At 40.1% G+C, this 72,089-nt stretch overlaps 1 long non-coding RNA gene across 11 annotated transcripts; it reads right to left on the reverse strand.

Annotated features, from left to right (window-relative positions):
• Positions 1-14,197: 14,197 nt before the first annotated feature.
• Positions 14,198-55,983, reverse strand: LOC147619456 (uncharacterized). Of its 11 annotated transcripts, none has more exons than XR_015261867.1 (5): positions 55,172-55,983; positions 55,057-55,095; positions 52,941-53,053; positions 52,757-52,801; positions 14,226-14,433 (listed from the first exon to the last, which is right to left on the reverse strand). It is a non-coding gene; the product is annotated as an uncharacterized LOC147619456 (long non-coding RNA). The 11 variants fall into 11 exon arrangements; XR_015261864.1 differs by having other exon boundaries at positions 14,295-14,433; positions 55,057-55,215; positions 55,466-55,983; XR_015261863.1 differs by having other exon boundaries at positions 14,300-14,433; positions 55,057-55,579; positions 55,670-55,983.
• Between the last annotated feature and the right edge of the window lie 16,106 nt (positions 55,984-72,089).

A 72,089-nucleotide genomic window follows, 5' to 3' on the forward strand; every position in this document is an offset into this window, starting at 1 on the left:
AAAATTTTTTATATATATTAAAACTGTGATTTTCATCATAAATGGATTTTATGCATAAATTAGATGCATAAGAGAAATGCTTTTATTTTAAAAGTGTAATTCCTACTAAATTGGATTTATGCATGGAAAGATGCATAAAGAATTTATTTTAATCCAAAAATGTTATTCTCATCAATTTTGATTTTATGCATAGAATGATGCATAAAGAAATCTATTTTTAGTTCAAAAGAGTTACTTTCATAAATTTTGATTTTATGCATAAGAAGATGCACAAAAGATTGAATTTTAATTCAAAAGTGTCATTCTCATTTAAAATGAATTTATGTATACGAGGATGCATAAAAGATTGAATTTTATTTCAAAAATGTTATTCTCCTTCAAATGGAATTTATGCATAAATAGATGTGTAAAGAAATCTTATATCAAAAATAAGAATTCTCTTGTATTCTATAAATAGATATGAAGATGTGAAATGAATCAAATAGATGAAATTGAACGAAGAATGGATGGAGATGTATGTATGTGAAAGAATGGATGTAGATATATGTATGTGAAAGAATGGATGTAGATGTTTGTATGTGAAGGATGTATGTGAAAGAAAAGATGTATGTGTATGTGATAAGTATGGATGTGGATGTATGGATGTGGATGTGTGGATGTGGATGTATGGATGTGGATATGGATGTGGATATATGGATGTGGATGTGGATGTGGATGTATGAATGTGGATGTGGAAAAGGGATGTATGGATGTAGATGTGAATGTGGATGTATGGATGTGGATGTGGATGTGGATGTGGATGTATGGATGTGGATGTATGGATGTGGATGTGGATGTATGAATGTGGATGTGGATGTGGATGTGGATGTATGAATGTGGATGTGAAAATGGATGTATGGATGTAGATGTGGATGTGGATGTGTATGTTGATGTGGAATAATGAATGCGAATATGTATGTGAATGGATATGACGTCGATGTGTATGTGGAATAATGAAAATGGATGTAGATGTGGATGTGGATGTGGATGTGGAATAATGAATGCGAATATGTATGTGAATGGATATGACGTCGAAATGAGCGAATGGATGAGATGAGATGTCATGTGAATCAGAATGTGAATGAATGATATAAGATGTGAATGAATGAGATGTAATGAGAAATGGATGTGATGAGACGTAATGTAATTTAAGAAAGTTAGGAATGGATGTTATGTGAAGTGAATGAATCTGATGTGATGGGATGGAAAATGATGTATCTGGTTAAGAATGGATACGCATATGATTTGGATTTGGGTTAAGTAATATGGATTGATGTGAAACAATCTGGAAAGATGAGAGTTCATTATAGAAACTGTATTTGAGAACTGTGTAAATGACTGTTTTATGTCAAGAATGCTGGGGAAGCATTTTGACTGTCTTGAGAATGTGGTCGTGGAGACCTACCTCATAAAGTTGCAATAGCTGACGGAGAGTCATCAAAGGACGTCTCATGTAGCAAGGTTGGCTGAGGGCTTGAGTTCGATTTAAATGGTGAGCTTCCGGTACGGTGGATGAGGGACCAAGGAAGCGGCCTATGAGTGAAGCGCTAGGTGACCTGCGAAGGATCCTAGAGGGTGCTGACCATACGGTGCTTGGGCTCTGGGTCACCGAAGATACCCACACGTGCGTCGTGGAAGATATTGGAACAAGGAGTAAGAGTTGTTTTACGAAACCGAGTATGGATTTGGTTGATTGACCTTGCTGGTCCTCAACTGATGAGTCCATAGCTCTCTTATATGGATTTGTTGACTGATCTTGCTGATCTTCAACGAGGATTCCATCTTGATTTTATAAGTGAATATTGTCGGGTACTATGAGCTAGGAACTATCGAAAAGGCCCCTGAGTGAACAGGTGGTGAGCGTTCTGGTTGCCAATGATGCCATAGATACTCCGATAAAGGAATGATTGGAAATTAAGATTCAACTGGATACTTGGAAGTTTATGATCAGTAACACTATGATTTCATTAAATGACTGATTTAAATACATTTGAATCTGGAAAAAAGGCAATTTCATATTGGGTGTATAAGTGGTGTGACTGGAGTTAAATTTGCTTGAAAATCCGGCTAGGGGGTCTGGGAACTCTTTTCCCTGGTACCCGGGATAAAACCTAACCAAATTCTAAACTGGATCCCATCACTACAGTGGTTGGGCGGTTGGCTAACCCATGGGACTGGATGGGGTTAGGCTGGACTGATGGATCCATAAATCGAGACTCAATTTCTGTTTAGTTCGATAGATGAAGCAAATCCCGGACAAAAATTGTTCTATGGAAAAGAATCAACGACTGTGCCTCTCATGAGGAAAAAAGCGTTGGTCTCTATGATCCAAGTACAGTCTTTTTGCATGATCTGACTATGGGACTTACGGGTTTGGTCAGATGAGCTCAGTTAGTTAAGGCTTTGACTACGTTAGGGAAAAGTTATCCTGGTGGAATCGCCCGTGCTTTTCGGGCAAAGGAAGTTTTTCCGGGTTCGGTTTTGGAAAAACCGATGGATTAGTCTCTTGTCCGGATATCCGTGGGCGAGGCCCCAAGTGTGGGACCCTGCCCCGTGCAAGAAGTGCTACTTCCGCTGCTAGCACCCCTGAAATTGTTGCGCGGTGGGAACAGGGATCTTACAACTAGCATATGACAGTTGCCTCCATGACCTCGATTTGGGTGAAGTGACAGTGGTAGAGAATGAGGAGGTTGGGTGCTGAGTAGGGTGGTAGAAGATCGTTGAGGAGGGAGATGTAGGAGTCATGAAACGAGATGCCAACTAGTGTGGTGGAGGTACTGCCGCGCCTTGCTTAAGAGGAGGGGGAGATAAGGGTAGGGGAAAACAAGGATAACTCAATGAGGTCACATGGGGCTGAGGCAGGGAAACCATATCGAAGCAATAGGCTCCAGGTGGTTAGGGTGGCTTGAAGAGGGTGAAGGGGAGTTCAAGGAAGTCATGAGGGTGCTGGAAGGTGATCAACCTATGGAAGAAAAAATGGGGGATGAGGCTTAGGCTATCAAGGGGGATCTTGGAGAGAGCATAAGTAAACTGTTGGTGGCGGGAGAGGGACTCCTCTATATAAATATTGTGTTGGACGAGGTTGAGGCGGATGACTCGGAACTATAGGTCGAGGAGCTTACAAGGGGTTTGAGGGGGGGATGCCAAAATTGGGACCTTTGTTGTTGTCTCCATAAGTGCGTCCACCTTATGATCGACCGAGCTAGATGAAGGGGCTGATGGAGTGGTTGGTGGCTGGGTAGCCCGGGCCTCTGCCTCTCCAAGCTACTCATGTAAGTGATGGAGGGCGGCCTCTATTAAGTTTCGGTGCCTTTCAAAATCCACGGTGGTGCAGGCGAGAGATTCCTCTGTTGTTTGGGCTTGGTTTATGGCCTCCTGATGATGCAATCCTTCTATGAATGTAAGCTCTTTGTGGGCTATCTTGTGGCCGTTGCATGGCTTGGTTGACCTATTGTTGCTGGAGCTCCATAATCTTAGAAATGGCCATGCCCACCTGCTTTCTGTCTGTTGATCAAATTTTTTTTGTAGCTTAATGAACTGGACGTTTGTCTCGTATAACTCCTCAAACACTGCTCTCTCTTAGGCTTTGGCTATAACATTTCTCTCTATGAAATTTGTGCCACTTCCTACTGTTGGGAGATGCAATCTGTCATCTATTGGATGAGCTCTCGTGCCATATTAGCACAACCCTGCGCAAAATTGGGCACGTCTCCTTGGGCTGCATGGATGCTTTTTGCATAATTTTAGCTAGAGCTGAAACTACCAACGCGGGCCCAATGGAGAGTGTTGATGGTATTTTGGGCGTAAGTGGGGGATGAGGGCCCGACCTGATCATGAGGTGGCATGTCTGTGAACTTGTCAGGGGGTGGGGTCTCATAAAGACTTTTGTGAAGGAATTCTTTCCTCTGGCAATACTCTTCCTCTTTTGTGGCCTTCTTGGCGGCTTTTGTAGTTGCAACAACGCGATAGTAATCTCTTCTTGTGGGGCTTGGGGCTTGGGGCTTGGGGGTGGCTGCGCGTGTTCTGTAGATGCGGGTTCACGGTGGGGCCTCTTAGCTGGTGGGGAAATGGGAGAGGTGGATGGATGGTATAAAGAAGCAACTATAGCATTAGGTTCGCTCAACTGGATGGCTGGTGGCAACTCTTTCCATCCCACCGCATAATAAAGAACCTGAGTAAGTAATGTGGTGACTGCCAATTTGCGGGGGTTGGAGTAGACTACATGGAGCTCCGAGATGAGGTAGTCAGTCCAATTTACCTACTGGCTCTAGTGCACACACGAGCCAAGGTTGTCATCAGACTACACCTGCTAAACATGTCCATCCACCTTGTCTCTAAACTGCATGGCGTGTGTTGGCATTACAAAGTCTTCCTGGGTAATGTTGCCCCACTCTACTTCATCCTTGTTGGCATTCCCCTTATACAGACCATGGGGAAGCTTAAGGGCATTGACAAGGCAGACATATGGTTGTTCCACTTGTGGTAGTGCTAGTGTAAAAGTCTGGGCCCCAAGGCTCTAGTGTAGGTAGTCAGCCTAATCCGAGTAGCTCCAACTTCTGGACCACAGCTGGGTCAACTGCAATAGCTTTATAGCACGGCCCTGTGTAGTAAAGGAGCTTGTGCTCAACTTTACGATGGTTCTTCATCAGGGAATGGACAATGTGTCCATTCACCTGCTTCATCAGTGCTTCACCTAGATGGGAGAGCTGGGTTGGGTGTTTCGCATACTCCTCGAAGCATCCAATGGTAGGTCTCTTTCGCCTCAAGGAAGTATGTTGGGGCACCTCCAGGGAAGAATCTGAAGCTTTAGACATCTTGAAGGCTTGTTGGGAGGGTAAAGGTTTGTGGAAAAATTTTGCAAGAGTTTGGCTAGGCTGAGAGTGAAAAGCGAGAAAATGGGACGAGGGGGCCCATATTTATAGCTCTGTGAAGAAGACATGACCGTGGCAAGTTTAGGGAACAAGCATGCGACTGTAAGTATACGGGTGTGGCAAGTCAGGCTACAAGTGCAAAGGCGTGGCAGGATGATCGAATGGCCACAGGCTCGCTGGACTAGTTGGAGTGGTGGCCGGGGGATTTTGAATATAGAGTCGGCACGGCCGTGGCAGTGTGTAGGAGAGGGAACGGCCTTTCCACACTGGGAACTTCCGTGGCAAGTGAGACTTCAAGAAGGGAACGACTATGCAAAACTTGGAACGGTTGCGGGCTTTGTGTTTGAGGAAGGAACGGTCGTGGTACTTATAATTCTGAGAAAGGAATGGCTGTGGCACTTTGATTCTGAGAGAGGAACGGTCGTGGCACTTTGATGATTTTTTTTAATTTTTTTTGTTTTATAGTCCTGTCGAGCCTCTGAGTGATAGGCGGAGGAATTGTTTATGTTGAAGGTATATCTGTAATGAAGTTTGTCAGCTCAGGGGGTGACTATGTCACATAGTACTTTTTGTTTCCCTTTGTCTCGAGTAATCTTGACTATAGATGTTGCCTTGGGTTCGCATTGAAGGGTAGGCGTGACATGAGGCAAGAGCTTAGGTTGGAGAGGTTTGGGATCCATAGGGTATGATTGCCTTCATAGTAATGTTGAGCAAGGAGAAGAGATTTTGGGATCCACTGAAGGGTTGAGTGTGTGGGTTAAGGGTTTGGTCGAGGGTTAAGGGTTTGGTCGAGGGTGAGAGCACCTAGGAGGGCATAGATTTGTGTTGATCCTATACCTTGTAGGCTTGAGGTTGGCAAATGGGGGGGCTACTTTGGGGATGAGAAACTTTGGATGCCTTGGCGAGGGGGTTGGTGGGACCTTTTGGGGATACATAATGGAGATGTTCCCTCATAGTAGCCTTGCAAGAAGCTTGGGCACCCAATGGTGAGATATCGAACTCGGTGAAGATTTGTTAGTATATTTGGTTAGCAATGTTAGTTTGGTTGGTATGATGTGGTGTGGGAGGTGCTTGTGATTTGGCCATGTGAGAGCGTGCTGTCATAGTGTGTGGTGGTTGTGTGGGTGCGAGAGGCGTTGGTGCGGATGGCATGTTGAGAGGCCTCTTTTTTGGGGGAACGGAGTGATAAGAGTGAGGTGTTGGGGTATTTGTGGGTGGTGGGAATGGGAGTTCATTGCATGGAGGAGTAACGAGAACTAGTTCTTCATCCGTCATTAGAATGGTAACGTGGCCAGAAGCCAATTGTAGGGTGGTCGTCTGTGCATCCCAGTCGATGTTGCATCTGTCATGGCCCATCCATCCCCTGCCGAGGATGATCTATTTGCTCATAGTTCTTGGAGGAATCACATGAAACTTCCCTTCTAGGGGATTAATTTTCAATGTGGAACAAAAGTGTGATTGTGCTACTACAATGAATATGCTGTGAGGCAACCGTGGTGACAACGACAGGTGTTTCTTTTAATGTGGGTCCCCCTGGGGAGAGCCATGTTTCCTAGGACAGTAGATTGTACTAGCCCCTATATCATCCAGAGCTAATTTTTGGGCAAAGCTAGTTGATGTGGTTATTCCTTACCATAACTGAGCTGGCTTCACCTCCCAATCTTCTTCTAAGTCGATTACTTGGGCCATGTTAACGATAACATGCTTTTGCCTTAGCTTGGCTTGCCTCGCCTTGGCCTCTTCTTGCACAGTTTTTTTCATATCCTCATGGTCTTGTTTTCATTGTTTTTTATCATGGATGGCCTTTAAAGTGGTCTCACTGAGAGGGCCGTAGTAGTGTTTAATTTTGTTGCGCTGTTGAAATATCCTGCCATCTCGACACCATCAAGGGTTTCGATGCGCACAACACCTTGTGGTGTGATTTTAGAGACCAGAAAAGGTCCTAATCCATGGAGTGTAAGCTTTTTCTTATGTGTTTTTGTGCTGAATAAGAGGACCATGTCACCCTCATTCATTTGTTTGTCCTTCAGCTGGTCATCAAACCATTGTTTACACCTTAGCTTTTTGACAATCATGTTGTAAAGTGCAAGGAGGGCGGGTTTCATTGAGCTTTTTAAGTTCAAACAGGTGACAGCTTAAAGCATTTTCAGTGAGTTTTTCATGCACCACGACACGTAGGCTTGGGACTAAGAACTCCATGGGCCATAGGTTAAACTTAAGGGGGTAGTGTTAGTTGCTACCTTATATGAAGTTCTATAAGCCCAAAGTGCAGCCGAGAATTTTTGTTCCTAGTCGTTTGGTGGTGGCCTCCATTGTTGGCACATAGGGTTTTGTTTGTACTTTCAGCTTGGCCATTCGCTTGAGGGTAGTAAGGGGATGACTTCCTGTGGGTGACAAGGAACTCTTGTAAAAGGAATTTGATTACTTCGTTGATGAAATGTGTTCCATTGTTGCTGACAAGCTTGAGAGGATACCCGAAGCGTGTGATTACAGACTCATAGAGAAATTTGGCCATTGATTGAGGATCAGCTTTGCGGTTTGCACGAGCTTCTACCCACTTGATGCAGTAGTTTGTGGTGGCGAAAATTATATATCTGGCTTGAGTGTATTTGGTTGCCAGACTGATGGGTCCTATGAAGTCTATGCCCCATTTTTCAAATGGCTGTAAGGACACGATCGGGTTCAGGGGCATGTGTTCCTTGAAACAAGGGATTGATACACGCTAGCATTCATCACATCATTTGACATACTCAACAGCGTCAGCCACTTTAAAGTGGGCCACCATAACCCACTAGTTGTGGGGTGAGAACCTTACCCCAGCAGTGATGTCTGCAGCAAAGTGCTCGCCCACTAGCACAAGGAGAGTGAGCCTGTTCAAGGAGGAAGACATATTCATCTTCCTGAACATAATGTCTTAGGATTTTGTCCTTGCCCTGCTTGTAACGATCAGCTGGTACGAGGCTACTTTTTTGATTAAGCGGCGGGTGCGATCCTTGTTGAATGAGGAGAGGATCAATTGGTAAGCCAGGGGCTAAAAATTGAGCCACCTATTCTTTGCCCCATTTAAGAATTAGGCAAAGTTGGAACAGGGATGCATCTGGTAAATCATCATCTACTTCCACTGGCGGTTCGCCATTGGGGATCCTTGAAATGTGGTCTGCTAGAACATGCTGAGAGCCGTATAAACAGTGAAATCAAAATCTAGTAAGATAAGCAGCCACCTCATGATTTTGCTTGTCATAACAGGGCTTATTAACTAGGTACAAGAGGGCTTGATGTTCTATGAAGAAGACGAACTTGGTTGCCAAAAGATAATGGCGGAACTTCTTAACCTTGTAAACCATATCTAATCCTTCTCTCTCAGTTGTGGTGTAATTCCTCTCAGCTTTGTTGAGTTGGTGGCTGGCAAAACTAATGGGGAAGTTCATCTTCTGTTCGTCGGGTTGGGCTAGCACGCACCCTATAGCAAGTGCTGAGGTGAGGTCTATGACCGAGTGGCCATAGGGGTATCCTCTTGAGGGTTTCCTTAATGTGGATGAAAAAGAAAATGTCTACAATGCTTATGACCAAGTGGCCATAGGGGTATACTTACAAGGCCTATGACCGAGTGGCCATAGGGATCTGCTTACAAGGCCTGGGTTTCCATACCATTTACTATGATCAAGTGGCCATAGGGGATCTGCTCCGACTAATTGGCCATAGGGGTGTCCTCACGAGTTTTTCCATAAGGTGTATGGAAAAGAAAATGATTACAAGGTCTATGACCTAGTAGGCAAATGGGTCTCCTTACAAGACCTATGACTGAGTGGAGATAGGGATCTGTTGATAGGGCCTATGAGTGGTGTTCAATGCATAAAGGCCTTCTTCTCTGTCTAAGGCAACAGAGTCACGTGTGCTCTTGATTATGCAATGGAAGAAACATCTAGCAATCTCGCTAAAAGTAGGGGATGGGATAGTCACTAACCATTATTTCTTGAATTGTATGCAGGGATGGAATTCATGCGTGGTGATAGAGTGAACATGTATGTTGATGCATGATTGGTTTCTATCGGTAGTGTGTGTGAAATAGACCCGACTGGTTACTGCTCTGGTGTGCTTATTGGGGAAGGCAATGTATCAGTTATGGTTGAGTTTTGTGTGGAGAAGGATGCAATTCTTCTCTTTCCAACCATGGATGCATTGACAGTATGGGATGCTTTTCACAGTATTGTCAAATGGAGTATTGGGTCATTAGAGCATATGCATGTGATGAAGCAAAATGGGACTCGTATGCTAGAAGAAAATGCAACAAATGAAATGCATTCTATACAGTTTAATAGGTTGAGCTATCGAGAGCCTTGGAAGGACAAGAAAGTTTAGTTATGGGATGAGGGCAAAACCAAAAATATTGGAGAGGGAGTCATCATGTATGTGTATCCCTATGATATAGTAACCTTTGATGTGTTGGGTGACGATAACATACGTATTGGTATTGAGAAAACGTTTGAGGGTGACCATGGATGATATTTGCAGCATCAGTCTTATCAGTTGTCCTATCAAAAGAATCACAACAATGGATGGACATGCTTTGTTACAGTATGAGGACTTGTATAAAATGAATGAAACGTATGACATGAAAATTAACATGTTGTCTTGGCAAATCCACTCTCAAGGAAACAAAAGTATTGCTTTCTAAATAGAAAGCCAAAGACATCAATAGTGCCATCAAAGAAAAGCAAACAAATGTCGTTGGAATTGGTGCAATTGGTTTCATCCATAGATTGTTGTGGTGCTGTCAACGTGTAAAACGTGAAAATATTCAAGCTCTATGCAAGGGGTTTTGGGGTCAAAGCTTATAAAAGAGAACATACTATGTGTATGATACACTCCTTGTTGCTTGGCACCAAAACCCAAAATCTGCAAAGGACTGTGTTTTCTTTAAATGGTGAGGAGGTGTGTTGCAGAGCTTGGTATGAAATTCCTGGCATTTCAAAAACATAGTTCTATCGCTACCATGAAAGTTTGAGAATGGTATTCACCGCATAGTGCCGTATAAGAGTAGAACAATGGAAGATGGCACTAGGGAGACCTTGCTTGTGATGCCAAACACATACAAGCAAGTTGACATTTTACACGTGTCAACAAAACGCTTGATAGGTTAAATTACAAGCCAATGTCTAGCATTACCTTTAACATGATTTGGAATACAGAGTTTAAACATGTGACTTTGTAAAAAACAAGCGAGTTCTCCAAGTGTAGTGTTTGCAGTAGAATTAAGTCTCAATTGGAATCAACAAAGGACAAGGACATGATTGAGCTTCTAAAGGAAGATCGAAGAGTAAACATGATGCAACAACAAACTTGCAGAAATGTCTACTACACATGGTATAAGTTCTCACAGATGCAATGAGCTAAATATTTGTGCATTATTCATGATAAAATGGACTCAAAGAAGACAACAATACCTAGATTTCATGTGAAATCAAAAGAATATGATAGTGCATATTAGCTAATAAGTATCATTAACTAGTATGATAACTCATGGACATGGTCATGGGATGTATGGGCATTTCTCCTTGAACGGTTTGTGGCCCTCAGACCCTAATGCCACAATTGGTTCACTTACATTGTGTTTACAAAATTTGGAAGGAATGAAGCACATGACCTGGGAGATTTATGCAATGATGGTATGCCAAGTAGCAACATCACATTATTCAAAGCATTGAACTCAATAAAGGCTCTAGACCACCATTACAAAATGAGAGGCATGAGTGAGGATTTTCATTCCCTCCACATTGAGTAAAATCCTCATGAGGAGACCCCTATGGCCACTAAGGCATAGGCCTTATAAGAAGACCACTTGCTCATATGCCAATGTCAATGGTAGAGGGAGACCCTATAGCTCACATGCCTTGTAGGCAGATCTCTGTGGCCACTTGGTCACACGACTTGTAAGGAGACCCATTGCCCACTTGGTCATAGGCCTTGTAAGATTTTTCTATTCCATCCACCTTAAGGAAACCCTTGTTGCGAGGGGAACCCTATGGCCACTCAATCATAGGCCTTGCAAGGAGACCCTTATGGACACTCCATCACAAGATCACATTCCTTATAAAGACACCCCTATGACCACTTGCTCATATGCCAGTGTCAATGGTGGGTAGACCCTTTAGCTCAAAAGCATTGTAAGTAGATCTTTTCCATCCAGCTTAAGGAAACCCTTGTAAGGGGACCCCTATGGCCACTTGCTCATATGCCAGTGTCAATGGTGGGTAGACCCTTTAGCTCAAAAGCATTGTAAGTAGATCTTTTCCATCCAACTTAAGGAAACCCTTGTAGGGGACCCCTATGGCCACTCTGTCTCGCAGACCTTGTAAACTTTTTCTTTTCCATCCGTCTCAAGGAAACCCTTATGAGGGGACCCCTATGGCAACTCGGTCACAGGCCTTGTAAGGAGACCCCTATGGAGAATAGATCACATGCCTTAGAAGGCCGCCCCCTATAACCGCTTGCTCATAGGCTAATGTCAATGGTAGGGAGACCCCTTAGCTTAAAAGCATTGTAAGCAAATCTCTGTGGCCACTCGGTTAGAGGCCTTATAAGGAGACCCTTATGACCACTCGGTCACAGGCTCTCTAAGGAGACCCCTATGACCCCTATGACCACTATGTCACAGGCTCTCTAAGCTTTTTTTTCCATCCACCTTAAGGAAACCCTTGTGAGGGAACTCCTATGGCCACTAGGTCACATGCCTTGTCATCAAAAGGGGACCCCTATGACCACTCGGCTCATAGGCCTTGTAAGGAGACCCCTATGGAGAATAGATCACATGCCAATGTTTATTTTTCTCCTACCAAATTTTGGATTTCAAATTTCAAATTTGAAATTCCCGCCAAATTTTGAATTTAAAATTTAAAATTTAAACTTCCCGCCTAAATTTCAAATTTGAAATTTTAGTTTTTTTATAGCGGGCCCGGGCGCCATTGGTTTTTTTTTCCACACCCACTTTAAGGGAACCCTTGTGAGGGGACTCCCACGGCCACCAGGTCATAGGCCTTGTCACACAAGGGGACCCCTATGGCCGCTCAGTTTCACAGGCCTTGTAAGGAGACCCCTTTGGAGAATAGATCACATGCCTTAGAAGGAGGCCCCTATGATCACTTGCTCATAGGCCAATGTTTATTTTCTCCTGCCAAATTTTGAATTTGAAATTTGAAATTCTTGCCAAATTTCAAATTTGAAATTCCCACCCATGACCATTTGAAGTTCCCACCAAATTTTGAATTTGATATTTGATATTTGAAATTTAAAATTTAAAATTCTTGCCCAAATTTCAGGTTTTTGACTCGAGCACTGTTGGTTTTTTATCGGGCGCATGATTCGTTTTTTTTTTCTAGGCACGAGGGCGGGTGCATGCGTGGGCGTATGATTCAGTTTATGTAAGTGGGCACCGTGATTTTTTATCGGGCGTGTGGGCAGGCGCATGATTCAGGTTTTTTTAGTGAGGGCGTGAACGCGGGCGCATGATTCGGTTTTTTTTTAGCGGGCACGAACATGAGCATTGTTGTTTTTTTAGCGAGCACGTGCGGTGGCGCATGATTCGTTTTTTTGGACACAGGCACCATTGTTTTTTTAACGGTCATGGGGTTTTTTTAGCGGTCGAGGGCTTGGACGCCTTTAGCGTGCACCATTGTTTTTTTTAGCAAGAGCGCATGATTTGGTTTTTTTTTAGCGAGCATTGTTTTTTTTTAGCAAGCGCATGGGGCAGATGCATGCACGAGCACATGATTTGAATTTCTTTAGCGAGCATCATCGTTTCTTTAGCAGGCGCATGCACGAACACAATTATTATTTTTACGTGTGAGCAGGTGGCATCGTTTTTTCTATGCATGCACAAGCGCAACCGTTGTTTTTTAGCATGCATGAGTGTGGGCGCGTGTGTAGGCACATGAGTTCATCTTTTTGTAATGGGCACGTGTGCGAGCACATAAGCCGGTTCTTTTTAGCAAGCGCGAGCATGGGCGTGTGCACCACCAGCCTTGGTGAAATTAAATTCAAATTTTAATTTTTTTTCTTATACTGCATGATTGCATGACACCATCCTTACAAGGGAATTAAATTCAAATTTAAAAATTTAAATTTTTTATTTTTGTTTATGACACTGTGTGGGCACGGACACGTGACACCAGCCTTACAAGGAAATTAAATTCAAATTTTAAATTTTAAAATTTTTATTTTTGTTTATGACACTGCATGGGCATGGGCGCATGACACCAGCCTTACAGGGAAATTAAATTAAAATTTTAAAATCCAATTTTAAAATTTTAAAACTTTTATTTTAAATTTTAAAATCTTTTATTTTTGTTCAGGGCGCTGCACGGGTGGGGGAGTGGGCGTATGACACTAGCCCTACAAGGAAATTAAATTAAAAATTTTAATTTTTAAAATGTTTATGACACAACGCGGGCGCAGGTGTGGGAGCGAGCGCGCGGGCAAGCACGGACACGCGAGATTGTGACACTGCACAAGTGCAAGAGCTCAGGCCGCGCTGACACTAGCCTTACAAGGAAATTAAATTCAAAATTTTGAAGTTTAAAATGTTTATGACACTACGTGGGCACGTGGGATTGCGACAGTGCACGGGCGTGGGCGTCTTTGTTTTTTTAGTGGATGCCATTATTTTATTGCACGTGCACGGGCGCCGTCGTTTTTTTTTGTGTGGGTGCTTTTTTTTGCGGGCACGTGTGGGAGCATTGTTTTTTTTTTATAGCAAGTGTGTGCCCGGGCGCCTTTGTTTTGTTAGCGGGTGTGCACTATTGGATTCCTACGAGCTTCTCTCACCGACCCTCCCAGTGAGAGACACACACACACACACACACTCTCTCTCTCTCTCTCTCTCCGCCCTCTTCCTCTCTCTCTCTCAACCGACCTCTCCTCCTCCAGAGCACTTGCCCGCCCGTAGCCTCCACTGTTTGGTTTGGATAGTGTGAAAGGGCGGTTTCGGGCGTGCGGCTGAGCCTGCCACCCGCAGATGTCGATAGAAATACCAAATGAGCAAGTTTCAACAAAAACAATTCTGCCAAATCCTTCTCTCATTTTGGCATAAAGAAGAAGAAGCGATGCCGAAACTCTATGCTTCATCTCATCACCACCATTCATAACTCTATTCTCACACCATCATCCCATGATTGTAAACGCCTAACTAGCTCTAAAAACCAGACAAAGAATTAGAACCTTGAGAATCAACTTGCCTCTCGTAGAAGCTTTTTAATGGTGAAGAAGAATTGGGATTAACACACGTATGAAGAACCTTAGTGAATCAAATGTCGATAGTTAGGGTCATTGTTGGTTTATGTAGTCTTGAAAGAGTAGTAAAATAGTGAAATTAAAGAGCATCTACCAGAAAACAATTCAAAATATGACTAGAAATGATCAAGATAAGAAATAATCTCAAACTAATCAAAGTGTAACATTTACTCTGCGGGAATAAGATTTTTGAAAAAAAATGCATGGGATCAAGTGTAGTTGACCACCACTTATACACCTGAGAAAAATAAAGTAAAAAAATTCAAAATAATTCAAAATATGACTAGCAATGATCAAGCCAAGAAAGAATCTCAAGAAGTCTCAAAGTGATTACAGTGTAACATTTAGTTTAAGGGAATAAGATTTTTGGAAAAAAATGCAAAGTGCAGTGACCACTATTTATGCACCTGAGAAAAATGAAGAAGAAAAACATAAAATTTTTGTAAATGCCTCAAAGTGTGATCAAAGGAAAAGTGGTTGTCAACTATGCTACTGAGGTAATTCATACTACAGTAACAAGATCCACACAAAAGTATTTAAGGGGATGACTCCTCAACATGCCTACTCTTATAAGATAGCTTCATGTTGTATACTTCAGAAATATTTAAAGTGACTATTTTATACCATGATGCTATAGATTCAAATGTCACTTAGTGTACATATTTCCTTGGGTACAATGTGGAGTCAAAGGGTCTCCAAAAAGTCACATACATATTCCTTGGGTACGATGTGGAGTCAAAAGGTTAATGTGACTGCTTTATGCATGTTACAGACTCAAACAACACTCACGGTGGGATCCAAAATTTTGCAAGTACGTATTCCTTGATTATCTCCAAAACTCTATTGAACATGTCAACACCTTTTTGTTGAATGTTAGCTGACTCCTGTGTGATCCAGTTCTGACTCAGCTAACTCCTGTCTGATCCAGTTCTGACTCAATTGACTGTCTGATTCCAGTTGAATCAGCTAACTCTTGATCTTCCTATTCTATGTCCTCTGAATCAGCTAACTCGGGATCGTCCTATGTCCTCTGACACTCACAGACCTTCAAACAACTTTTTGTCTCTCCATTCGCTTTCTCCTTTTTTGTCACTTGCATCCTTCTGGATCCCACACCTTCGTGAATAGCTTTCCATTTTTGGCAAGTGTATGGCCTACCCACGTGTCCTAGCTATTTGTTTTCAAACTATGGCGACCATCTTGGCTAACAAAAGCTCATTCTAGATTCTCACATGTACATTACATCTACCTATTTCTCATGTTTGCATAGGGCACAAAAAACCCGTCACATATGTGCCCCAACCTCATTGTGAAATACTTTCAAGTGCTTCACCCTGACTTCTTTGCTCTACATGACTTTGATGTGGTATGGCCTCAACCTCAATTGCTTGGATGCATCTTGCCATCAAGATCCTTCAATTAGAAAACATTAGCTTCCATAGAAAACACTTCATGCGCAACATAAGGAACTTCCCACTTCAATCTAAAATTGGTATCAAGAGCAATGTTATATCTCAACACAAGCATACCTTTCTCTAAATCCTTGATGCCCAGCTTCTCATTGAATGCTTCAATTCTCTTGTGACTAGTCTTCTCATACCATTTTACGGCTTCATCCCCCTATCCAAAAGAAGAGAGTGTAGGTTGGTCCATCTCTTTTTTCTTATTCCTCCTCTTGTATAGGAAATCATGCTGTAAGAAAAAATCAAGTGAAGGGAGCATGATATCAATAGGAAACACACACTCATCACCATAGACGAGATGATAGGGAGTGAATCCTATAGCATTATTTTTTGGCACTCTGTATGCCCATAAAGCTCTCTCCAAATACATATCCCAGTCTCTTGGATGTTCTTCCATGAGCTTAAATAAAGTTTTTGCAATACACTATTAAAACTCTCCACAAGCCCATTGCACTGGGGGTGATCGCATCTTGGCAAGATCCTTCATCACATCAGCTCTAAACTCTCTTCCTTGATCAATAACCAACTCTAAAGAGACTCCAAAAATGACAAAAATCAAGTGAAGGGAGCATGATATCAATAGGAAACACACACTCATCAACATAGACGAGATGATAGGGAGTGAATCCTATAGCATTATTTTTTGGCACTCTGTATGCCCATAAAGCTCTTTCCAAATACATATCCCAGTCTCTTGGATGTTCTTCCATGAGCTTAAATAAAGTTTTTGCAATACACTATTAAAACTCTCCACAAGCCCATTGCATTGGGGGGTGAAGGAGTAGTAAATATGTGCTTATGCTCTCCACAAGCCCATTGCATTGGGGGTGATAAGGAGTAGTAAATATGTGCTTATGCTTGCATCTTGGCAAGATCCTTCATCACATCAGCTCTAAAATCTCTTCCTTGATCAATAACCAACTCTAAAGAGACTCCAAAATGACAAAAATCACCTCATAAAGGAACTTACACACCTGTTTTGTTGTAGCACTACTTGTTGCCTTGGCTTCTGGCCACCTAGTCAAATAGTCTAGACTGTAGTGATAGTATAGTGCTTCTTGTTTCTAGTCCATGGAGGAGGTCCTATAACATCCATACCCCACTTTCCAAAAGCTCCATAACTCATGATATGATGCATAGGCTCTAGAATTAGCACCCTTTTTTTAGAAAGCCTGACACTCATGACTACTACTACACCAATGATAAATATCCTAGTTCATGCTTGGCCACATAAGCTTGGCTTTCAATATCTTCCTCTTTGTGATGTCAACTCCATAATGGCCTCCACATCCCTCCTCATGGAAAGCCTTTAAAAAATTTTGAATCTCATCATGACATAAAACTCTTTGCATAACACCATCAGTCCATCAAAACATACCTCATGGCTCTCTTGACAATGTCCTTCCTCTTTGCAAAACCTATAAGAAGAACACTTCTCTTAAAAGCCCTAGCAAAAAACAATATACCATCGATATGATATAACTCCTCATGCAGGTTAGGACTAGGTGCAACTTGCTTTTCAACATCCTTGATGAACTTGGACTTTACTTGAACTTCCCTGTAGGTGAGGATATCAGCTATGTGAGCTCTCACACTATCCTTTTTTATGAAACTCATATCAAAATCTTGAAGATCCATAATCCACCTTTGCACCTTTGGGTTATCACCTGGGTATCTCATGACATGAGGTAACAAGCTACAAGAGGTAAGTACCACAAAAGATGTATAAATCAAATAGGATTTCAGCCTTTTAGTAGCATAAACAAGGGTCCAAATAAGCAATTCAACCTCATGCCATGACCTCCCTATCTCACCCATTTTCTTGCTAATGTAGCAGAGAGGCCTCATGTATGACTACTTTGTGATTTTTTACATAAGCACGGCCCCTACTACATGCTTTCCAACACTAAGACTCAAATAGAATACCTCACTCCAATATGGGGGCATCATGATTGGAAGAGTAGAAATCATATCTTTAATGTTCTCAAAGGCATTCTCCTCCACTTGACTCCACATAAAAGGATCCTGCTAACTAGCTTTCTATAAAGGGTAAACATGTTCAACCAGCATACAAAAATACCAAGACAAGTACCTGAGCTTTTGGACAAAACTTATAATCTCCCTGATTGATTTTGGGCTATCCATCTACAACAAACTTTCCACTTTTGTAGGATTTGGATCTATGTCGTTCTCACTCACTTCATGACCCAAGAGTACTACCCTCGCCCTTGCTAGTTTACACTTGGCCGAATCGATTTGAGCTCCATCTTCATCAAGTCTTTTAAACACTATGTCCAACCTTTCCACATGTATCCATATGTCACTATAAACACAAAAATCATCCATAAAGTTCTAACAAAGGATCCAAGATATGGGCTAAAAACCCTATCTACCCAGCTTTGAAAATTGTCATATACATTAAGAAGCCCAAAGGGAATAACCCTGTAACAAAACACCCCCCAAGGAGTGATAAAAATGGTCTTCTTCTGGTCTTTTAGGGCTATTATAATATGAAAATAGCCACTAAATCCATCACAGACTAAATACATCTCATGACGTGCAACTCAGTCTAATATCTCATGACATGCAACTCAGTCTAATAACTCATGACGTGCAACTCAGTCTAATATCTCATCCTATAATGGGAGAGGATAGTGATGCCTCTTTGTGGCTGCATTTAGAGGTTTGTAATCCACAAAAACCCTCCATTTATTACCCTTCTTAGGCACAATGAATATAGGGGAAACTCACTCTACATCATCAACTCGATATATGAAACCAACTTGTAACAATTTAGTGACTTCTACCTCCAAAACCTGTCTCTGAATAACACACCTAGCCTCATTAGCTTTTGACCCACTGGCTTCACACCTTCTTTCAGATTTATCTCATGAAAAACACTTGAAGTTCCCCTCATTTCATTATTGTAATCCTTGGCAAATAGCTTTGGATACCTATCAAATAAAGCCCCATACTGCTCTTTTTTTCCACTAGTTAGGTTACTAGCAAGCATCTCCATCAATTCAGTTTTTGGTACATAGGGCTCTATAGCTTGCACACAATCTTGTTCAGCCATATGACCAGCCATATCAGCCCCTTTAACCTCACCTATATGTACCCCACACATGTCCACCTCCAACTCCAATAAGCTCTAATCCAATTCTATGTCATCATCAGCTTCATCTGAGAATCTCGCAAAACTACCATCATAGCTAGCAAAAGAGGTTAAATCAGCCCCTGCATCCTTTTCCAAATTCTCTTCAAGCTCCAAAATCTTGCCTATCTTCAAATCATACCTTATCCTCTTCTCTTTAGGCCTATCAACCTACAAGTCAATACAACCCCTATACCAGTCCTGTTTGACTGCATAGCAATCTGCCAGGGTCTTCCACCAAAAATGATGGGATATGTCCTAACCCCTACAGGCATCACATACATATCAAGCATTACTTTCTTCCCAACAACATTCATCTCCATATCTTTGACTAAACCAAGATGCTTGACCTTTGAACTATCGGCCATCTTCACACTAACAATAGACTTCCCTATCACCTCCATCCAAAGATCATACAGAGCTTCTTCGGTTCTGACACATACTTGGGCTCCCCCATTAATGTAAACTTTGCTAACCTTCATGCCATGAACCCAAACATCTACAATAGGAAATGGCATCAGAAACCTTACTCAACTAAACTACATTATCCCTTAGGTATTCTAAATATAACTCTCTTAACACTTGGAAGCTTGTGCCACTATCTCCTTATATTAGAATTCACCTACAAAAGCTGACCATAAGTGATATCAGCCGCTCCTATGTTTAACATCGGCCAGGAGAATATAAGGGGGATATCCCTCTCCCAATTGGAAGTCATCCATACCAATTTTCCTTCTTCTATCCCTAGCTTTTCCTTGCTTGCTAGATTCATTTTTTTTCGTGGTTGCTTTCCCCCTTTCTTGCTTCTTCTTGGCTCTTATTTCCTTACCTGTATCCTCAGATTCTAACCTTTGCATCCTCGTCCTCTTATTGCCAATACATCAGCCTCATCTTCCTCTTCCATAATTGATTCAAGCATATTCACATTATCCAATGGACCTTGAGGTTGGACTTGTCCTTGTCTGGGCACTTGATTCCCATTAACTCCATCCCTATTGCCAGCATTCCTATTACCCTATGGTCCTTGAATAATTGTATATATACCTCCTAGCTCTCTTCTTGGTTGAGGACATTGATGTGCTATATGACCCCTCTCTCCACCATTTGTAACATTGGACATGTTCCATGATATTTCTTTGTTGTCTCTTGGTCTTCTTACTTGGTTTTGAATCACCTGCACGGCAAGATTCAAGTTTCCAATCTCTTGTGTCAACCTCTGGATTTCCTAATGAAGACCATCCTGCCCTCTATTTGGCTCAACAACTCTTGGAGCCTCCACATAGGGCTCTCTTTCCACATGCATGTCCATAGGGAAAGGCTCCACCACATGCCCACCTGACATATGGTCGTTCCTAACATCCATGCCTACTTACCTCTCCTTTCTTTCCAACTCTTGATTCCTCACCTTCTTCCTCCATTGTTTTGAGGCCATCCTCACTGCCTCTACATAAGTATCTGGATCCTGATGCTCCACAATTTCTTTAATGATCCCAAGAAACAACCCTATAAATTTGTCTTTCTCTTTAGGAAGTCTGGTGTCACTTGATTCTCTTCCAAAACCCTTAGAATTCTTTTCCAAGTTGTCTTAAATCTACTTACAAAAGCTGGCATTTCTTCTTCCTCCCCTTGATGTAACCTGCTTAGTTCTCTCCAAAGATATTTTGGATTGTCAACTTTTTTATATCTCCTTCTCAAGGGTCCCCTATCTAATCCCAATGTCCTATTTCCTCCACATCTTCATACCACTCTCTGGCTACTCCTTCCAAAAGTAATCCCACCATTCTTGATTTGCTAAGTGTTGCCAATTCAATCCTCCTTAGGAATTGGTATACATCTTCACCCCTCTCTCCTTTGTATAGCTCATACCCTACTCCTACCACCATATAGGTCTTATGTTGATCTTTAATTGGTCTCCAACCTATTAATCAAATCCCTAAATAAGAACTTTCTACTCCTCTGTGGGGGCACCAAAACATGGGAAGAACAAAAAGAATCTAAATCTAGCCTCTATAGCATTGAATTCACTCAAAACACCTAGCTTAGGACACACAACAGCCATGCAACTATCCTCTGAACCTTTATTGATATAGTCGGACACCTAACCTTCCTCAATCTGAATCAGCTGACACGCCCAAATGTCTTCCTAGGCGAGATCTGACTCTTAGAGCAACCCTGATCTTCAATCCTACCACCTCAAACTGACCTTCTCTGATTATCTTCTAACCTAAATTGACCCCACCTGGTTGCTGACCCCATATTGATTTTGGGTAACTTTATCAGACTTTCATGCAACTTTTTGTCCTATAGACTCCCAGATTCTCCTCCATATCTAGCAATCCTCAAATCTCTTTTACTCGAAAACCCTACTATATACATGTCAACATCTTTCTATTGAATGTTAGTCTATTTGATCTAGTTCTGACTCAATGGAGTATCTGATTCCAGCTGAATCATCTAACTCTAGATCTTCCTATTTTTGTGTCCTCTGACAATCACAAACCTTCAAACACCCTACATGGAGTATCTGATCTAGTTCTGACTCAATGGAGTATCTGTTCCAGCTGAATCATCTAACTCTAGATCTTCCTATTTCTGTGTCCTTTGATAATCACAAACCTTCAAACACCCTACATCCCCCACAAAGATTCAGCACTATAGCCTCTTATCTGACCTCAGCTAATCTTCAATTGATGAACCACTGTCTAAATTTGAGAGTCCTCTAGCTGTCAGACTTGACCCTAACCGACTTCCTCTGAGCCCAAAAAAGGTTAATTCTATCCTTCTACTGCTTCAACTGACTCATCCTGACATACAACTAACTTTAACTAATCACAGCTGACCTTTAGCTGACTCCATTCCCAATCAGCCAGCTCTCAACACTAACTTAGACATTCCTCATCAGCCAACTCTCAACACTAACTTAGACATTCCTCATCACAGTTTATCTTCTCATCAGCAGTCTCAATTAAAACATCATAACCATCATAATCAAAACACCATAAAACTCAATCATCCACTCATAGATAGTAGGTTCAATCCCAAACCCTCTATATTCTTTAAATTTACAAAATGAAAACCAGTCTCAATAGTCTTGAGGCCCTAGGTTCAAAAAAATAGATGCAGCACCTCTTCAAGTCCTCATCTTCATCTCCATAACATCAAATCTCTTTCTCAAGTCTACAATCAACTTGTGCAGACTTGTTTCTCTCTTTTACTCACTCTCTCAGTCTTCTTCTTCAATCACAAACTGTATCTGAGTAAGGTCTGGGTAGCACCAAGTTCCAATAGGGGTTCAAAGAGAGATCCTGATCTTTCCTCTTTGCAACCCTTAGCTGATCCGCTGACTCACTCACTCCCTCTCCTCTAGCCCTATTATCCACACTTACTCACACTACACTGACAGACTTCACTCTGAACTCTTCTTCTCTTTGAGTCTCCCTATGATTGGCCATATCATGTCCTTCCTTCATGTACTTGCATGATCTCAAGCCAAAAAACCCTCTTTATAAAACCAAAAAATGCCTTTTCTACGTTCCTTCCTCAAAAAAGGGTTGCCACCATATTCCTTTGATCTCCGCATTCTCTTTCTCCTTTTTTGCCACCTGCGTCCTTCTGGATCACTCCTCGCACCTTCACAAATATCTTTCCCTTTTTAGCAGGTGTATGGCCTATCCACGTGCCCTAGATGTTTGATTTCAAACTATGGATTTCAAACTATGGCGACCACCTTGGCCAACATAAACTATCATATATACGCTACATCTACCTATTCATCATGTTCTCATAGGGCACAAAAACCTGTCACAATGTCACCAATCATGATGATAAAAATTGATAATTTGATAAGAAAGACATCTGAAATAGTTATTAAGGGTATGAAGGAAGACCTTTAAACATTCATTAGACTTGTTTAGAGGAAGATCATCACCATGATTTTGCAAAGACATCTGAAAAAGTTATTAAGGGTGAGGAAACTCATTTAAACATTCATTAGACTTGTTTAGAGGAAGATCATCACCATGATTTTCCAAAGAATGATGGTCATGATTCTCAACCCTGTAGGACCACACCAACAACTGATACCTTGAGTATCATCATGAGAAGTGCTCAAGGGGGTTTCTAGGGTCTTCCTAACACCAAGGGTAGATGTAAATAGTTGGTAATGAACAAAAATCTTGCCATGATTTCTATCGTGATTACATCTATGATTTTTTATCACGACTGTGATTCTACAAAAAGCTAGTAATGCAAATCCATATTTTGACCGGTTAACTCATTTTATGCACTTAAGGTCAGGAAGGCTAAGTCAATGTGAACAATAAGACACCAGTAAAATAGTGTACATATAGATGGGTTGATGAATTTTTTTTTATATGAACCTAAAACTTTAGAAACTTGGGCGAATCTTTGAGATTGTCTATCTTCTTATATGGTAGTATGTAGTGTATTTTTTGTGAATTTATCTCTAAAACTGGGTAATTTTTCCTAAATAAGTTTCAGGTGAAATAGCTCGACAATCTCAAGGACCCCTCTAAAATAGCCCTTCGGCTACAAATATTCCCTATTTTTTTCCCTTGGAAGGCTTGTTAATGACATCGCCCCAAATGATAGTGCATCTAACCAACTAGGATCCTCCTACTAGAGAAGCTTAGCGTCAGCTCGCACGGCCATCCCATAAAGGATTGTGTTTGCTTTGCAAATACTGAATTCTTTTAAATCATCGAGTAGCAAGGAAGTGGCATGGAGAATCCTCCTAATAAGGAGGTGGCAGGGGAGAAGGGTACTTCTTCTCCAACACTATCTAGAGGTTTCATGGGCTTAGCTCGAGAAATCTTAGGATATAGGTATGAGCCTGAAAGGGAAGCTCTACAAGCTACCAAGGGATAACCATTGAGCTCAGAAATAGAAGTAAGCACTAGAAACTAAGGGAGGAATTGTTACCCGTGGGGGTGGGAAGCAATCCTTAACCCACGGTACAACTCTCTCTTAGAATTTAAAAGAATTCTATAAGTGCCCAAAGAACAGGGGCCATGTATTTCCCCACTTTCAAAGAGCTAAAGATTGAGGAAAGAATAAGAGAAGCACAAGCCCGGCTTAGAAGGCCTGAACAAGAGAAGATTAGATTAGATTAGATCTTCGTAGGGAGTTGGCTGAGAGACGTGCCTTTGATACAGCAATGTGAGAGGAAGGTTCTTCTAGCCTCAGTGGAATGAGGCATGAAGAGGATTTGGTCCCACGAGGTACTGCTAGGAAATTGAACAAGTAATGGAGGAAGGTATGCCACTTCTAGAGCCTATTTTAGAAGAACCTCAAAAATACCTAACCGCTGTCGTAGTACCTCTCTTAGGCAATGATGATCTATTGAGAGAAAACTTACACTAATATAGAAGTACATGTAATGTTAAGAACCCAAAGTTCGAGGAGTACATGAGAAATATGTTACAAACAAGGGAATCTGGGAGAAGTAGTCTTAGATGATGATGTAAATAGAAATCTAGAAGCTATTCCAATACCACCTTAATCTAAGGGTACATGTAAATCGACATGTTGGAGACACAAGAGGCCAAGATAGGTTAGGACATCTATAAGAAGGATGGTCGTACAAGGCCCCACCAAGGGAGACAATTAGAGTAACCCCTCAAATGGGAGTCTCAACACCTCTACCAACCTATTAAGGATGGTTGAAGAAATAGGAAGGGGGTTGCTAAGGAGTTAGGTACTACATTGGCACCACAAAGAGAAACACATGTCGTCCAATCATGTGGCAAGATAAATGTCAAAAGTCTTAGGTTATGGAAATGCCATACAACACCTCATGATATTTGAATTGGTGTGTGAAACTTGTGTTCCGATCAGTGAACAAACAAAAATATTTGCATTATCCCTTACACTAGAAGGAAAAGCATACCAATGGTATTGATTGCTTAAGTCAGATGACACGATTAATTTTATACATCTTAAGAGTGTATTCATACCTATTTTTGCACAAAGCAAAGATAAGTGAAGCCCTATGGCTCAATTATATAACGTCAGGCAGCAAGAAGAGCATGAGTCCATGAGAAATTATATCTCATGTCTAAAAAACCTAAACTCAAGGTGTAAGCCTAGGGAGAGGTTAAGCAAATGGAGCAATTGCTACTATGCTCGTGTAGGGGAGTAAGGGATACGAGTATGTATCATCAGGCAAAATTTGGACTAAAAAAAGGGCCCTCTAAGAAATGCCATGTTAGCTTTTTCTAGAAAAATTGGTTGATGGCTAAATTTTATCAATTTTTTTTTTGTGATTGTAGATTAGGAACCTACTCCACGATTGTCCATCATGCTATATATCATTGGAAAGATATTAGATTCCTAAACTACAATCTTTGAAAAAATTTGATTCGATTTGCAAAAAATAGCCATTATCCCATTTTTCTAGAAAAAGTTGACGTCATTTCTTAGAGGGCCCTTTTTTTAGTCCAAATTTTGCCTAATGGATTACTTGTTATCTGCCAAGCCAACAACACTTGATGATTTTTGCATGCTAGCCACCATCGACTTTTACGATAACATGCTTGAGTTACCACAACTTGATGACACCAAATCTATCACTACAGTAGCTCTCTGTAGTAGTGACCACAACCTGATGACACCAAAATCTGTAATTGGAGATTGTAGTTTGGGAATCTACTCAGTTAAGATCTTTCCAATGACATACAGCATGATGGGAAATTTTGCATATTCAAAAAGTTCCCAAAGTAGTAATGATGTGCCACTAAGATTTTTCTTCTTTTTGGGAATCATCACTATCACTTGGTGTGCTCAATTTCATATAGTAAATCTTACATCGATAATCATGTCTATCTCTTCTTTGACCATTTTTCATGTACTTGGGATTCATGTGGTAGGCTATCTGTTTGGGTGGGTTTGCACCTTCATGGAGAGGGATGGTATGTTTTACCACTTCCAAAGATATTCTTTTCATGTCAATGTATTTCTTCATGAAAATATCCTTAAATTCCTTGAGCAAGACTATCAAATCTGTAACATACCACATCACTAATTTGGAAACTTCTTGAATATGCAAAATTTCCCATCATGATATATATCATTGGAAATATCTCAAAGAGTATATTCCCAAACTATAATCTCCAATAAATTTTGATTTGATTTGAAAACATTTAATGATCTATATGCCCCGCCGATGAGAGTTGGTATGGTGCTCAATATGTCAACAAAAGCACACAAACATTGAGTGCCCTTAGTTGAGGCCTTGCCCATTGATGTACTACAAGCATTGTATGTGACTAGGGAACCGTGATACGAGTATGTGTAAGTACCCATGTCAAACACAACAATTACAAGTACCTCAAGTGCCTCAATTGTCTTCTACTACACAACAACAATTAGCTTTGCTTGTGCCACCTAGGCAAGGGCATACACCAAGGGAAAATTTGTTAAATGTATAAAACCAAACAAGGGGAATGTATAGAGTGCCTGAAGTGCCTATATTGCTACCTGTCCTACCTCCACAACCACCAGCACCTTGCATATAATCCCAATTAATCAAACGATCAAGGTGCGAGAAGAAACAGAATATGCACGGGAACCTCTGCAAACCATGGAGGAGCTAGATGACATTTGTGAGGTAATCTGAGAGTATTTTATGATGCAAGGGAACAGACCAGTACCAATTTTCTTGGTTGTAGCACAATGGAAGAGCAAAGAGATTAATGGCACAACAAGGAGAGCCCCACCACAATGCTATCACTACTAAGGACCTCACCATGTAATCGAGTGTCTTCATAAAGCGAATGTAACGAACTCACAAAATAATCAAGTGAACATACACCCAGGATTGAGTTGTGTAAAATGTGCAATTGATCGTTTAATTAAGGACTACCTTTACAAAAGCACTTGAGAGTCTTCAACAAGCACCAATCCAACAATGGGACTCTAAATGATTAGGGTGCAATCAAGGGTGGTGGCAACGCCACTTTGTCATAACTCATGCGCAACACTAAAGACCCCAAAAACGAATGGAAACCTTTAGAGATCTTCTACTCTCGCATGATGGGAAAAAGAAAAAGAGCAAAGAAGGTGGAGTGAGGAGTCTCTACACTTGTGATTTAGGATGGCTTCGATGAGGGAACGGTCGAGACTATGACCACCGAGTCGAGCCAGGATAATGTGTTGACTAGGAAAAAAGAAGTGGTGACACGGAAGGAAGCCAAACCACGTGATGAACCCAAGACACCAAGAGGAGTGAGTGAGTACCTAAATACCTAGAAAGAAACCAAAAAACTAAAGGTTGCATAAGACCTCATCTAAGAAATCCAAAAGAGACTCCATGAATGGTTGTACACAGGTTAATCGGGCTCCAGAAATAGCCTATCCTATATGGAATACCACATGGGAAACAAAAGAGATGAATGTGCCATAACCTATGTTAGAACACAGTGAAGGTGCAACTAAGAAGAAGGAAGAAAGAAAATTTTATTCTCAAGGATGTTTAAGGAAGGAGGAGATATCCTCTATATACGTCAAAAACGAATCCTATAATGTTGGTCAAGACGAAATGCCCAGAGATGTGGAAAGGCTAACAACATTTCTCTCTGTAGAGATAAAAATGCCTACTGTAACCTGGCTGAGAGGAAATCCCCGACTATGGGCTGATTGAAAAGATTGGGTGGAAGGTAGAATACAACCTAATCCATCAACCAATGAGGAATTACCTTTGCCTCTTGAGGAAGAATACAAGCCTATCCATCAACCAATGAGGAATTACCTTTGCCTCTTGAGGAGGATTTATAATTGGTTAGAGGAAGGGATGACTTGTTAATTAGAACTAGTTTAAATTCCAGTTAATCACGTGGGAGAGTATTATGGGAGACAACATGAATGTAACACTTCTAATGGTGCATAAGGGTTAACTATCAAGTTCTTTCAATCCTTGATGGTGGAGCCAGAGTAAGTAACAAAGAAATGCTAGGAAAAATGGAAAACACCATCCTTAGAACGGAAAAACCTCATTATAAAAATGATTGACACGGACTTTTGTAGAACCTAAAGATTAAATTCTTCTCATTTTGATACTTTGTGGTCATGAATTTTATCGGGCATGTAGATTTATACGATGTGATTCTTGGTAGGCCTTTTATGAGAAGTGCCAAGCTGGTACATGATTGGGACATAGATCACATTACCTATGGAAGGACTCACAAATCTTGAAAGTAGAAGTACAAACTTGGAAGATGCATCCCATGGATGGGGGGTTGTTTGGAAATGATTTTGAAATAACGAACAAAACTACTTTAGTACAACTCTGTGTAATCCATGAACAACCAAAAGTGTCACAGGAAGAGAACGTCTTGTATGCTCCTCTTCCAAATGATGATTTTTGTGAGAATTAGATGCATGTACTAGCCACGATAGATGTTATGGGAAAGTCTCGAACAAATTTTACTGAACCAAATTAGAGAGGATGAAATGTCAGTCACACCAATGGTGGTGGTGTGGTGTGATGAGACCATCGGTGGTGGGGATGAGTCATGGTGGGAAAGCTATTTGGACGAATAAGAGTCTAGATCTAATAACAAGAAAAAGTCTTTGGATTCAGCCGCCACAAGGTTGAAGTTCCAAAAATGGTTGAAGAATAAGCGTTATCAAGCTCATCGGGTGTGAGATTCTTAGAAGTGGACCCACGGATGCTCAATATACTCAATGGCTAAGATACATCAAAGCCATTGAAATTCACAAGAAATTCTTTAAGAATTGGGGAGGAATTAGGCCACATAATGCTGTAAACACCCCAAGAGCCAAAAGTGAGCAAAGAAACTCCTAAGCCCACAAGGTCAAAAAGAAGAAAACAAAACAAAGCATTAGTTATAGCTAAACAGGAAAAGTATAAAGAGCTTTGGTAGGAAAGGAAGAGAATGAAGAGGAGCCTTACTTTTGGAAGGTTCCAAGACATTTCAAAACCTTTGATGTCTCAAGGAAAGGAAGGTGGTTCACCTACGGGCACAACGTTCGAAGGGTGAACAAAAAGGGGTCTCATTGATGGACCTGTTGAGGTGATGGAGGTAGATATTACAAAGCCTAGTAAAGACCCTAAACTAGTCTTCATTTCCACCTACCTAGCCTCAAAGGAGGAAGAGGCACTGATTACTCTATTAAAAGAGTTCTAAAAGACCATATTAGGGAGTTTGGGAAAATCCCATTACTTAGGGATTTTTATATATATATGCTTTTTGGTGTACTTTCAGCATACCAAATCCAAAGTTGTCATAGAATGTGGATTTACTCTTCAAGAGCTTTCAACGATATGTTAGATGAGCTCGTTTTGACAAAAGCTTAAGAGGATTCACCGTGCCCTCTTTTTTAATCTTGTAAAAAAGAACTTTTAAAACTCCCTAATATGGTCTTTCAATGACTGCTTCACTTGAAGCTATAAAGACATGAAGGGAGTGTCACCCCAAAAATGGTGTAGTATACCATTCCTATCATGGAAGGTTCGAGGTCATTCAACAAGCACCCTTGTCAAATGAATCCGAAATACTCACCACAATTGTAAAGGAGGGAATTGACAAACTCAGTGTTGTGGGTCTCTTCTACGAACTTGAGCACACTGATTGGGTATCACCAATTGCAATTATACCCAAGAAAAATGGAAAGCTTTGCATGTGTCAATTTAAAGAAGATGGCCGGTAACCCATAGGGATCACCACCCATTACCATACACGGAGCATGTGTTGGAAAGAGAGGTTGGAGTAGAAGCTTACAATTTTTTTAGATGGATTCTTGGGATACAACCAGGTATCCATTGCACCAAAGGACCAAAATAAAACTACTTTCACCACCATATGGGAAACCTTTGCATATAAGGTTATTCTCTCGTAACATTCCAGAGGTTAATGAGCATAGCTTCCAAGGATTTCTTGCAAAATTGTTGGAGGTGTTCATTGATAATCCCTGTGTGCATTCACAAATGGATGGAGTAAGAAAAGTGTTTGAAATGTATCATATATCTTTAAACCCTTTGAAATTCCAATTTTGGCTAAATCATAGAGTGATATTGGGACATATAGTGTCTAAGAATAGGATTCCATAGATGCCAGCAATAAGGTAAAACTCATCCTAGAGTTACCACACCACTTCACCAACTACAAGCGACTACAATGGTTTATGGGTTATGTAGGATATTAAAGGTTCATTGTATTCTATGTTGATATTCTAAGTCCATTATGTAAGCTTTTAATTATCTTTGAATGGATTGAGGAATATCAGTAGACTTAAAGAGGGTGTTAGCTAGTGCACCTATCTTGAGACCACCAAATTGGGATCTCATGTTCCATGTGTATATTGCCATGCCATTGTAAAAGCTTTTGATGGTATTTGAATGATTGAGGAATTTTAGCAAGCTTACAATGATTTAAAGAGGGCACTAGATAGTGCACCTATCTTGGGACCACCAAATTGGGATCTCATGTTCCATGTGCATATTGATGCATCAAACTTCACAATTAGGTGTGTTTTGTCATAGCCAGGAGAGCAAAAATTAGATTACCCAATCTACTTTGTAAGTCGGTATCTTAATGAAACTAAGATGAATTATACCATAACCAAGAGGGAACGACTAGCCATGGTGTATATAGTGAAAACGTATAGACACTATATGTTGACTTATAAGTTCATCTTCTCCATGGACCATCAAGCTTTGTTGGATCTTGTCATCAACAAACCTTATATAACGGGACAAATTACCTAGTGGTTACTATTAATGGAGTTCTCATAGTGAGAAAAGGTTCACAACATATACTGGCATACCACATGTTGAGAATACCTGATGGAGAATGTGCAAACTACTGGGTGCTACTCTATCCAAATTAGATCTGGTACCAGAATGAAGTGAAGAAATATCCGAATATCTTGCCAATGGATTCCCATAGAACAAGCCATTCAAATCTCAAAAACTATGGTTCCCAAGACTGTGATTATGTAGTTTGCATAACCACAGCTCTCATCAACCATGAATGCATAATCACGGTACATAAACATCACAAAAAAAAAATCCTTCTAATAGTGTCATCATTCATAGTGCCAATGGCACTCACTCATGCTCAAACAAATTTAATTGACATTGTAATTCTCAACCCTGCATAATCACGCCTCATGATTTCCACATCACCAATCACACCTCCTTAATCATGTCCATGTGATAACTACCACATCATTAATCATGCCTGTCTAATCATAGCACAATCACAAAATTGAAGGGTAACAACCTATTTTCATGCCTCTACCGACTCAAGGTGAGGAACTACACTACATTCACTGCCATGATCACGGCAATGATCACCACATCATCACTAATCGTGAAGGAGGAATGACCCCACCTCATCATCTATTAACTACAATTGTCGACTACCCAAAAGTATTTTTTGACTAACATAAACACACTAATTCGACTATGATTCTACAGTTTACAAAATCGTGTCCTGTGATTGCCACATCACCAATCACGCTACTATGTCACCAATCATGTTCCGTGACTACCACATCACCACTCACATTGCTATGTCACCAATCATGGTTACTAAATCACGGCCATGATTGCCACATCATCTCTATAAAATCAGGACACTAGATGTGAGTGCTTAATCACAAAAATTTATTCTTCATGCTGCACAAATCCAATTCTTTTACCTTGATCCTTCTCCAATGTTCAGCTACTAAAAAGGGTAAAAAATATGAGAGTTGTCAGACCATGATTCAATAGTCTGCTGAATCACGATCGTGATTGTATTTCTAGAGAGCTGAAATTTATTCCCATATACCCTAACAATTTGGTGTTAACACAAAATTCTAAGAAATAAACTCTAACAAGGGAACATGGTGGTCCTACCAATCAGTGGACTGATAAAAAATTCTTTGTTTTAGTATCGTGGTAGGCAAGGATGTCAACCCCGACCCCCACTATATGAAGACCCGAGGTCACGACTATCCTCAAAAGGAGATGACATAACCACAAAGAAGTGGTCCAAGGGAAAGGAAAAGCTAGTCCCCTAGAAGACCAGCTATCTAGAACCTCTCATGGACCAGTGCTAGGGCCCTATCCTTGGCCACACCGAGATAGTGGACAACAAGAAAGTTTACTTTTAGTATCATTCACCCTAATGTATGTAATTAGTGAATGACATGAAATTAAGGAGAAGATGGATCAAACCGGGCTCGAGAATCTAGCAAAGGAAGCATTGAGGAAGGAATTAACCAAAAATTTAATAGTACAAAAGAGTTGATATCAAAGCTGGGATTGGCCTCTCCAGAATAAGCAAAAAAGAAGAGACTAAAGATCACCTGCCTACCATAGGGCGCCACCTGCTTTCAGTTTTCCCACCCCCATCAACTTCCACCCATGCAGAGGGGCAAGAGAAAACTATCAAAGAACTCCCCCATCAACTTTGACCCATGTAGATGGGCAAGAGAGTACCATTTAAGAAGTCCCAAGTACTCCTTCACCACCTTATGCAACTCCACAAGAGCCTACCACTCGAGAAGTACATGAAAAGGCCACTCTCCCTCAGCATGCCACTATAGGAGCCTACAGTGTGGCATAAAGCCAAAAGGAAAGCTTGCCAACCTCTGTTACAACATTAAACCCAAGTTTATACCTCCTTGGGATTCTACCGATCCATTTGAATTAGAAGATCTGATCACTCAAGTTCAAACTCGAGCCTCTGCATGACCATCGTCTTCCAAAAATCATGCATGCACTAAGAACATAAAGTAAGTTTCAGAGAGGAGGTGAAGTTTCAGAGAGGAGGTGGACACATTAGCAAAACACCAAAAGAGGGAGGAAGAATAGAAGGACGAAGAAAACTTCAAGCCACTTATGCTTCAACTATAGGACATGGACACCATAGCGAGGTGGGTGGAACCCACGAGAGCCAGAAAAAGGTCTTCTCCACCACTACATGCAAACCAAAACATAACAGGGTAGATGAATACCTAAGGCAGGGTGAGAAAGGATCTTATGAAATGGAAGCTTATGTGTTCGATCTTAGCATCCTCTCAGCTCAAATGATGGACCACAATTCCATATGTAGGTAGATCATGTAGGCAGATCTGCCCCAACCGCATGCTCAAGTGACATACTAGCACTCTCAACAGGGTTAATGTGTTGGCAAAGATGGATCAAGTAACTAAGGAGGCTGAGAAAAGGCTAAAAGAGATATCGGATGCCAACCATTCTCTTACCATGCAAGTGCAAGCACTACTTGAGTAGTTGGAGGCCCAGAAGCAAGAGGTGCTCGATGAAAGATCATGAGGGACACAACTGTAAATTCGAGTGAAAAGTATTATAGAGCAACACAAGATAGAGGTAGTTGAGTTACAAGCAAAGTCACACACGCAAATGCTAGATATACATGCAAAGCTCACCGATGAGGAGAGTAGTCACCATGCACTGGATAAACGATTGGAAGAGAAGGAGAAAGAACTGAGGGATATGGCCATGTGTCTCAAAGCATAGATGCCGGCCTTGGAAGCATAGCTAGTGCAAGCTAAGGAGATATATGAAATCCACTACTACAAATACTACAAGATCTAGGCCAAGGACCTCAAGGAAACCCTATAGAGCTTACAAAAAAAAGGATCACAATGTTACAAAGCCCCTAATAGGTCATCTCCCACTTGAATGAACAAATTCTAGATGTGCATATATAGTGACAACACTAGGGGACTGTAAGCTAAAGTAGTAGTGCTCACCAAGGAAAAATATGATCTTGTGACTCAGAATCTATAGCCCACCAATAAAGGGAGAAAGAAGTCACCAAGACCTTGGCTGAACATGAAGAGAAAGTCACCATAGTCCAACAACAACTCCTCCACACAGGGAACTAGTCGACAGAAGAGGATGAGCCTTACATTAAGTTGCTGAAAAGGGAAGCCTCTCTACTAACCTTCTAGTGGTTTCTCAAGCCCTTGCTCAGACCTTTACCATGTTTTTTGCTTCACTAACAATCTCTCTTTGTCAATATAACATTAATCTCAGGAATTAACCTAGGGGAACTTGGCACTCATACAACAACATACTACACCTTTCTTGTGCTGATCCCACCATAATCATGGCTATATTTATAGGGGCCCTCAAACTTAATGAGGGTCATGCTATGTATATTTATCCACTAAACCTAATAGATCTTTTTAGATCTTGGTGTGTAGAGTGATAATTAATTCAACTAGCTTTAACAAGGGTGAAGAGCTACTAGCGTGATAATTAATTCAACTAGCTTTAACAAGGGTGAAGAGCTACTAGTGTGATAATTAATTCAACTAGCTTTAACAAGGGTGAAGAGCTACTAGAGTGATAATTAATTCAACTAGAGTGATAATTGATTTCCCAACTAACACTCTCGATCTCAAGGAACCCTTGGATGGCTAGCTAGCCGAGGCTCCCACTCAACAGCAAGGTCATGATGCGATGTGTTCCACCCTCGACCCACCACCCTCGACCCAATCCTAGATATCTCGATTCAAGAATATAAGTAACTCATCATGAACATGAATCCTTTACTTAAGCCTCATATTATACACTAACCTATCTTGCAAATCTCTCCTTTCAATCCCACCACTCTGATACAAGCATAGGCTATGGAATAGTGGCACAACCACCTACAAATTTACCATACCCTTCAGTAGGGGACTACCCAAAAGCAACAGAACTAGGATAGTCTGATCACCCAAATACACTCTAGCCGAATGTGGAAAGAGGCTCCTTGCTAGCCAACCCATGGCTTACTTATTTGTTTGAGATTTGCATCATGATTGTGATTTTCACATGCTTACAAGTGATGGAAGTGGGAGAATTGAATAGAGTCATGGTGGGGAGGCTATGAAGAAATACAAACAGACACCGATGGCCAAGTTGCAGTGGATAGCTTTGGTATCCAACTTGACTGGAGATTGCCATTCCTTACCATCAAGGTATATGCTCACATATAGAGAGCATCTCCATGGCACCTTCGTATTAACCCATTGTATGTGCTAATCAAACGAAGGTTTACTGCCAGGGAGTTCCAAGAAAGGAGGGCTCGTGATTGTTCTTTCATCTACAACTACCCTTGCTTCGAGCAGCATAGCCTCTACAACACTCTTAACAAATAATGGTAGTTCATGCTCACCACAATGGATGTATGGAGGAAGGCGATCCCCAATCCAGCAATAGTGGCCAACTATGTGGTTTATCAAGCTGATCATCCTTCTTATTGATATTCATGATGATTGTGTCCACAGCTACTACAACTATGAAGGGATGCACTTCGATCTCAACAAAGAACCTTTTGATAGTGGCATCATGTAATACTATCATCGGCTATGTTGTCGGCCCACGTACATGCATACCACTTTCAAAGATATGATTGATACTGACTTTCGGAGGTCACTCTATTTTCTTTCCCAAACCCTTTGTGTCCCCCTAGACATGGAAGAGCTACCACAAAGAGTATCTAGGGCAATAGGCCTTGTGACAATAGATTCTGAGGATGGAATCTCCAACTGGTAGGGGTTTGTTAGCCCCATTTTGAGGTTAGCCTAGCATCTCTCCGTTACATATAAGAGAGATAGCACAATAAGTTTCATGACATAGCACTATAAATGTAACTATGGGAATGGCTGGGAATGCCAAAAAATTGTATCTAGTAATCATTTAGCTCAGCTTTTTTGGGCACCCAAGTGTGAATAAGGGCTAATTATATAGATAACAACATTCTCATAATGCAAGACACAGTTCCCCTTTATTCGCTTTGATTCTAGTCTTATCTCCTTACTCTCTTATGTCTATGGCATGAGAGAGAAACTTGAGAGAGGTGAGAGAGAGCTTCATTCTTGGTGCATGTTCGTCTTATGCTTTGTGCTTATGAGTGTGAGAGTAGAGAGGAGGTAGTGTCCTTGTATGAAGAGAGGCAACCTCATTGGTGATAGCTTAAGGAGGAGGTAAAGGACTAGAGCTAGCTACCACTTGCATAGCTTGGAGTCTTCAGAGGTAGAAGCTTGGATATACCGGCAAGTTCCCCATGACGTTGAGGTAAGCATTGTCCATTGCAAAATAGGAGAGGGATAGTGTAGCCTATAATAATAGCTTACATAACCACAATACATAACCACAATTCTAAGTGGGTCAACTAGGCCTTTGATGGCAAGAATCAACCATTCCCTAAATGACATTACACTAGTCAAAGAGAATAGAGGAGAAAAATAGGATGCAAGAAAACCTTGTTAATTATGCTATCAATATAGAGAATCTAGTGTAGATATAAGAGTCCACAAGTCTTCATTATAAGTTAAAGTAGAATAGGGCCCATGTAAATATAGTACGGCTCCATTGTGCCCTTATGAAGCATCTATAGAATTGCAAGGTCATCAACACCAAGTGGGTTTACAAAGCCAAGTTCAAATCTCATGACTCATTAAAGAAGTATAAGGCTCAACTAGTGGTATAATCATTTGTGTTGGTTGAAGAATTTAACATCTAAGAGATATTTTCTTCCACAACTAGACAAGGTAGTTAGAAACATTAGTTCTGATACGTAGGATATGTGTTAAATATAAAAGTACAAAAATAATAATAAGATAAGATCCATTAAGTACACCACTCTTTTTATAATTTAAATAGTATCAACTATAAAATATAGTTAATAATTATTTACACATTATGTATAAAGGCATAGTATATAAAATATAGTATGTCAAAAATAATTGTGTAATTTTGATATACTATAAAATATAGTATATAAAAAATAATTCTATATACAAAATGTATAAAGATGCACTATGGAAAAAAGCATATGGGAGAAATGGAGGAGAAATGATGAGGAATACAAGCCCGTGGGCAGTCGGGTATGTGTGGAAAGGCATGCCACCATATATACCCAGTAGTGGGGAACCTTATCCCCATTCCCTCTATGTGGTGATCCAGAGTTCTCCTCCCTCCGTCGTTATAGGAGCGTAAAATTGGTATTAGAGTAGGCATTCCATTCATCGGGGTCTGCGCGTGACCCCCAGTGGGCTAGGCCCACTCAAAGGTTTTTCAACCATTCAAGATTTAATGAACTCAAAAGCAAGATTAGGGCACTTACTTGTAGCTCCCACTTTTGTTGTAGCCTCCCAAGCTTCTCATGCTCCAATTTCTCCATTGAACTCCATCGTATGTAGAAAAAAAATCAAACCAATCAAACATGCATCTCATAACCTACTCCTACCGGTGGATTTGCATTCCATCTGGGCAAATCAAGACTCTAGCTAGAATGTGGAGGATCCTAAGCTAAATGCATTCCCTGACAGCATTGCCAAAGATGTTCACCATAATGAGCATACTTCCTTGCATGAGAGAGGGAGAAGAGAAGAGAAAAGAGATAATGCATACTTCCTTGCATGAGAGAGGGAGAAGAGAAGAGAAAAGAGATAATGCAAGGGTCGGTGTTCAGGAACAAGAACTTAGCCAACCCTAATGAGGGTTAATTCCTCAATGTAAAGCCACTAGGGGCTCACTCCACCACCACTTGTGTTACCCAAGTGGAGCTATCCTCAAGCTATGCAGAGCTCAACGCCTACCCAATGCCTTCATTTGTGCAAGAGTGAAGGAGAGAGAGAGAGAGAGAGAGAGAGAGAGAGAGAGAGAGAGAGAGAGAGAGGGAGGGAGAGGTATAAACGTCGGTAGAATGCAACACGAGGCCAAGTGGAGCTTTCCTCAAGCTATGGAGAGCTCAACGCCTACCCAATGCCTTCATTTGTGCAAGAGTGAAGGGGAGAGAGAGAGAGAGAGAGAGAGAGAGAGAGAGAGAGAGAGAGAGAGAGAGAGAGAGCAAGAAGAAGAAGAAGAGGCAAGCAAAGGGAACCTCACCTACATGCACACACACAAAGGGAAGCAAAGGGAACCTCACCTGCATGCACACACACACAAAGGGAAGCAAAGGGAACCTCACCTGCAAGAAGAAGAAGAGGCAAGCAAAGGGAACCTCACCTACATGCACACACACAAAGGGAAGCAAGAAGAAGAGCAAGAAGAAGAAGAGGCAAGCAAAAGGAACCTCACCTGCATGCACACACACACAACCAAGCAAGCAAGCATGCACCCACATAAGCTTACCACCATATCCACAAGAGAGTGAGGGGGAGAGAGAGAGAGAGAAAGAAAGAAAGAAAGATTGTATTAATGTCTCTCTTAGGCCAAAGAGAACTGGCCTATGACACAAAACCATGTATAATGTATGTGGTATCTCTGAGTATCAAATGGTGCTCAGTGCAAAACTGCCACTGTGAGTTCGAGATGTATATACATATATAAGGATGGAGCACTACTGGGGTAAATGCACAACTATATGCTAGGGTGATACAACGATGCTCAATGCAGGCATGCTCCTAGTCAGCTCCATCCTGTGGGTGAGGGGGGGGTGTAATATGTCATACATGTCAGCGCCAATTGTAATGATATGCAAGATGGCCGCCAGATCAATGGGTCCTGGCTGTCCTCTCTCCTGTAGTCGCCTCTGGTGTCGTGCCCAAATGTCCTTGATCATATGTCGATGTCTGTGGGAAGGTCAGTATCCGGGCGCTTGTGGACGCCGCAATGCTCGAATCTCCTCTGCTCTCCTCAAAGTGACTCCTCGCCCCATCAGTGTGGGATCTCGCATGGCTATCCTCTGGAAGAAATCGGTCAGCTGAGTCTATCGGATCTGGGCTCTCCTCTCTCCGAGCTAGAGTAACTGCACTATGTGTCTATATATCTCTAGTAAGAAGGGCCCAAGTACTTGTTGGTTTGATATATGCAAGATGGACTGAAAAGATGTGTCTGCTCCTCTAAAGAGAGTAGGGTAGGTGGCTCTGATCCCATCATAATATGGACATATGCATACAAAGTGTAACTCGTTCTCCACATCCTCTCTACATAATCTCTCCTCCCGTGGGATGCCGGTTGCTCGTCTAGCCTCAATCTTTAGGGGGTGTGATGAAACTCAGAGCTGTCCAATCACTACTCTCAGAGCATGTGGAAGATATAGATCCATGTAGTGTGGTCTCTAAATGAAACCATCATAACTCAGCATCAAGAAATGATCTCTATAGTATGCCGTCTTCATACAAAGAGGCTGTGATGGTGTCACCCATGTGTGCATAATATGTCTCTGAATCATCTCCTGCTGCCTGATGACTCTATTCCTCTCAGTGTGTGAGAGGGAGAGGTGTGGGGCATGTAGATCATACTGGGTAGGTGGTAATCGGTCTATATCATACCCAAAACTCTGAAGCCACTGGACTACCTGTGTATACCATGAGCGACTGTCCCCTGACTCTACAAGCTACCTAGATGCCTCAAAAGCAATGCACGGGAGTCGGTCCACTGGCATGTCACTGAATCTGTGTAAGAAACATACTATCTAAAAGAGTGCCTCCACTGGTGCAGCAAACTCTGCTCTCACAATGTGATAATGGGATTGTCCACTTTTCATATTTCATAAGATTGGTTCTTCTAGCTCTATGTACACTGAGGCTTATGCTTATGGCCAACATTACACAAGTTATAAGCTCAGGCATCCACCTATCTTTTACATAAAGCACTTAGCGTGGTTTACATAAAAAAGAGTTACATGTAACCACGCTTTAAAATAATGTTAACCAGTGTGGTTAACAGAGTTCCTTGAAGACATGCAAGATATGCTACAGGTAGCAAAAGATAGCATACGTAGTGCACAAGATTGTGCGAAGACGTATGTAGACAAGGGCCGCAGAGAAGTAGCCTTTGAAGAAGGTGACTTCATATATTTGAAAGTCCCTCCGAAGTTGGAGACTTTAAAGATGGGAAAGTGTGAAAACTTTCTCGTACATACTGTGGTCCCTTTAAAATCCTTAGGAGGGTGGAGGATTAGCGTACAAACTTTAGCTCGAGAGCTCTCGAGTTCATCCTATTTTTCATGTCACTAGACTACAAAAAATTGTTGACCATAAGGAGAACGTAGTTTCTCCAAGCGTTTTGGTGGAGTTGATCGAACCACCATCTATTCCACACGAGCTCGAGAGGATTCTCAAATTGAGAGATCGAAACATGAGGCACATTGTGTACCGAGAGGCCCTTGTTAAGTGGAAAGATTGTGAGGATGCGGTATCCTCGTGGGAGTGCTTGAGTACGCTAACTAAGAGCTTTTCAAAGTTTGTTTTCGCATATGAAAACTCTTCTTGAGGGGGAGGGGGAGTAATGTTACGTAGCTGTGGGGAGCTCGACCGACTTTGAGATTGCTTGTCAAAGTGTGGGCACGGCGAGTGAGCCGTGGTGAGCTGTGGTTCAAGGGAGAGGGTACCTAGGTGTACTAGTACCGCGGGGCAGTCGGGTATGTATGGGCAGGCAGGCCACCATATATACCGGCAGTGGGGGAACCTTATCTCCATTCCCTTTAGGGCTAGGTGGTGATCCAAAGCTCTCCTCCCTCTGTCGTTAGGAGCGTAACAAAAATATACAAGATCCATAGTGTAAACCTAACTATATGAGGTGGTGCTATAACTAAGCCATAACTCTAGTAAACCAAAGTAGGAACCTCCTAAATGAGTTAGCACTATAACTATGCCATAACGCTAGGAAACCAAAGTGGTTGTCATATAGCCTATAAAACATTGGTGGCATATCAACTATGATCTCACCAACCATGCCAATTGCATAAGTGTGGAGGTGTCATCCAAACGTGTCATCCCTATCCGCACTAGTTTAGCTCAATACCTCTAATAGTTGGGTCCACGCTTACCAAACCATATAGAATGATTCTTGAAATCAAAATCAACAATTGGGCTGAGCTTCAAGGTAAATAGAGGGCCAATGGGGCAAGTTAGATTTTGATAAGCATACAATACTTGATTACAATCCAAGTAGAAGTGCCAATTACATATAGGGAGGGTGCAATATATTACTTTGTTGATTTTTGTAAAGATTTTGACACTGTCCCTAGGAAAATCCTTTGGCAGAGAATGCACGACATTGGATCAATGGGTAAGACATGGCTTTGGGATTGGTGGGTGTGTTTAGAGCTTTCCATTGGTGCTGTGCTACCCGCATTTGAAAGCTATGGAAAGAATGGGTTGAAAAGAGGGAATGTCAGTTTTTCTTTGTGTATTAGATTGATTGGATTTGTGTAGTTTATAGCGTTGGTTGTTTGTTTTGTTTGCGTTGATAATGATTAAGCGTGAGATTAGCATTAAGATTGGATTAAGGCTTGCATTGTTTGATTGCATGCTAGGGATTAAGTAGCGATTAAGGTTGCATTAATAAACTTGGATTGGATTGCTTGCCTGGTTTGCCTTGCATTACAGTTGATTAATTGAGTCTTTGAACAGGTTTGCAGATCGAGTTTGCCTGGTTCGAGTTGGTAATAATATTTGTTTTATCCTTAATTCTGGTTAAAGGCTCTGTTGATTCTATAAGTAACTGCAATTTCTTCTTGTTGACATAATCTCATGATAAGTGCATGAGTAATCGACGCTAACTAAAGGGATTTAGCATTTGGTTAATTGGAGCTTAATCTGCCCCTAAGCACGTTGCTATCTTGCGCTTAATAGTACTGGGAACCCATCAACTGATTCATTGGCTAATCCAGCCTTAATGAAGAATTAAACCTGGCCTAATGAAACTAGGGGCGTGTCAAGCGCGCAGGCGTGAAAGCATTGATCACTCGGCTGCCATGTCACTGATCTGATGCACACATCAGCTTCTAGGTAGCCCACTCAACATTTGAAAGGCCATGTCAGCATTTGTTTCTAGTCAAATCGCTTCGCCCATACAGATCGTTTATAGTGCACAACTCGGATCGTTTTAGAGTTGGATCATCCGATCCCAGAAGTCCGATCGTAACCAGTGATCGTCTGTAGAAAAGTGGAATCGTCGATCCAGATCGTTAGTCGAACTAGAATCATGTGATCGGACTCAAAAGTCAGACCGTCTAATAGTCAAATCGTCCAAAAGTCGAATCGTCTGAAAGTCAAAAAATATCGAAAAGTTGGATTGGCACTAGAATCATACGATCCAAATGGGAGCATGTCCAAGGGGCTTAAAAATCTAAAATCTTGAGTAGAGGGATTCATGCAACTGATCAAGAAACTCTCAAAAATACAAAAACTCAAAAAGACCAAAAGACCAAAAACATTGGAAAACCTAGAAAACCCAAAAAAATTATAAGATCCCAAAATACCAAAAACATTAGAAAATCCAAAATTCATCAAATACATTAAAAATTCACAAAAAGAGACCAAGAATTTTGGACCAAGTGGGTCATCAACACTTTGAGGGTAAACCAACATTGGCAAAAGCATGAGACGTGAAGACTGAGTAATGGTGACTAGAGATTTTCCATGATGGATTTAAGCTACAAAACACTCGACCGAGAGGCATATACTTCTTAGTTATAGATGATTGGTTGTGCCACCATGGAAAGTCTGACTAATTCAGCGCGTATGGAGATAGTGAGATCGCATCGAGAATGCCCAAACTAAGAGTAATTGGATTAGACTAGAAGAGATTTTGATGCATAGAATCCTCGAAGACTCCTCTCCTAGTGAGGGGAAAAGTCATTCATTGGCCAATGAGGACCCGATTCTAGAGATTCGGATGGAACCAATTAGTAGTGGATTTCAATTCACACCATCAGGTTCCCCTTTAATCTATTACATCTTAGTACTACCAGAGGTCATACCTTAAGGTCAAGTAGGACTGACTCTTGCTACTACAATGAGGGTGCTGTGAATATGGGTCAAGTAGTCTCGACAAGATCCGATGCAAAGTCTAAACCCAATATCAATTGAATGGTACGGATCCTTTGGAAGCTCCTTGAGACTTTCATGTACACTGATGGGAACCATGTGGGACATCAAACCAAAGGCAATGGGGGATAACCAGCTTGTCCATTTTGAAAACCCCATTGATGGGAACCATGTGGGACATCAAACCAAAGGCAATGGGGGATAACCATCAAAATATAAGGCCAAAGGCAATGGGGGATAACCAGCTTGTCCATTCTGAAAACCCCATTGTAAGAAGGTTCACAAATAGAGAGGGAGGGCAATTTTTCATTGATAAGTTTGGAAATCTTTATTACCCATAGAGGTAGATAGAAATAAACACGCACGAAGACCAAGAAAATCTCCAGAATACACTTCTCACACCACCTCCTCTACTAAATTTGGACGGAAATCTCCGTCTTCACTAGCACATGTAGCCTCTATACGTCCCTACTATTAGATGACCAATCCAACAATGATGTACGTGCCACAAGGTTCAAAGAACTTTGGGATCTAGGGGAGAAGATTCATGCTCAGACGCTTCATAAGAAAACCGAGGATAAGGTGGCAAAAAAGTGATTGAACGTATGGAGGCAAAGTGGAGAGTATCTCCCAGAGAACCTAGGAAGGTGTGTCCTTATTATGGTGATGGCCACTCAGTAGAAGATTTCTTACATGACACAAGGGTGTGTCAGTACAATCTTGCCAATATAATTGTAGAACCCCCTACCTTGCCGGCTAGCCCACCATTGGCCATACCTGCCCCTCCAAGTGGGCCCCCATATGGGACCTACGTTTCCTCCTCATGTTCCTAGCGCTCCTATGCCTCATGGTGGCCTGATGAGAATAGAATCCCCTCCACCTGTTCTTGGACCACAACCACCTATTCCTAGAGTTTCACCTACTACTAGATGTTGTAGCGCTCACCATCATTGAAGATGTAACATACATGCATGTGCATTCACTAGATCAAGTAGACTATGTAGGTCTTCTAAGAGACCCATATGGAAAATCAATCCACTAGACATGCATGTGCATCCACTAGATCAAGTAGACTCCTATGCAAGTCTACCAACAGACCCTTATGGCAAACCAATCCCTATCCCAAGAGCCAGAACCGTGAACTACACACCAACACTAGAACACCACTTGGTACTTATTATGCTACTACCACCACCGACTAACCTATGACTCATGTCTTTCGGCTTGCACTAGCTAGTGCTTATGGTGGCTGTGGGATTCCTATGGGCTACTATAGGGTGAAACGAGGGTGAAACTATAGAGCCTAGCGAGAACCATTAGCCTATTATGTGTGTGGTGGGCCACACACGTAGCAAACCATTAGCCTGTTACGTGTGTGGTGGGTCACACTTGAAAAAAGAGTGCCCCCATCTAGTCTTTGGTGACCCTAGTAGAGGTGGTGCCTAGGCTATGGGATTAAGCATACTATTGCAAATTGCCCTGGTAAGCCTATGACATCAAGAGGGGATAACAATCATATTGCACCTCTCACCATGTGATGAGCACTTTTTACATGTAAGCAACACACCTGCTATCCTCGAGATGACAAAGATCCTGGCATTGACAAGAGCCCAAGCAAAAGCCATAAAAGACCACAGTCCCAAGGATGTAGACAAGGCATCACAAGCTTCTACAAAACAATCCAAGCAATAGAAGAAGAGAGCGAGAATGCTCAAAAGGAAAACAAATTCCACTTTGGAGGAACTAGAGCACATCAAGGAAGATGGTGAAGTAATCATTGAATCCCGATCTGACTATCTTCTTCCTCTGAAGGTGAATTCCTAAAAGATGACATCCTAGACATGGCACAGAAACAAGTGGTAGGTCGACTTGATTGGGATGCCATCAAGCCTTTGCCAAAGAAACTCAACCAGTACCCAAATCCATTATAGAAGAGATTGAGAGACTAAAAGTTACTCAGCAAGAGATGGAAGGAGCGATTGTACCTATGGACCTACCCCAATAAACCACTTACTAATGAAGCCTTGTAAGAATAAATGCTTAACGATGTAAAGAAAAGTGATGTCTACTCTCAGGTTGAGCTTAATGTCCATCATTGAAGAAGTCCTCGAACCTCCTTTTTAACCTATATTGGAATTAAAAGAAGAAGGGGTACAATTCACAACTGTAGATTTATCCCATAGGGCCAACTCTTCATCCTCCAATGTTGCCTCAAAAACCAACTGGAAGCCATAACCTCTATAAGAGTGCCTATGTTTGGAACACGAAGGCATCATAAGGATTTTTCAGGGATGTAAGCAATCTTTTCAGCCCCCATCACTGTTTCTTTGTAACAATTCTTGAAAAGAGATACAAGTGTCTAGCTCAATATCAAGAACTGGTTAGACTCTAAATATGACCTAGATTCCATGGGATGAGTTTGATTCGGGCTCAAAAGAGGAAGAGGTGATTAAGATGAATCCTTAAACGTAGATTCCATGGTATGAGTCTGATTTGGGCTCAAAAGAGGAAGAGGTGATTAAGATGAATCCTCAGACGTTGGACAACTATGTACTTGTCAAGAAAATTGGCAAGTACTTTGAGGGAGAGGATCTCAATGACTCTACCTCTAAAATTGGGAAGAGCATCATGTGCGGACATCTTGGATGGTGGTGCTGGTGTGAGCGTAACAACAAGAAATCAATGGGAACATTGGGGTTGCCCAAAACTATGTGATACAATTCTCAAGACTAAATTAGCAAATGGCAATGTGACACTACCCTCAGGAGAGCTTTACTGGTCAACAAGTGGGTTAACTTTTGATCATGTATTTGTGATTATTGATTTTAAGAAGTCAACAATGTATGATGTGATCTTAGGCTATCACTCATGAGGCAACTTAACATGGTCCATGATTGGGAAAACGATTTTACTTACGATTGTTGATTTTAAGAAGTCAACAATTTATGATGTGATCTTAGGCTGCCATTTATGAGGCAACTTAAAAAGGTCCATGACTGGGGAAACGACATGTGTACCTCCGAAAGAAGGACATAATTATGCGAGTATTTTAGTTGAGTTGGAACCTGAGTAATAGTGGAGTGAAGCCAATATCTAGCTTTTAAACCTTTAAGGGTCCGAGAGAACTCTTGTAGCCGAGGATCATCAAGATTGGTTATGTTACTTAGGTGCATACTAATCTTGGTAGACGACTTTTGTTGTAACTCGGGAGAGGGGAGATGAGCCTTATGCAGTTTTATTGCCTAAGGTTGAGGCAACCACTTCTTTTATGGGAATGACCCGAAGTCCAAAAAACTAAGTCACTGTACACAGAGACAACATAGCAAAGAGTTGGCTACATGAAGCAAAAGCCAATAATAAGGATCTTGCCAAGGAAGACAACAACAATGATGACCCTCGCTAGGTATCTGACGATTTCAAAAACTACTCAATAGGCAAGAATGAGTCATTAAGCTTGAAAAGGCAAATGATCACCAAGGAGTGATCTAGACCAAATTTTTGATGGACTTGAAAGACTAAGGAGATAAATCTCGTTGATCCAAGAGAAGGCTATAAACCAGTGAACATTGTAGTAGACCTCTCCTCAGAATGAGGAGCGGGAATTGATAACACTCCTCGAGGTATATAAAGATGTATTTGCTTGAACCTATGAAGACATGAAAGGCGTATCTCCTTCTTTGGTAATGCACACCATATATATACCTAGATGAATCCAGCAACATGCCCAAATTCACCTTCTAGGAACATGCATGTTATATACTCATGGTAGTCCACCCACAAGACTATATAACTATCAACTCCAGTATACATAGTATGGACTAGATACTACGACATCCCCACTAACGTCATCAGTGCCCAACTGTGGGTGTAGAACTCTGTATCAAGATATGCTCTCACACACATGCACTCCACACACACACACACATAAGAGCATATATTCACACAAAGCCCTTTGTACTGAGTTTCTGTCAAACTTTCGGAGATGCAGGGTAGATTCAGCCATAATGAAGCCTAGCACTAAGGGAAGTAGCAACAAATAGAAAGAATTAGTATAGCAAATAAGTAGTTGATAGGGTAAATGCACCGCTAAAGATAGAAAGAATAAGCATAATATTAACTGGCCACAACTCGGACAAAAACTTCATAATGTGAAATCTACATGTCTGCTAATATACAGCTGAAACCTAACCTGTCTGGATGGAAATGAATCCCAAGTATGCCGAACTTGTGTGGAAAGAGATTGACAAGATCCTAGAGGCTGGATTCATTTTTGAAATTGAACACAGTAAATGGGTTTCACCCATCATAGTGGTCTCAAAGAAGAATGAAAAATTATGGGTCTGTGTCAATCTTAAAAGATTCAATGTGGCAACTATATGAAGAACCACTACCCTCTACTATTCATTGAACATGTCATTGAAATAGTTGCTAAAAAAGAAGCCTACAATTTTGCAGAGAGGTTGCAATTACAATCAAGTCACCTTGATAGATCCCTAGGACCAACACAAACCCGCCTTCACTATGCAGTGGGGTACCTTTGCTTATAAGGTCATGCCATTCGTCTTGTCAAATGCACTAGCCACATTTAAGAGGCTTATATGAGTATAGCTTTCAAAAACTTTGCTTATAAGGTCATGCCATTTGTCTTGTCAAATGCACTAGCCACATTTAAGAGGCTTATACGAGTATAGCTTTCAAAAACTTGCTATGGAAGTTTCTTGAAGTTTACATGGATGATCTAGGTGTAAACTCCTCACGAAAAGAGACAATAGATTGCTTATGAAAAGTCTTTAAGATATGTCAATAATATCGAATATCTCTAATTCCTGAAAAGTGCATCTTTATGGTTTTCCATGGAGTAATCCTAGGGCATATAGTCTCTGCTAATGGCATCTCTATTGACAAAAACAATTCAAGGTCATCCTTGAACTACCAAGACCTATAAATTTCAAGGGAGTATAAAGATTCATGCGGCATTGTGTCTATTACCAACAGTTCATATTCATGTACACTGATCTAACCCAGCCCTTATATGGTCTTTTGATTATCTTTGTGTGGACTAAGGAATGTGAGTAGTTGTTTCAAAAACTATGAAATGCCTTAGCCTCGTCACCTATCCTCAAACGCCCAAATTGGGACTTGATTTTTTTTGTGCACATCAATGCCTCGACATTTGCTATTAGATATGTCTTGAACCAACCAAGGGAACACACCATTGATTTTCTAATCTATTACTACACTAGATTAGCCAATAGCTAAATGATACTGAGAACAATTATAAAACCATGGAGCAAGAGTGATTGGCCATGGTTTATACTATAAAGAATTATAGAAATTATACCCTGGCCAACAAGTTTGCATTCTTTGTTGATCACATCTGGCTTTATTGTACTTGGTCTCTCCAAACCTTGTGCAATAGGTCAGAACACAAGATGGTTGTTGATCTTTATGGAGTTTGACTTATAAGTTATCATTAATGATTTGAAAAGGATCTCACCTTGTTTTAGCTTATCGTCTTTCAAGAATTACAAATGGATAAGAACCTATAGGTGTGGAGGATGACTTACCAGATGTCAATTTATTCCAATTGAGTTTAGTTCCCATTTGGAGCAAGGAAATTTCCCATTTTCTATCTATAAGCTTACCTTTTGATAAAGCAATTATTATTGATAGAGCGCAAAAGTTAGTGAGAGCGTCATCTCATTTTAGGGAATTAAATAGATTGGGAGAAGATGGTATCTTGCAACTATGCATACATGAAGACTAGACTACCTCAAATATTTAGAAGCACATGCATAAGTAGGAGGTGGCCACCTTATTGTAGATATTGTTATAGAATATTACAAGCAATATCACTGCCTCCTATAGAATATTACAGGCAGGAATGTGGTCTCGCCCACCTTATTTGGAGATGCTACTATAAATGTGTCAAATAATGTGATGCTTGCCAAAGATTTTTAGTACAATTATGTCTCGCTAATCTTTCATGAAATGTGGCATGGATTTTGTTGGTCTTATTAGCCTAACTTCACGGTACATAGGTGCTCGATAAATCATTATAACTATAGACTATTGCATGAAGTGGGCCAAAGCTAAAGCTACAATCAAGTCTAATCCTCACTCGACAATCAAATTTCTATATAAGTTTATCATTTACCAATTTTTCTACCCTCTTAAGATTGTGAGTGATAGAGGCACACACTTAATCAACAAGTGATTGAGCATTTGCTTCAAGAATTCATGATTAGTCACAAAAAAAATTTCTCCTTCATTATCATCCCCAAAAAAATGGACAAGCTAAAAGAACTAATAAAGTGTTATGCACTAGCCTCACTAAGATGGTACATACCACTCAAACAAACTGGGACATTAACCTTCTAGCAACTTTATGGGCCTACATCACACCTTACAAGATGGCTATTGGGATGCCTTCTGACTTGTCTATGGACTAGATGCCATCACACCACTCATTCCAACCCTATGGGCTGCAAAAGAACATGGCCTTGATGGTCATGAACTTTCTGAAACGTTAGAGGAATTAGAGAAACTAGAAGTCTGGATAAGGTTCACCTCTATGCTGTAGTTAGAATGTGGGCTGAAAAGTGCCGATGTAACTGATGGTTCAATGAAAATATTGGGACTAAGAAGTTTTGGATAGGTGACTTGATCTTGATGTACCATGTAAAAAAGGCCAAGAAGAAGCTAAGTCTTCGAGGATGCGGGCCCTATCATATTGTGAGTGACTTGATCTTGATGTACCATGTAAAAAAGGCCAAGAAGAAGCTAAGTCTTCGAGGATGCGGGCCCTATCATATTGTGGGTTCTGAGTGGAAGAGTACATATTGAGACCTTGGATGGTTTACAACTACATGTATTTGTTAATGAGAGTAAACTATATAAGTATTAAGGGCCTTTAATGGAAGAGCAACTATGGACAGATTGCACAAAACTAAAGCCTAACACAAAGCTGAAAAGGAACACGTACTCTTGGCTATCAAAGGAGGGAAGAGTGTAAAGCCAAACTTAAGAAGCATAAGAGTGCAATCGATTGTAACATGGCTGAAATAATTCATTCATATGAGGAGGATTGGGAAGTTGAGCTGACCTAACTTTGGCTTTAGCTCCAATCAAGAAAGGACTTTGAGCAAAAAATCAAACTAATCTACTAGAAAACATCACAATCTAATGTCATATAAGACTTGGACCTCATTGGGTAGACCCACATTAACTCCCATTGGTTGCTGCACTTTGTCAACATGACAACTTCTTATATGGGTGTTTATAAACTAACCTTTAGTATATTGAAGACTACTTGTCTGAGTCTAAGTTTTTTGTTCTCCATGAAGGAACTATGACTAAAGAAATCCTCTTGGGAAGAAGCTAGATCAACCAAAATAATTGTCACATTCATTGTTTGGGATTCTAACGAGGCTACATTAGGTTAGCAGGAATCTCAAGTACTACTCATCGGAATGTTTCACAATCTACATAAGGTCTTGGGTCCACTTACTTCCAGATCCTTGAAGGTTTAGCAAAGTGCATGGGGGAGGAGTTTTTCGAGGATATTTCCACTATGAAATCACGAATACACTGGGGAGATCAAGAATATATCCTAGAGCTCATCTATATATATACCTAGATGAATCCAGGAACATGCCCAAACTCACCTTTTAGAATGTGCATGTTATATACTCATGGTAGTCAACCCACAAGACTATATATACCTAGATGAATCCAGGAACATGCCCAAATTCACCTTTTAGGAATGTGCTGATAGCTTCTATCAAAACTATGTAATCACCAAGTTCTAGGATTCCATCCTCTTTATTCACGAAGTAAGAACCCTGCAATGTCACAACCATGCCTCTTTAAATAGCCATGCCAATGCCAACTCTCAGGTTCAAGCGAGTATAGAATGACCTGCCCAATCAGGATATCTCCCTCTCTGAATAAGAAGCACTTCCAACCAAAGGAGTGAGAGACTTATCCTGTTGCATAGTGGCAAAGACTATCCACATTGAAATTAGGGCTTACGATGGGGGTACATCTACTTCACAAAGTTATCAACACCAACTAGTAGTAGGTGGAAGAAGATCTCACTAGGTAGTAGCACCGTGGAGAGCAAAGCAGCACGGGTAGGCCAAAAATGCTAACATGTCTACCAAGGAAGAGGGTCTTGCTGGGTAGCAATGCCATGGAAAGTAGAGTAGTGGGTAGGCCAAAACTACCGCAAGAAGGAAGTGGTCACAAGTTTAAGCATTAAAATTCACCATCACAAGAGATCACACATGGAGCTATGAAGGATGAAATAACATCATCATGGTGGAGTGTGTAGAAGAGAGAGAGGGAGAGAGACACTCAAGCCAAGAGAACAAGTTTGCACCACACAAGAATGATTGTATTATGCTAATACTCCTACCATGTACAATGGTTTTATAGGCATCAAGCCTCATCTTTTGACCTAGACCTTAATAAGGGTTGTTCACACACACCTAAGAGGGTGTTCATACCACTATACTCCGAAATATCCAACATGTTTAGCAAGTATGATCATCTCTCTCTCACATAGTATACACAAAACACCAAAGTAATCCCTGGCATGAAGAAGCTAAGTCAAGCACAATTATGAGGAAAATGAGAGATACATTACCAAGAAACAATTCTCAAATGCAAGAGCAATAACATAATTCAAGCAAAATGTTGGTCTCACGTGAGAGAACAATTAGGTTCAATGTCACTAAGATTATAATAAGAATACCACTTTCTTCTTTCACAAGACTGTACTAAGGGAAGTTGAACTAATTTACTATCCATCTGTATAAGACTTATAAGGATGTCACAGGATTACCACATAACTATACTAAGGGAAGTTGGTTTAATCTACTACCCTTGATAACAAAAGTTACAAAACTAACCACAAAAGTTACTAAAGCACTAGGCATGGATCATCCCTATATCTTCTTTATCAAAGCCTTGCATTTGAGGCTACCATGTGTAATTTAATGCCAAATGCCTCATCCTCAAGGATTTATTCTCTTGGAGCATTGAATTGAAAAACATCATTCTAATAATCTAAATGAGCATATCAAGGACTAGAACACTTCATTCTAAAAAAGTCCTACATACCTGAGCTAATTGGGCCAAACTCAATGGCCATGATAAGCCATCAACTTAAATGCACGAAAGCATCTTGGTCAAAGGTCAAGCAAAACTCAAACGCATGAAAGCAAAACTCAAACGCATGAAAGCATCTTGATCAAAGATCAAGCACTAGGTGTAATATTTGAAGTGAACAAGATGGATACACAAATCATGTAAGCCTAGGCTGTGTGACCTTACACTTCTTGGTGCTATTTACCAACCCATTGATAAATATCAGACAGCCCATTCATAATGAGAACTATTTTCTACTAGTTGTACAAGAAAAATCCTTGAAGACCAATCATGTGTAAAATATTTTTATGTGATTCATATCCTTGCTACTCCTCTTACATTACTCGGCCTCTTATGTAGACAAGCATTGCTCCTCTTATGTAAACTAGTACTACTCCTCTAAGATAGACAAGCATATATTGGGGAAAACCAATCACGTTTATAATATTTCCCTCTATTTTGTAGGCTTACTAGTCATCTTAGGCATGCTAGTAAGGCTCAAGAGAGAAATGAAAAGATTACTCATATCTCCAAAACCTATCATTGAGTTTTGATCCCGACCAAATAGTTCCTTAAAGGGTTGAGATATAAAATGAAGCACAGCTTTCTCCATTGAGTGGAGTTCTATGAACTCCCAAAACACTAATTTGTTTATTTGGGAGATGCTAGAAACTCCAAAACACTTTATATATTAGAAGCTAGCCTTACCTTGGACATAGAGGGAGAGAGAGAGAGAGAGAGAGAGAGAGAGAGAGAGAGAGAGAGAGAGAGAGATCATATATTTTTTCTCCAAATAAAAAAAGGGGACAAATGAAGTCCAAAGTTGATGTGTTCTTCTTCTCATCTCTGTACTTTCTTTTAAGCTTAAATTGTGCAACTAGCTTTTTAAATTTGAAAAAATGATTTTATCTTAAATGTAAGGTTTTGAAATAAAGAAACAACATCACCATGCAAGTAAAATATCAAAAGAAAGATACATTAACAAAATCATGAGACTATCTACAAGAATCTAGAAAAAATACCTCATTAGCATCTGCATGATCTTTCTCCAAGTTATGTCCACTGGCCTACATAACCACATCAAATAACCGTATTCACAAATTTGAGGAAGTGCTCACTAATTTACTACACAGTCACAATTTCATTGCTACTACTAGGCCTAGCATTAAGATAAGTATAATCCTTAATGAAATTAAACACTCATACCATAATGTATCTTATCCGAGAATGGGTACTCCAGACCATAGCTAATTATAAGGCATCATGATATTTCCCAAGGGTGCAACCTTGCTTTTTATTATGCTTTTAAAAATTTGTCCCTAAAAAGAAGCTGACAAATGATAAAAATCAGTGCATGACTAGTCTAATGTGAACTACTCTCAACTTAAATAAGATTATCATCTTTCTTAAGCATTTGTGATTGTTTAGATCTAATAATATTTTTTGACAAGCTAGATTCAAAAACTACATTAGAAAAGTATTCTATTCATTTTTTTAATTAAAAGGACATATTAAAATGACGCTTTCTATGATCAGGCTTAAGTAATGAAGTCAATGTAATAGAAACACCACTCTGACAAGGGCAAGTTAACTACAAATAACCCAACAACTATAGTTAACGATAAATGGGACATGTCTTTTTTGCTATACCACCAGAGACAAATGTTCCACATCAGAGTATTCCTAAGGCCTCAGACATACCTGTATTCCATTCTTAAGTGGCCACAAACAGAACCTGTTTGGAGCCTCTAGAACCAATCTAACTAAGTCCCACATTGCTAGATGTAGTGAGGGAGGACTGAGTGTTGGCCTTCCAGGCAAGGATCAGTGTACATAACTTACACATTAGTAAGTCCTAGCCCACCTCAAAGTGAGTACAATTCCAATGAGTGAGAATATTCCCTCACGAGACATGGCATGCCTCTCATAATCTATGCCTCACAACCTCCTCATAGTTTCAAGTTATGATAAGTTCTCTTTTGCACAAATATAGAACCTAATTTAAAAACAAGGCCCATACCAACTTCATAAATAAGTTCAAAACACCTGTAAAAGTGAGATGAACTTAAAGAACTAAGCAAGAGAAAATGCTTAACACTAAAGAGAATACATGCATAGTAGTTGGATGGACAATTGCACCACCTTCTATATAGAAAGAATTGATTTGAACTTATTAGTTGTAACTTGGATAAAGACTTTGATAGAACTCTTAGAGTCCACCACTAACACAATAGAGAGATATATCAATGGAAAATTTAAACTATTTCCTAAACTTAACAAAAATCAGAGTGCGATCTAGACTCCATGAGAGTCATCAACTCACAAAGCTTCAAATCATCACATGAGAGTCATCAAGTCACAAAGCTTCAAATCATCACGTGCTATCAACTCTAACTTCTAAAACCTTTTGAATGTAACTTGCCTTGGAAGGCTAATATATGTAGGTACAATAGAGAGTAGTTAACTTTACCCATGTTTTGGTATATAATGTCTTGTCTTCACCCATCTTGTAATAGATCAATACATTTTTCATTTGCCACTTCTATTATAGAAGAATTATTAAGCCACTCTCATTCTTTGCTCTCCTCTTTAGATAAGGTGTAATATGCCACATCTTGTTATCCTGAGGAGCTAAAATTGAAGTTTAGACCTCTAAAGAGACCTACACCCACCGACTTAGGGTGTTTCAAGGTTTTAAGAATGTTGATCCTTTTGCCAAGGGGTTTGGGTGCCCATGTTCAAATCATTGCAATTGGATGCAATGTTGCCAATCACTAAGTAAATACATTACTATGTCTCAGAAAAAAGGGTAAGTCTCTGATCTCTAAAGGGACTTGATTCTTGAATCCACTCAAATTGCCCACCTTAATCAATGTAAGTCATGCCACCTCCCCAAACCAACATCGTAGATGAAATACACCTTGAGGCAAAACTATAGGTGAGATAATGTAAGGGGTTTGAATCTCAAGTTAGGTAAGTTCTCAAGGACTTTTATCCACTCAATTTGCCCACCTTAACTTGTTTCCACTCAAATTGTCCACCTTAATTCTATCTTAATCATTGTAAGTCATGCCACCTCCTCAAACCAACATAATAGATGAAGTACACCTTGAGGCATGCTATAGGTGAAATAATGTATTGAATATCAAGGTAGGTTCTCAAGTCCAAAAATCAATGGCTAGATGCAATGTTGCTAATCATTAAATCAATATATTAAACACTCCAAAAAGGGGGATAGGTCCCTCTCTAAATTCACCATGAGTCATTCCAGCAGCTGAAACCAACATCAAAGATAATGTAATTGTTGACATGTATTAAGTACCTTACACATTATGGTGGTTCATTGTGGAAGAATGTCCACCTGAGACAGAAAATGCAGAGAGAGACAAGCTATATTAGACAACCCAAAAATAAGAAAGTGTGTAATGAGATGTTACCAAATTACAAGTGGTTGAAGTCCGTTATTTGTAAGTCTTCCCCCCTGCGCTTGGTAGAAGCCAGAATTTGCTCATAATTGGTTAGAATATATGAAATGAATAAAGAGAAATGAAGAACTAAAACATCTGACCACGCGAAAGAGCACGCATGATCACACACACGAAGACGTTCATGTGTGTTTCCAAGCGTGCTCTCTCTCGTCGTCAGACGCACATTACCCTGTATTATTGTTTTTGTAAGCTTGGAAATGCGATATACATTGATAATATCATGGCACAAGCTGGGTCTTTAACCTGTATTAGCGTTAATAAATCATGGACAAGAAACGCAAAAGGAGAAACTGCTAGCTCTCTTGCCTATGATCCATGCAGCCTTAACCTCAGGTCTCTTGATCCGGATTAGGGCGACTGCAGAAAGTATAAACTCGTTACTAAAATCATGTAACTTTACCTTTAAGTACTTTCTTAATCTCAGGCAAAACACACTCTGCTAAGCACCGGAGACGCAGCTGCGCATGCAACACTCGTGTGTTGTAATGCGGCCGGAGGAAGGAAATGCAGATGATATAGGTAGCAGGCGGTTGAAATTGAAGGAGAAACGATGGAGCTGTGATCAGAGTCGCTCTGGGCGCAAGCAACATGAGTAGCTGGAGAGATGGAGATGGAGATGGAGATGGACAGGAGGCAGGTAATGCAGATGACACAAGTAAGAGGTGGTTGAAATTCGGGGAGAAATGATGGAGTTGTGATCAGAGTCGCTCTGGGCGCAAGCAACATGAGTAGCTTGAGAGATGGAGATGGAGATGGAGATGGAGATGGATGCCGAAAGGCGCCTGGGTAAGCTAGGGTTAATAACAGAAAGGTGGCTTAGACGGCGCCGTCATCCCCGCCGTCGACGTTAGATCCGACGCTTAATTGCCAATGATGTGACGCTGGCGTGCGAGCCCTGGGCGCGTGACCGCACTCCAATCCAATCCTCGTGGGGTGGCGAATAACGATGGGCGCCGGGCGGTCACTGTTTTCTTGTAACTCGTGCGACCGACCGGCCATCTCTACGGACATTTTGAGTACACATTTGTCCACCGAAAGCGGTACACTCATACAGAAAGGCTGATAGGGTCGTACCCCCCCTCCTGCCTTTGCACAGAACGTGCGGGCCATGCAGCAAAACACTACCCATCGTTACCCTCTTATCCTTCATTACATACGCCTTAATCAACCCTTCACACGCGCTCTTTCCTCTCTAAACTCTCTTTCCTTAATCATTCCTCTCACTCTCCTCCAAGTTTTGCATGTCCCTTCGTCCTTAATCTTTGCCCACTTGGGATGTTAATAGATTTCCCTCTTTGATTCGCATACTTATTACTATGTACCACCCTCCCTTTCAACATCAAACCATACAACATTTACTATACTTAAAAGTTAGGTCCCTTTCATATGCACTTCAGCCCATCAGTGGCTTGGAAACCATGATATGTGGACCCCTTGGGGTTATTCTACCACACACTCAAGCCACCAGCCCACCATCGGTGGCCTACACAAGAACAACTTGTAAGCCCCCCACTCGCCCACCATGGTGCTCGTTCAAAACACCGAACATTTTTGCCCCAGTGCACTGACAAACTTCACCTAGCATCTCCACATTGTGGAACTTTTTGCTTTCATCTCAACCATTGGTTAAGAAAAACTAATAACCTTCCCATGCTGAGGTTAAGAAAAACTAATAACCATTGGCTGTACTATTGAGGTTCTGATGGAAGCATGCATTCAGCTAGGGTTTCAGATTTCATGGGAAAATTCATCTTTTGTATTTGAAGATGAGAGATGGGGTATGATCTGTAATATGTTGAACAGGGTTGAAGGTAAACTTGTTATTTGAGATGTAACTGGTTTTTTGGTATATTAATACATATTTATATTCAATTTGGTCCCCCCAAAAAAAACTAATAACCTTCCCATGCACGGTTCTACATAGCATTGTTCACTTCATTCATCTAGTACAAAGTTTGTAAACTACCCACATTAGATTTCACCCTACATTTTCGCAACATCATGTGAACCTTGATACCCATCTCCTTATTGGCTTAAGCATATCATTTTGATGCATATATGGGAGACACGTACTCATTTTAAATTGGCTTGGCTTGACTACAACCGTTGCAACTATGCCTATGGATCTCAACTAAACCCCTAGAGAAGAAAGTTACAAAACTTGACATAAATTGTAGGAACTAGCCATTGGGCACACTTAAAGAGCCATTAGAACAATAGATTGGTCAAGTGAACTTGTGACCAATTCTCTAAAGCATGTGAATAGCCCTAAATAGCAAGCCAGTTGAAATTCAAGAATAGATGGGGCTTCTTACATGGAAGAGACATGTACAAACATGGAAGTGCAAATAACATTTTTTACAAGATACGTGCATATCCTCATGAACTTTCTAGTTAAGTGGCAATACAAGAAAATGTTCCTATTTTTCCTTTAAAAAGAACCCAAAAAAAATCCAAGCAAGAGGAAACTCAAGCCCCAAAGCGAACATGTAGATATCTCCTTATGATCATCTTAGGCACTTTTCCTGTAACTTCCAACAAAACACTCTGGTGAAGCACAAACAACCCACTTTAGTTTAGATAGCTCCTTATGATCATCTTAGGTGTTTTTTTTGTGTGCAATTTATGTTATACCAACAATCCGCTTTAGTTTAGCACAAACAACTCACATTAGTTTAGATAGCTCCTTATGATCATCTTAGGCACTTTGAACTTTTATACCGACAACCCACTTTAGTTTAGCACAAAAGGCACACTTCAAAAGAAGAGGGAACTCTAATAGAAATGAATATTCTACCCACAACATCCCTAGCTCGTAATTTGGGGTTTACTCATGCTCATAAAGCCCCCTTTTAAAGGGGATCCATGTTGAGTAGAAGCTCCTCAAGTATCATAGTTTGGCAGGCGAGTTGTTCATTTGTGCCTAAGATGGTCATGACACCTTTGTGAATATCTAACATGCCACCACACAGGACATAATTGGACTAGTCATCGCATTCGAGACATGTTCAAGACTTAATAGTTGATATATTTTTGGGCATACTATTGGAGCATTGCATTTTGGGGGCTGACACAAGTCTAGTTGGAGTCAAAAGACCCACCAACACCATAAATATTTGCATAAGGAATGTTAATGGTGGTAGGAGCTAGTTGTTTAATGGTCAAACATATAACTAGTTAGCCAACATATCGATTGTACCACTAGGTGATCCATGTCCAATACCATCTATTCCCACATTTTCCATCACGTCATTCAAAGATCTCTTAATTTCTAAAGCAATATCTTGTGTTTATCATATCATTTAAGCCCCCAACTTAAAAGTGCATAGCTGGAGGAAGGTGCCACTATTGCAAAACCATTCATTAATAATTGAATTGTGTTGTTCTGATTTTTTGTTCAAGTTATAATTTTAATTTTATTGTGACAGGTCCTTTTATGTGTAAATATGAATGTGAGTTGTTGTTACATTGCACTACATTTTTCTTTCAAATTACACAGGCTCCACGTTTAAGTGAGGGTCTTTAGACACAAGCATGCCATTTGTAAAATAATGAACCAAGCTCCCACTCTCCACATGTAGGGTGTTATGGGCTATGGGGGTAAAGAAGGTGTGCCCAAGGGCTCAATGTCATACATTTTCCAAAGTCTCTGCTTTGAATCTAAGTTAAGTTGGGTGATGTTTGCAATGGGGTGAGCGGAGGTGGACTCCTACATTATGCAATTATCCTTACAAAAGCATTCATCTCACAAGTAGTTGGCTGGAAAATGGATATATTACACTTCTCAAAAATAAAAGATGGTGCAAATGCACTCATGTGCCCATCCCCCATTCTATGTCTGTAGCATATGTGTGTGCACTTGTATGCATAAAATTGGGCTGAGGGAAGGGGGGCTGTTTTGGGTGTTTGGGGGGACATAATGACAATCAATGGGTAACAAAGGTGTACACCCCTTGTCTACCACAAACTTTTTCATGAAGTGCTTTATAGGTTATGTGTGGCCATGATTGCTCCTTTGGGATGTTGTTGATCTTAAGGTGTCTACACACACCTTTTATCTCAATACTCATGAAAGAAACATGTTAAAGATGACCTCAATAGTGCAAGATTCAACTACTTACTTATGCAAGTGTTTTTATCCAAAAAATGTAATGCAATTCACCTATATATGGTTTCACACAAGAGTGTTGATAGGTCATAAATCATGCATATTGCAATGTCCATGTTTTTGATAAAAAGTTTATCCTTAGTGCTTTGATTTTAAAAAAATAAGCCTTAATATAAGATAATTTGGGAAAAATCTCATTTCCATTTAAAAAATAGAATCAGAGTGAAACTATCCAAGATTTTGTCAAAACCCCCTCATGTAGCATATCGTGGGAAATATATTCAAGAGTAGAACCTAAATCTATAATCTCTGACAAATTTGGAGTTAATATGCTAAAGATATGGCCAAAACTATATTGAAAAGTTGATTCCCAAAGTGTAAGATTTTTCCCAAATAATCTAATATTGTCATAATTATTATTATTTGCTAAAATTCTTCAAGTGGCCTTCTATTTGTTTGAACCCTTATTTTTAATCATGAATGATTAAAAGGAAAAATGATTATATAGCTTTATGTACAAGATAACATAGCATGCCTAAGTTTCTCATTTCACTTTGAAAATTGAGTGTGGTTGTTACTAATAATAGATTAGAACTACCCCACACAGTGGGTTTGCATGTTTGTGCTTGTCATGGGTGGCTAACTTTATGGCTAATCGTATGGAATTTTCACCTTAATTAAAGAAGCTTATATTTTCACACATTTGAGCACTAAGGAAACCTAAAGAAAGTTTGACTAACTACCACACTGCATTATGAATGTGCCAAGTCAACTATAAGAGATAGTCACAAAACTTATGATTAAATAAAGGATAATATTTTGGTCTAAGAATGAAAAGGGGTGCCTAGTATGTTTCTCTCTACCCACACACTTTTCATGAGTTGAATGTTCATGCACTCTAAGCAACATCATTAAAAAAACATTAAAGTGCAAATTATTAATACAGGAGAAGCTAAAGAAGATTAACTTTGAAATCTGTCATATCTAAGAGAGAATCAAATTTCATCACATACACATCAATTTATGTTCAAGCTCACAAACTTTTTTAAGTTTGTCGTATGACCCGAATTAGCTTCTCTTTAACCAAACAACTAGTTTAAAGTTAATAGTAAACGATTTCTTGAAACTCCATTGTGTAGATTACAACAGATCAAATCTAGAATTAGATAGAATTAAGGAGTGTATGTAAACTACTTTGGAAGTTGTTAAAAAGATGTGCCTACTATCATATTTCCCCCTTGTAATCATTGCAAAAGTAATGCCTAGTTTTTATATATATTATGATTCTAAGAGCACGATGAAAGGTCGTCCCCTTTATACTATCTGATCAATCTTTTTGGGTATGACTTTTTATAATCCCTAGAAATTGAAGATGCTAAAAACTTGAATTTCTAATTTCAGCATAATATACTATAAAAAATAATGCAAAACGTGAAGGCCTCATGTAAAAGTTAAGCACTAGATATGTTGGTGTTTAGCTAGCATGGTCTAATTAATGAAACTATACACATGATGATGAGAATATTTGAATAGGCTTAAATAATTTTATGACTAGGTACCAATTAATCATCAACAGGAAGGATTATGCATAAATTTAATTCATTTCCTTTGGGGAATCTTCTCTTTTGAATTACTTTCACTTCAAATAATTAGTCTTTGTAATACATCGATCACGTTTAGGCTATTTGATTTCACTAAAAGAGGCCATTACCTAGATATTTGGACCCACTTTGATCCATTTATATTTTTAAACATTGAAGATGTTTCTCCACATGGGTTACATTATTAACCCATCTAGTTTACCATGGTAACATAAGAGAATATGCTTATGAACAACATGTGGATAATAAAATCACCACACTTATGGGATCATGGGCCATAAGAATATTCAAAATGAATTCAATATGGTGAATGAGGATGAAATTTGAGGGTTAAAATCCTTTTATAATATGGTCAATTAGGTGCATAAGGGAATTTCCATCTACATTTGGCATTATCATATGCCATAATTTAAACATGGTATGAATATATACAAAGGGAAAAAACATGATATTTGTCATGAAAAGTTGTTCACAACTAATTAGAGGTGGAGTATTATAAAGAAGCCTATAAGAACCTCAAAAGGGGATTGAAAGTGGATCCTAAAGATAGGCCTTTATCATAGCCTTTGTGAGAGTGAGAGGAAGAAAAGTCACATAAATTGGGAAAGAATTAATGCCTTCACATAAAATTTAAGTTAGTGTTGCGTGGTAGATAGATAGGGAGGGAGAGGCACATATAAGCACAATCATGTACATATGCATTTATAAACACATGCACTTACATGGAGATATGCACACACACACACACACACACACACACGTATACACACAATTTCATGGAGTCATGTGCACACAAACATGCATACAGTTGCATGAAGATATGCACACATTCACCTTCGTATGCATGTTCATGCATGCTACCACACACACACACACACACACACACACACACACACACACACACACACACACACACATCCTTTGGAACTTGTTACATCCTTAGGTGGCTAGGAATATGTGAGATAGCATGTGAGTTTAAGATAGCAGATTTAACTTACAAAGAAGTTTACATAAATAAGCATTTTTTAAATGAAAAGTTTAAAAATCCATAAGGTTGGTTCCAAAAAGGAGTGTGTTATCACATTTACACACATAAGTTAAAAAGGTGATAGAATCTATAAGCTATCAAAAAATGAGTAGTGCTAGTATCTCTAAATATAGAAAAGGGTTGTATATAAAATATAAGATTTAGAAATAAATGGACTTTTTAATACAACTTGAACACATGTGACATACAAGGTTTTCATGTAGTGATCCCTACCCTTAAGACTAATTCCTTCTCTCTTCACATAAAAGGTAATTTTCTACACTTAGATTATATGACGAGGAAAAGTGTCCACACTTGGATTACACATTAACATATAGCTTATTTTAGTCTTTCTAGTAAAGGTTTTCTTATAGCTATTTTGTTTAGAAGGAGAGAACAGAAGGACGATAAAAAATTTTGGTGTAAGCCAAGAAATTATGGTACTAATGAGAATTTATTAGTTAGCCTAATAAGAAGTCATAGAAATATTAGTAAAAAGCCTAAATATAACACAAACAAAATTGAATAGTAGTTTTGGCTTGATACATATTATAACTTGACAAAAGCAATAGGGTTATTCATCCACATAATATGTATTATTGCAACAAATTCTTCATGCATCATTAGTTTTCTGAGAGATTTTCTCTTAATCTACACTCACATATGCACACACATGCATATATGCCCTCGCCCTTGTTGTATTCTACCAATCAATAAGATCCAACCTCGGGGGGTATACTACTAGAAAACCCTAGGTATCACGTGCGTTCAAGAGGTATTAAAAAAACCCCTTAACTAAAATTTCCCCCCCAATAAAACAACCCCTCTTTACTTATGAACTAACGGATTTTTTTTCTAAAGTTGAATTAAAAAAACCCCTCCTATTAATGTAATCTCCTGTTAAATTTTCTCTATGTATCTAATTAAAAAACCCCTCCTATTGAACTCACGTGGTACAGCAACATTTTTTGAGGTGAACCCTCCAAGGATCCAACTAGAGACCTCAGCATCAAAAACATCACCACCCCCTACAATGTGATGAAAGACATTGATTCATAATTAGTTTAATATGCATGTTTCTATGCATTATTAATATGCATGTTTTTATGCATTATTATATTCATCTACTTATGAATGAAGTACATCATGATCATTAATTTCAATAGAGGTAACGCGATAATAGGATCAATTGAGGGTTTATTAACTCTCTTTTAGGCAAAATTTAAAGGTCTTGGGAATGAAAAATATTTTAGATATGCTTTGTTTCGTAACATGATTTATAATACTTTGAGTGTCATAAGATCATTATTATCCTTTTTCTTCTTCAATTTTTGCTTTTTCATTTTTTTGATACCTAAGGTGTCACATACACAATTTGGTGCCATTGTGGCCATATATACATGCAAACTTGACCAATGTTGCCACCACATAACGTCCTCCCCAAAGAGATGTGATGCCACCAGGTGGAGTTTGTCTTATATATCTGTAAACTTAGCCAATGGAAAAAATGCAACAAACTAATGAATTAATTGTATACCTGCGGAATGATCACACTTACCATCATAATTACAAAAGTTTGACTGAGGAAAAATGACAGTTGGTCAATGGGGTAGTGGAGAAGTAATACCTAGTGCCATTTGGGGGAGTGCCACTATTAGACTTCATATAAAGTGTCTACTAATGTTGGAGTTGTGGGGTAGTGGAGGAACTAAGACCTGTTGCCATTTGGAGAAGTGTCACTATCAGTCTTCATATAAAGTGTCTAATAATGTTGGAGTTGCATGGCTTCCCAATCTAGCTTGTGTTGATGCTCCAAAGCCACATTTTAAATCGCACCAATCTTCTTCAACCCTACATTTGGCTTCCTTGGCCTTTCATTCACATATTTTATATGACATCAAGTTTTATTGGCCCCTATATCGATTAGATATATGCTCGTGTTGGAGTTTCTAGCCACTAACACTTGAATATTAACCCTTGTTGGTTCAATATCCATGTCATCATCCTCCATGGATGATGACCCGTGCACGTTAAATATATAGGTCATGGATGATAGTGTAGCCATGTTGGTGTTTCCAAGAATCAATTCTTGAATATTAACCCTTTTAGGTTCAATATCCAAGTCATCATCCTCGACGGAAGATACTATAGCCATGTTGGTTAATAATGGTTTTCCCATCCGTTGTTTTGCTTTGTTGATTCCCTCTTAGTAGGCAAGCCATTTCACCCTATCCTACTCTTTCTTTTTCTCCCTCTTTTTATATATTTGGGAAACCATGTCCTAAGTATGGATCCATAATACTTTTTTAGCTTGCTCCAATTAATGTACCCATTGGCTAGTAAAATACCATCTAGGATCTCAATTCTAGTTCCGGCCCTTAGGGATTAATCTCAATGATCCTAAAGGGTCCCAACTTGTGGATTTTAAGCTTCTTTCTTTTATTACTCCTTGTTCCAAATAAAAAATGGTTAATTTCCCTTGTTAGGTTATTTATCCTTATCATTTTGGTCAAACCATTTTTTATGTCGAAGGTTTTCTACTATTAGACCATATACAACTAATAGTCTAGTCTCTTCTAGTTTTTCCAGATCAATGTTGTAGCATTTTTTGTTGACCTCTCACTCATGGTGGTTCATAAAAACTGGGAATAATATACTCCATGGGAATCATTGTATTGACCATATACTCCATGGGCATCACTGTATTGACCATATAGGTCAGCCAAAAAATATGTTATAGCTATTCGCTACTTTCTATGATGTTTAATAATCCCATCGTGTAACTCTAAGCTTTTTGTCTAGTTAAGGGGGCTAGTTTGCATGTTGATCGTGTAATATGTTCAGAGAACCCTAGGCATGGCATATTCATGTCTTGCATGAAAGGAATCCACTCAAGATGAGCTTGTAGAGTAAGTTGACCTAATAATTCTTATGGTTCAAGGGTCATGAGAGATTATGTCTATGCCCTAAGTTGAGATTATGTTCATGCCATGGATAAAGTTCAAGGATCATTAGATTATGTTTATGCCATGGATAAAGTTGAGCTTGAAGTGTGTTGATCTTTCCAAATGGTTTAAATCTAACATTAAATCTTGGAAGATTTAGAGTAGGTACAAGTTTGGCACTGGAGTTTCAAGGTCCAAGGGTTTAGCTGGTAATGGTGTAAATCTAACATTAAATTGCAGAAGATTTAGAGTAGTGTCAAGTTTAGGCATTGGGATTTCAAGCTCCATGGGTTTAGTTTGAAAAGGTTCCATTTCTAGCAATGGCTCCTCTTGGTGCTATAAGAGTAGTGTAAATGTAATCATTGGGTGTTCTATGGTGATAGTTCGCAATAATTGATTAGAGTATTGAGAACTAATTGTCCAAAATCCATGCAAGATGATTTTATCAAGGTCAACATATAAGTAACTTGGAACTCCCATTCTATGTTAATCCCCTCAATGAGTCCCAAATTTTTGTGTATTTTCACTAACATCTATCACAATAATGTGTCTAGGGGTGATTGTAGGTTATCCCAAGGATACCCAAGTTTCCCTAGATATGATGTTATGATTGGCTTTAAGGATAATCATTCTTTTTTTGCATTCAACATCCTCTAGGGAAACCTAGACAAACTTTGATAGGCTCCTCAAATGGAATCATGGATGTCTCAATTTTACCTTCAGTTTCCCATTCACTTTGAGATAGAAGAATTTTGTCCCCCAATTTATAATGCTTATCTTGTAGAGTTGTCTAACTATTATCATGAATCACTTACTTTCAAAGGGTTAGCGTCTTCTTCTGGTACCACCTTGACATGTATTCTAAAATGGATAGGTCAGTCTCATCATCAAGAATTGTAGCATCTCATTATACTAATTCAGCTTTTCACCATCCACTACAAATAGTTTTGCACTTGGAAAGTCCTCTTCTACCCCCTACTAGGGCTTCTCTAAACTCCAATCTATACATGAAATTTGCGAATGCATGATGATTACCATGGGTATGTTTAATGGTGAAAATAAACTCCTGCTAACTTTCTACGAGGTCTAACTTATTTACTAGACACAAGAATGCCTTATGATCTACAAGGAACTAAAAAATGTTCCCAAATAGATAATTCCTAAACTTATTAATGGAGTAGATCATTACCATTGATTCCTTCTCCATGGTGGAGAAATTCCTTTCTATCTTGGGAAACCCTCTGCTTGCATACTATACTAGTCGATACCATCCTTCTTGTGCCTCTCCTACATCATGGCACTTCCTACCACATCTGAAGCATTCATATTGATATGGAATATTAGCTAGAATTTGGGCTATTGAAGTATGGGTGTCGAAGCCAAGATTTTCTTCATATTTTGGAATGCTTCCTGACACCCTCTAGATCATACATACTCTATGTTCTTCATTGTTAGGAGTAATACAAAGGTGTTGCCACATTAGACAAAAACCTTATGAATCTCTCGAGATGAATCTACTATGCCACTTGATCTACCCTAGGAATCTAGCTTATGTTCCCTACTACTTTTCATAGCTTCATAATGACTTACATGGTTGCCACCAATGCCAATCCTTCTGTTGACACTATGTGTCCTTGTAGGGATCACCTGGTGAATATAAAATCACACTTACTTGGATTAAAGCTGAGCGTTGTCTTTATATATTTCTTTGACACTTAGGGGGCCAATCATAAATATGTATATGTAGCATGTGGGTTCAATAGAAAGGAATTTTAAAATCCCCTTTTTACACATTTTTTACATATAGAAGGATACCATTTAGAGGGGGTATTTATAGGTTGATTAGAAAAAGGGTGTGTTCTATTCAATGAAAAATTCACAGATAAGGAATTTTTAAAGTAGGCCTTAAACACATGTGATATAGACGGTTTACATATAGTGAACCTCGCGAGATTTGACATAATGCCAATAGCACAGAATGAAGGTGGTCTACCTTCTTTGCAAATACATTGAAATCATCCATAAAAACCCTTATCACTAAATCCATCTAGAAATGTGTTAATCAGCATATTTCATGTCTAAAGAGAATGTGGGGGGAGAGGGAGAGCTTCAAACCCTAACAAGCAAACACACACACACACAAGAGAGAGCAAGACACAAGAGAGAGATGGATAGGTGAATTTTCTTCTATCTTCTTCTTCTCTACTCAACCAACATAACATAAAGATAAGAGTACACACTATATGGGTTAGTACTCACAACTACTACAACAAACAAGGGTCGGTCCATAATGTGAACCTGACTAAATGAGCTGGTGCTATAACTATACCAATCTCTAGTAATCCAAAATGGCTATCACATAGCCTGTCATCCCACTGGCGCTGCATATCACCCATAATCTCACCAACCATGCTAGTGGTGTAGATACGGAAGCTGTCACCCACCACAGGCGGCGGGTCATCAATGTCTACCGTAGCACTAGTTGAGCTCAATATCTCAACACTCCCCCCCTCGAGCTCAACCACACACACTGCACTCCAAGTAAGCTCCTAAGCCTATGGAGCTTCTCTGTGCCCAATGCCTTCATGAAGATGTCAGCCGCCTGATCCTCTGTGTGGTGCTGACATATACCATATCTACATCTCCTGCTAGAACCTTCTCCCTCGCAAAGTGATAATGCACCTCAATGTGCTTTGTTCTAGCATGATATACTGGGTTACTCGCCAATTGTATGCTTCTCATGTTGTCACAATATATGACAACTGCCCTATCCCCACCACGGGCTCTCCCATGTCACCAAGTAGCTTCTGAAACCAATCTACCTCACAAGCTGCCATAGCAGCACCCTTGTACTCTGCCTCCGTACTCGACAAGGCAACTGTTGGCTGCTTCTTACTTCTCCAACTCATAGTAGTACTCCCAAATGAGAACATAAAACCACTAGTAGATCTCTCGTCTGCAATACTACTAGCCCAATCAGCATCTGTGTACCCATGCAACTGTATCTCTGTACCAACCTCATAGAAAAGTCCATAATCAACTGTGAACTTTATGTACATGAGGATCCATCTAACCGCATCCAAGTGTGGCTTCCTAGGGTTCTACATAAACTGACTCACAAGTCCAATAACATAGCTCAAGTCTAGCCTTGTACTGGTCATGTAGATCAAACTACCCACTATGCACCTGTATGTAGTGGGGTCCTCCAAAAACTCACATGTATCTGCGGTGGAAAGCTTTGTGTTCTGCTCCAATGGCACTGAAATAGGCTTACAGCCTGTCATACCATACTTGGACAACATGTCCAAGCCATACTGTCTCTGTAAAATAGCAAAATGCCATGAGGTGATCTCACCACCTCTATGCCCAAGAAATACCACAACTTACAGCCTGTCATACCATACTTGGACAACATGTCCAAGCCATACTGTCTCTGTAAAATAGCAAAATGCCATGAGGTGATCTCACCACCTCTATGCCCAAGAAATACCACAGCTCACCCAAATCCTTCATCTCAAACTTCTGCTTCAAAAGCATCCTGACATCATGTATGTCTGCATCACTATCATCAGTGATAATCAAGTTTTCCACATAGATGACTAATAGCATGATCCCTCTATTTGTCTTTTTCACATATAGTGAAAATCTGCATTGGATATCTGAAATCCAATGGTAACAAGATACTCCCCGATCTTTTTTGACCATGCTCTAGGTGCCTGCTTCAAGCCATATACAAGGCTTTGTGTAACCTGCACACAAAATTTGGATGTGCATCACTCTCATAACCTGGTGGCTGCATCATGTACACTTCTTCTTGCAAATCCCCATCATGCAAGAAAGCATTCTTTACATCCATTTGATGTAAAGACCAACCCTTCGCTCTACAGCCATAGCAATGACAGCTCTTACGGGTGCCATTCTTGCAACCAAGCTGAATGTCTCCTCATAGTCTATCCATAAGTTTGCGCATAGCCCTTGGAAACCAATCTTGCCTTGTACCTGCTCACTGAACCATCAGCATTGTGGTTGACTTTATACACCCACTTACATCCAATTGCCTTCTTTTCCTTAGGCAAAGGCACTAACTCCCATGTTGCATTTGCATCCAATGCTGCCATCTCCTCATCCATGGCATCTTCCCATTTCTTATTTCTAATTGCCTGCTTAGTAAGTGGGCTCAACCTCCTATATTGCTTTTAAAATGTAAGCATAATGATGGGCTGTATATCCATCATATCTCTACCTATCACAACAGGGTATCTAACCCTCGTAGACCTGCGTACACCTGGATCACTGCTAGTAGGGTCCTCAAAATAGCCTTGGTTCTCCTTACACCAAGAGTAACCACATACGGAATGCCAATCTCCTCATCAAGGCTCTGCTCAGAGAAGCCAATAGAGTCACCATCGGCATATGAGTGACCTGCTAACAGATCAGGCACAAAAGGGTGATCTACCTTTTCCTTCCCTTTCTGTGATACATGTGTACTTGTATCATTCCTCGACTACCTGACCATGGGCTAAGATTGGATCCACTGCTCGAGGACTCCCCACTCAGCACCTGTGATTAATGCTCTACATGTGGTGCAACATCAGCACTTCTTACATCTGCATCTTATGTTACCTTCTTTACTACTGGTGCATACTAGCTACTCATTTCATCGTAGACAACATCTCTGCTTACTCGCATCTCATGAGTGGTAGGGTTATAACATCTATAACCTTTTTACTCCATAGCATAACTAATGAAGATGCATTTCTCTGCCTTTGGATCCAACTTTATTCTCACTTCATCAGGAACATGTACATATGCAATACACCCAAACACTTTCAAGTGAGACACATCCAGTCTTATGCCTGTAAACTTCTGTTCAGGAGTCATACCACCATGAACAGCTATAGTGAGTGTCCTGTTCATAATGTACACAATAGCAGTTGCTACTACTTTTGCCCAAAAGTAATGTGGCATATTCTTTTCAACCAGCAAGGCACGTGCCACTTTTGCAATGTGCCTGTTTTTCCTTTTTGCACAACACCATTCTGTTGCGAAGTGTACCTGCACGTAAACTGCCTCTTGATTCCTTGCTTTCTCTGGAAATCGATGAACTCATTGGGAAAATATTCTCCCCCACCATCTGATCTTAGGCATTTTATTTGCATACCTTTTTCCTTCTCGACCAAGGCTTTAAATCTTTAAAAGTGAGCAAACACCTCACTTTTCTCCTTCATGAAATAAACCCACACTTTCCTAGTGTGGTCATCAATGAATGTAACATAGTACCTGCTGCAACCTCTAATTGTTGCAGTCTTGGTCAGAGTCCCCATACATCTGAATGTATGACATCCAATGGCCTTGCACTAACATGCTTTTCATGTAGGAAAGCATGTTTGGCCTACTTACCAAGTTGGCATGCTTCACATACCTTATGCATACCTTCAACCTTAAACTTTGGCAAACCTGCAATATTTTGGGTCTCCCCATAGACTTCAGTCACTGTACATTCACATAACCAATGCGCTTGTGCCATATGTCAATATCTTCATGACACATGTTCCATGCGTAAACATGGTTGTCTTTATCTTAGGCATGTTCACATCCAAAGTAAACATCCTACCATTTATGTTACCCTTTGCAACCAAGCGACACTTATTTTTAAAGTCTTCCACAAAACATCCTTGAGGATTAAACCTCACTTGCAAACCCTGCTCAACCATTTGTCCAACAAAAACCACGTTCTTTGTAATATTCAAATCATGAAGTACATCTGCCAAGTACTTCATTTTGCCATCCTGCATAGACAATGGCACTTTACCAACATGCGCAATATCATCACTTGTTTCTACATAACCTTTTGTATATCTCTAAACCACTTAGCATGACTGGTCATGTGGTTAGAGGCGCCAGAATCCACATACCATATATCTTGAGATCCTAACACATCCCCTATTATGGAACTAAGCATGTGCTGCATCACAAACAGCTGCTCACCTATGTCATCACCTCCATGTTTGCTAGGTGATACATAGTTGCCTTGCTGCAACTTTCCACTTTTAATGTCATTTTACTTTTTGTAGCAGTCCTTTGTCATGTGTCCTGGTTTGCGACAGTAATAGCACTCTATGCTATTTGCATTTTGATTTCTTTGCCGACCACCTCGGCCTCTTTTGCTCCCCCTGGGCCTCTTCCACCTGTGTATGATTGCTGCATGAATTATTGGACTGTTATTGTCTAGAATACTGATTTCCTTGTCAGCCACCACCTTGGCCTTGACCACGGCCTCTACCTCTACCTCAACATGAGTTAAAGTAGAAGGCCTATTCCGATGTGTTCTTGCTTTGTGAAGAAGAATCCTCACCTAAAGCCTTTTCTTCTATGATCACCATAGATATCAGGTCCCGAAAGTTGGGAATATTCCCCCTAACTGGAATGGAGGTCTTGAATGGCTTGTACTCTTTGCGAAGCCCATTCAAACAAACACTCACCAAATCATCATCCTCCACTGATACATTGATAGACCCAAGGGATTCAACAATGCCCTTGATCTTTAAGACATATTCATTAATGGACATGCTTTTCTTTTCCACAGTATGCAACTCTTGCTTTAACTGCAACTTCCTTGCCTTTGTTGTTAGTTTGGAACATCTAAACCAAATTCTTCCATGCAACTACTAGAGTGTTTGCATCCTGTATGTGTCCTATCATAGTGTCCGTGACACTAATTGAAAGCCAATACATGGCTTTTCTTACACCCCGATTCCAATCCTTGAATGCCTTTATATCTGCAGAAGTGGCATTCTCCTCAGATAACTCTGGAGGCTCCTCATTGTCTCCTTCTACATATCCCAAAATCCTTTATCCATTAGGACATTCGTCATTCTGAATTTCCAGGCATGGAAGTTATTCTTATCTAGCTTCTCACTAACAATCTGATTAATTCAGTCAAACATGTTTGTCTTCAACAATTAAATAACTTGCAAACAAATAACTTCTGTATATGCAACCTCTAATACAAACGTATCTCTTGTAACTGCCTACAGTAGCAGTACTTCAGCACAACCTGTGTGCTATGAAATGTGACCAGAGTACATGTACATACACCTAGTATTAACAATACATGTGCAAATCCTGTCTGCACTTCCAAAATACACTGCTGCACTACTGCAATGACTAGATTTCGAGTAGAAAC

Source organism: Cibotium barometz, chromosome 33, assembly GCF_041138505.1.
Source record: "Cibotium barometz isolate CiBa-2024 chromosome 33, ASM4113850v1, whole genome shotgun sequence".
In the NCBI taxonomy this organism is placed as follows: domain Eukaryota; kingdom Viridiplantae; phylum Streptophyta; class Polypodiopsida; order Cyatheales; family Cibotiaceae; genus Cibotium; species Cibotium barometz.